We start from the raw sequence: 72,089 nt of genomic DNA on the forward strand, positions 1-72,089 counted from the left end.
CGTAGCCTATTTTAATCATCAAATGTTGCTTTATTCTTCAACCTTGCCTCCTCGAGCTTTTCTTTGGCCTGCTCAATATCTTCTCTCATCACGAAGAAAACCGAGTGACATTAAAGCCAGTCCAGGGCTACATGAGTCATTATTTCCAACAAATTGGTTTGAAGGACTCGAGACAGGACCAACTTCCAGAAGAACAGGAGTTGAGCCAAACAGACGTGTCAAACTAGCTGATTTTCAAAAGTGGGTCAAAAAATACAGTGGATCTCGGGATCCATATGACCACTTAGCAAGCTTTAAGCAAGTGCTAAGAGCAGAACACATATTTGATTTCCACACTCAACTTGAGGGATTTGGAATGACTTTAGAAGGAAAAGCATTGACATGGTTCCAAAACATTCCACCAAGGTCAATCATGGACTTAAATACATTAGCTCATGGATTTGTAGCTGCATGTTCCAAAACTGGGATCAAACATAATACAGTAGCTCAAATCTATAGCTTCAAACAGAAACAAGGCGAGTCTGTTAGGGATTGTGCAACTAGTATAAAGCAATACATTGCAAGATGCCCAGAACTAGAAATACTTGCAGAAGAAAGGTTAGTGTCATTGTTTCTAGAAGGATTGCTAAACAAAGAACTTCATGCTATACTGTATAGCAAGAAGCATATGACCCTAGAAGAGTGTGTATCAAATGCTATTGACTTGGGTGACAATTGTGATATTTTCAATGAATAAGATGTCTCTAAGGATACTCAGAGTGAGAAAACAGCATCATCAAAACCAACACAAGTGGGAATAGCTGCAGCCATAGAAGACATGCTCAAAAGGATGAACAAAATGATGAATAATATGCAAAAAGCACCTATGAGAGGACCAGGGCAAGGGATACCTCAACAGGGACAACCGATTAGGCCACAGAAATGGTGTGCTATCGAGGGTAAATGGACCAACCATGAGACCAATCAGTGCTATTACTGACCAAAGTATGATGGAAATGTTCAATATGTGCATATGAGTCCACAAGGACAACCCATGTATAGATATTAGCTTAATATGGCCCCAACACAAAGACCATCGATGGGTATGGAAAGACCACAACCAGTGTTGGGTCAACAACCTCCATATCCTGGGCATAATGCAGTGCCTGTAAAATACATGCATTCAGAAGGAGTCATAGATGAGCAAGCACTAGTGCCTGTTACACCTTATGTTGAGCCTAACCCATCTACGGTAATGGTAGAAGGGGAGTGGTATAATTCACATCCACTTTCAATGGAAGAACCTGTGACTTATGCTACACCAGAGCTTACACCGATGTACTATGTAGCTAATCAAGGTGTTAGACCTCTTGTGGTAAGACCCATGATTAAGCCAAGGACTGGAAACTGCCATAATTGTGGTGCAGATAATCATTGGAAAAACGAATGCCCAAAACCTGACAAGAACATTAATCCAATTGAGCTTTTTGTACACAATGTTGCAAAAAGGGTGGACACTTCCCTAAATATTGTCCAAAAAATCCGTTAAACAAGGGAAAAGTAGCGGTGAATGTAGTTCAAGTGATGCCTAGTAGCTCTTAAGAGAGTGAACCCATTGTTCCAATCAAGGTGATCACTAGAGTCCAAGTTAAGAAAAAGAAATATAACTCCTCAGATGAATCAGAGAATACTAAAATTTCCTCTCAAAAGACCAAGAAAAGAAGAAGTCAAAGGTATGAGATGAGAAAACAAAAACAAAAGGAAGAAATTGAGGAAAAAGCCAAGAAACTATTCCAGGAAAGAGTGAAAGAAATTGGGAGTGAAATCAAAGAAACCACAATGAAATCCGGAGGATCACTTTTGGTAGATAAAAGTTTTGAGCCAATCAATGCAACCTTGGAAGCTTTCCAAGCGGGACTTAAAGTAAGCCAAAACATGGAAAACAAATGAAAAAACTATCCTTCTCCAGATATGGAAGCAGTTAAGCTTGAAGTTTATCAAATTTGGTAAGAATTACTCAAGGGATGCTGGAAAACAAAAACCCAAGCTTGAGAGTATAGCAAAACCGGAGGAGCTTGTGGTAGAAACCAATAAAGAAAAATCCAAAATGATGCTAGAACCCCACCTTGAAACTAAAGAGCCAAAACTCATAGTGCCCGATAGTGAAGATGCTTTAGATGGAATTCCATTCGTGGAGGAAGACTGGCCATGACATTTATGGGAAAAAGTGAGAGAGATTAATGATGGGAGCATTACTTTGAAGTCAGCTCCTATAGAGGACGTTTGGTTAGACAATTTACCTACTGATATGGACAACGATGGGGATTGCGACTCTGAAGCATCAGGAATGTCTAAACCAATGACTCTAAAGACACTACCCTCTTACTTAGGAGACAACAAAGACGAGTCCATAGTGTGTAAAACCACTCATGCAAAAAGAGCGGAACAGGCCTTGGAGGTGGAGAACATCCATTTAATCATGTCAACGAACATTCAATGTACTCTTACCTTGGGAGAACTGTTAAAAATCGGACCATATCTATGGAATGATTTATAGAAACTTTAGAGAAGGTTGGGATAACAGGACTAAACGCAAAAAATTTGGGAAAATTGAAACATGAGTTGGATAACAAGGAGATTAGATCCATCCCTATGAACAAAGTTGGAGAATACAACGAAGGGGAAGAAGGAAACACAACCCTTCCGATGAGATATAATGATGTAGAGACCATGGCAATACTGGACAATGGAGCTGGCATAGCCATAGCCACAAAAGCAGTATGGGAATCATGGAAAAAACCAGCCATTAAACAAACTCGAATGAAATTTCAATTGGCAGATGGACACATAGAAAAACCCCTAGAACTGCTTGAAAAAGTGATAGTTAGTGCCTGTGGAATTGATTATCAACATCCTTTTGTGATAGTAGACTTTGGAAAGAAACTTAACTACAAAATCATCTTGGGAAGGCCATTCATGCGGCAAGTATAGCTCATTCAAGATTGAGGAAACGATTACCTGTACTTAAAGCAAGTGGGATCAATCACAAGGGTTAATAGGAAAGATCACACTTATAGAGATGTCATGAAAATACCAATCCAAGAATTTGACTCAGTCCCTTCAGCTAAATCAAAGCTTCCGTCGTGGTTAAACAAAGACACACTTATTTGGATGTGTGGAGCCTCATAAAATAAGAATTTAGAACGAGAAGAATGTATATTATAAAGGGATTGCACAGACGAAGCATATGTATCTGAACCCTTCCCGGAGCATTTGTTTGAGCCATTTGAGTGGACTCAATTTTTGGCAACAATGGACGTGTCCATGAATACGTCTATATAGGCCTACTCAATTTTGCAATGAGGATGGTTACGACATAATTCCCATACAAATTATCTCAACCCTTCACATTGAAGATGAAGTTCAGGAACCCAAGGACTTACTAAAAGCTCTACAAGTCTTTTTAGACCTCTATTATGATGCTACTGATGAGTTTGAAGAACATTCAGCTACTCCGATGATTCTGGGTCAGAAAAAGAACATGTTAGAGCACAACTACTCCTAAAAGGAGGGGAGAAAAAGCTTTTTGACTTTCCAAACCAGAAAACAAGGAGACAGAAATGGTATAGAAGGAAAAGAGACTTGGAATCTGGACCTATGCCATCAGTTTCTAGCAGAACATAATTTCTGATGCAGATAGATGCACATGATTGTGTCAAGGAAAAAATCACGGGTAGATATCCTTCAGACAACAAACAAGGACCATAAAAAACATCGAGAAAAATGAGAAAGGAAACTCAATCAAAACCTAAACACCAGGATGATGATTCATCCATGACTTGAGTTGCACGAAAGAAGAAATATCAAGAGTTGAAGAAAGCTCTAAAGGAGATGTATACCATTGAAATGGAAACAATTGAGGAAGAGAGTAAAGATGTAATGAGTGTTCCATCCTATTACAACAAATATACTCTCCAAGACCGAAAGATCATAATCGAACAACCTGTTCGAGAACTAAGAAAACAGGGTGAGTCCTTTTAAGGACTTGAAAATGCAAAGAAGCTACCATGTGCCAATCACAACGGCATCAATGGAGGAGATCAGAGAAGATGCTCAATCAGAAGCCGCTGCGGTGGTGCCAGACGAGCATCAAGATGCTACTACTCTATATGGGGTGCATGCAGAGGAGCTACAAAATGAAACAGAGGATATGTGTTTAAACGGAGAGCTCTATATAGATATAGGAAGTTATGCTGAGTTATGCGAGGATGAGAGAGAGATCTCTTAAAGCCACAAATATTGTATTTGAACAATTTTGCTCCGTGTTGCAAAAGCTCTCGCTCTCTAAGTACCTTCCATGGTGTATAACGCTCTTTTCTACTCGCGCTCACATCTTTTGATTGAAAATTCTGAGTTTTCGACTTGCCTCTTCTATCACTCAATTCATTGCGTCATTGTATTTATATGCGTCATTACGTCATTGTATTTAATGGTCTTTGCGTCATTGTCTACTCTATTCATTCAATATTAAGTTTAAATATTCGTGTGTTTAATGCAGGTATGGATGATGAGGAGTTTCTTTCTTCTTTGTCACCGCAGCAGAGACAGTGGTACGTGGAGCGTCATCGCTCTGGCGCATCATCGCGCGTTCCTACTCCATCCGCATCTCCCTCTATTTCGGAGCATTCGGCGCGCTCCGAAGCTTCGGCGTCGACGAGACGAGCTTCACACTCGTCTAGACACCGGCGCTCTAGTGGTGGCGGTGGCGGTTGTTGTGGGGATTCCGCCACCGATGCCTCTACACCGCCTCGTGTTCGACGAGGCTCTTTACCCTCCCCTTCTTTGCCCGCTCTCACACCAGCCACAGCATCGCCATCTACGCCAGGTTTTGCACGGCTGACTGTTCCTAGCAGTTGCACACCTCTACCTACTCCGCCAGGAGCCACCCCACTCGACACTCCTCGCTTCGGGGCCCAGACGCCGGTGGAGACACCTGACGTCCGTACCCCCATCGACACGCCGCTAGAGACCCCTACCGGGACACCCAGGTTCACGCGTCACCGGCCAGAGGGCTTGCCTTACTCCGTCGACTTCAGCGGCGGCATCATCATGGATGATGACGGCAAGAAGGTGATCTCGCGCATGCGTGGTCTTTGCTCTCAGCTGTTTAGACACTACATACTAAACAAATGGAGTGAAGTACCAAGTGATTTAAAAAACAGAGTCATCAGCATACTTCATGATGAGTTTCCCGTTCCAACACGGGATCAGCGCTTCAATGAAGACTTGATGAAGATTCGAATGCGCGAATACTGCAAACACAAGCGTTCCAAAGTGCAAAAAGCAATCAAGCATGGGTGGAACAGGCCAGATTGGCTGGCCAAAGAAGATTGGAAGAATGCGAAGAAAGCAGCGCGCGAGAATCCCGACAAGTGGAAGCAACAAAAGGATGCAGCCAGAGCGCGAGTAGAGGCAGGGAGCTCGCACCACTTGGGGAGCGGTGGATGGGCATCATTTGAGGCCGATTTTGTAAGTGTTTTCGCATTGCTCTTTATGTTCGATAGTTTAGGGTTTATGAGTTTTTTAATTCTAACATAATGAATTCTTTGTATATTTTGACAGTGGTCGATGACAGGACGTGATCCCACACCGTACGAGCGCGAGTACGCAGGCAGGAAGGGCTTAAACGCCCTAATGGACATTCTCAGTTCTCGCGGCGGCATGGTTAGTATTAGGGTTTACTCTTTTCTATTTTTTGTATTGTTTTATAAATGTCGTTATATGTTTATACTTACTGAAAGCTGTCTTATTGTCTTTTTTTGCAGAATCCGACAGATACGCCGCTTGGACGCGATGAGACGTCTGACTAGACGACGTCAGTTTAGCCGTAGCTAGATAGCATTAGTTTAGGGTTTCTCATAGCTTATGTATCATGAGACGGATTTTATACGTCTTTCTGAACCATGTATATTATTACATTTGTCACCGCAGTTCATTTTGCCAATCAATTCTTTATGCCTATGATGTTGTACAATTGTCATTATTACATTTGCCAATCAATTCATTTTGCCTATGATGTGTACAATTGTCAATTTTACGCTTGTCAATTTTGCAAACAATGCGTCTTGTGGGTGACTATTTTGGGTCTATTATCTACCCTTGCACTTTTTTTAAAAAGTGAATCAAGTACAATATGGTTGATGGGTGGCAGGGCATTCAATGCCCTGTCACAAAAAAAAATTCTCTCGGGCATCGCTATAACCGTCGCTATTTATGGCTCTGTAGCGTCGCTATAGACTTCTGTGTAAACGTCGCTATGACCGTCGCTATGAGCGTCTCTATATAGCGACGCATATAGCGACGCTCTCGTAGCGACGCTATTAGCGACGGTTTTAGCAACGCCGGGGGTTATAAAAACCCAGTGTATTTCCGTCGCTAACAGCGTCACAAGAGCACACAACCTCTTGTAGTGATTTTCCTTAATCGAGCCTTAGGAAACTTGAGTAAGACCCAATCATTTTCTTTGAACGTTAAGGCCCTTCTATGCTTGTTAGCAGCGGCTTTTTGCCTTTGTTGAGAGATGGATATAGCCTCCTTAATCTTTTGAAAAGATTATTGTAGGTCACGGCTATACTTATCGGCGGCAAAGATCTTCCCATGTACTTTTAGTAGCAAGGGACTTTAGGTCTTCACTCCATGATCTCAAAAGGTAATTTTCCCGTAGAAGTATGTATAGTATTATTGTAAGCATACTCTACAAATATTAAGTATTTTTCCCATTGTGAGAGCTAATCTACTTCTGTAACATAAGTCTTTAGTAGATCGAGTATCGTAAGATTGGCTATCTCACTTTGGCCATCCGTTTGTGGGTGATAGGCTGAAGAGAAATTCAATCTTGTTCCTAGATTTTCAAAGAGACCCTTCCAAAAATTACTGGTCATTCGAGGATCTCTATCTGACATGATGGATGTTGATAATCCATGGTGTTTGAAAATAAGTGATATGAAGAGAGTTCCCATTTGGTGTGCCTTAATAGTCTTTTTGACAGGAATAAAGTGTGCTTGTTTGCTAAACCTGTTGACTATTGTCCATATTCCCATATTCCCATGGATAGACTTGGGTAATCCAAAGATGAAATCCATGGATATACTCTCCCATGGTGAATTTGGGATAGGCAATGGATGGAGTAATCCAGGTTGCTTCCCTCTATCATATTTGGCCTTTTGGCATACTACGCATTTTGAAACATACTCTTGTATGTCCACTTTCATGGTAGGCCAATAGAAATACGTCTCTACTCCTTGAAGAGTAGGTTGAATACCTCTATGCCCCGCATATGGAGGAGCATGGGTTTCATATATAACTTTCTCACGAAGGGAATGGATAACACATAGCCTATTGTCATGGAGAAGATAACCATCCTGCAAGGTGAATGGATCCTCTTTCTTCCCCAAAGCAAGGGTTGACATTATGTTTCTAAAATCAGGGTCAGTAGCATACTAGTCTATCATAGAAGATAGGTCATTGTGAGTAGCTATAGACACTGCATTAACTTTTGGTCGTCGTGAAAATGCATTAGCCACTTGATTGTGATTACCAGCAATGTGAGCAATATGAAAATTAAATTGCGAAAGAAAATTTGCCCACCTCATTTGCTAGTCGAACAACTTGGTTTGTGTCATAAAATACTTGAGACTTTGGTGGTTGGTTCGTAGAATAAATGGAGTCCCCAATAGGTAGTGCTTCCATGTGTCTAGGACATGTAGAACAACTAAAATCTCTTTCTCATAAATGTCCAAGACTCGTTCATCCATATTGAGTCGTCGGCTCTCATATGCTATGGCATGCCCTTCTTGAAGCAAAATTGCTCCAAGGCAATCAGCACAAGCATCACATTGGACCTCAAATGGTTTTGAGAGATCCGGAAGCATGAGGACTGGTTGGGAGGTAAGCTTCTCCTTGAGCTTATCAAAAGTATTTTGCTCTTAGTAGCCCATACATACTTAACGTTCTTCTTAGTTAAGTCAAGTAGTGGTCCTGTTATTTGAGAGAATTTTGCTATGTATCGTCTATAGTATGCGCACATACCAATAAAGCTTCTTAGATCATGTAGATTCTTTGGGTTAGGCCATGCTTTTATTACCTCTAACTTTGATGGATCCATATGGATACCATCTTGAGAGATAATATGACCTAGGTATTGAATCTCTTGAAGGAAAAACTCGCTTTTCTTTTAGTTGAGGAAAAGCTTATTCTCCCTCAATGCTTCAAAAATCACTTGGAGATGTTGCTTATGTTCCTCCAAAAACTTGGAGTAGATGATGATATCATCAAAGAACACTCCAGTGAATTTGCGGTAAGGTCTAATTTTTTTTTTCCATTAGACAATTGAATGTAACGGGTGCATTAGTCAAACCAAAAGGCATGAGTAAATACTCATAAAGATCAAACATTGTGCGAAACGCGGTCTTTAGGATATCTTCATCCACTATCCTTATTTGATGATAGCCACTCTTAAGGTCAATCCTACTGAAGTAGGTAGATCCTTGTAGCTTATTAAACAGATCTTCTACCCGAGGTACGAGAAATTTGTTTTTGATAGTGATATGGTTTAGTGCTCGATAGTCCACACACATACGGTATATACCATCCTTCTTTTGCACTAAAGGACTGGAAAACAAAAGGGAGAGGAACTAGGCCTCACCATCCCTTTGTCTACCAATTCCTGTACTTGCCTCATGATCTCCTCTTGTTGAGCTTGTGAAACTCGATAAGGAGGCTTGTTAGGTGGTGAGCTTCCTCAATACGATGGTCATCATCCCCTCGTTTTGGAAAAGTCCATAGGGATATAATTGATGAACACATCCTGAAATCCTTTTAGAAAATTAGACAATCTAACTCTCTTGATTCCTACCATCTACATTTGATGAAACATTAGGATCTGTTAGAGACTCTTTGACAAAAATCATGCACGCAGAAACTGAGCTCTTCATTGACTTATCAAAAGCAGTGGGATTTACAAGTGGAATAGTGCGACCACACTCACTAGCATCTATATACATATTCTTTCCCCTATAGGTGAAGCAGATTCTCCTTTTAGGGAACTTCATATTGGCAGCCATGCGATCAAACCATGGCGCCCCTAGGATAGCATCCTCATGTTGGAGAGGAGAGATGAAGAAGTCTTCTTTGTCGACATACCTTTGGACATGAAGCCTCAACTTCCCAATCAAGGGAGTAATGGAGGCTTGCTGTCCCTTGAAAGCTGTGTCAGCCATTACCATATATCCCATCTCGAAAGCTTGAATGCCCAATTTGGTGGCCAACTCCGTGGATATGAAGTTGTGAGTAGAGACATGGTCAAACAAGATGAAGGCATCATGCTCTCTTTCCTTTCCCAAGCATAGGAAAGTGATGATCCTTTGAAATGAGCGTCCTCTTTTGGAGCTTCAATGGTGGAAGCCCTAGGAGTCTCATTGCGAGCATTCTTTTTGGGGCAAGAACGATAGCCATGTCCTTGCTCCCCACACTTGAAACACTTATGGTCCTTGCAAAAAGCTTCAAGATCTTCAGGAGAGAGTTTGTTTTTTCCTTTGTAAACACCCTTCTCCTTGGACCGATTTTTGTTGTTATTGTTGTTGGAAGTGCCTTGGGAAAAATTCTGAGCATTGGTCTTCCCCTTTGCATCATTTTCTGTCTTTGTTTTCCATGGGCTTGCCATTCCGTCGAGCCGCTTGATGGAAATTAATGCGTGAACCAATCATGGTGTGATGGATTACTTCGCTAATGGTACCAAACCGTTGAGAGTTGATGTATTCGGCCATCTCTTCAGGTTGTTGCCTTTGCTCGGCAAAGTTTATCTTCTGAAAGACAGTAGCCTTGAGATGTAGATCCCAAAACTTGTCTACATAATGGTGGATAGACTTATGAGAGAGAAGCTTCAAGCTGCGCCATTCGGTAAGCACTTTGTCCTTTGCATCGCTTGCAAGGAATTGCTTCATGATGGAAACTCATAAAGTTTTCCATGTCTTTGGGACTTCGTCGTTGCCATGAAGGCTAGCCCACCATTGACGAGCTGATTTTTGAAAGTGCATAGCTACATGGCGTAGTTTGGAGGACTCCGTAAAGTGTTAAGTATGGAGCCTGATTTACCCTTGTAATTTTCTGTGGTAAAAGCGCACATTTGTAAGGCCCCCATTATGAGGAGAAGCCATCGTGCGTGAAGGAAAATCACTCGCCGGAAACCAAAATTTTCACGATCAAAAATCAGGGACAACTTTAGGGGCCTCGGGGGCGGAAGCGCCCGAGACTTTTTTTTTCCCTTGTCGGAATATTATGGCCGGATGGCGGCCGAAAAGTGTTTGGAAAACAACCGGTCGGTTGGCCGGTGGCCGGTAGTCGGAAGTCAATGGCCACTGGTCGGTGGCCGAATTCAATGGCCGGTGGTCGAATTCAAAAGCGGACTTGTCTTCTCAAGGGCGGCCACACATGGGCGGATTGGAGGGTCCGATTTGGACTTATCTACACAAGGGCGGCTACACATGGCTGCCTCTCATGAGAGAGGGCAACCCTTTTGGCCTATAAAAGGAGGCCATTTGTACACACATTTCATAGTGTGAAGTTGATGCAAAAAGGTGAGTGTGAGGTGGTGAGAGTGAAGCAAGGCGGGAGCTCCATTAAGGGTATAATCCCTTTGTAAACTACTACTCTTGTTTTGAAGTACTAAAGCCATTGAGTGGCTGCTTTCCCGTGGACGTAGCCCACATTGGGTGAACCACGTATATCGTATGTACTCTCTCTCTCTCTCTACTCTATAATCTCTTGTGTGTGAAATCTATCTCTCTCCATTAAGTAATCTACTCAATTATCTATTTAGCTACGCCTTATTTCCTAACAACTGGTATCAGAGCAAGGTTTGCTCGTAGCTAAATTATCTTAAGGAAAGGATTCCTTGAATTGAGTGGAAGTTATGGCGGAGGAAGGGAAGCTCAAGATTGAGAAGTTCAACGGCAAAAACTACCAACATTGGAAGATGCAGATTGAAGACTATCTCTACCAGAAGGACCTCTATTTGCCACTAGGCGGTCTTGCGAAGAAGCCTGCAACAATGGCAGATGAAGCATGGATTGTCCTTGATCGAAAGGCACTGGGAACAATCCGGTTAAGCTTGGCGTCAATGGCGGCCTTCAATGTTTTGGACATGAAGACCACAGAGGACTTGCTGAAGTCACTTGACGACTTCTACGAGAAACCATCGGCATCCAATAAGGTATTTCTTATGAAGCGCTTGTTCAATCTAAAGATGGAAAAGAATGGTTCAGTTGTGCAGAACATCTAAATGACTTTAACACAAACATAAGACAACTTCGATCGGTGAAAATCAATTTCGATGACGAAGTGTGAGCTCTCCTTATACTATCATCTCTACTGGATAGTTGGGACAGCCTTGTGATGGGTGTAAGTAATTCTATCTCTGGTACAAATACTCTTAAGTTTGATGATGTTGTGGGTGTTCTCCTAAGCGAGGAAATACGAAGGAGAAGCACATGAGAATCATCAAGTGCTGCATTGTCAGTGGAAACAAGAGGAAGGCCTAAGGAGAGGTTCAAAAGCCAAAAGGGTCGTGATCGCTCAAGACGGAGCAAGTCACGCACAAAGTCAGTTCTTGAATGTTGGAACTGCGGCAAGAAGGGCCACGTCAAGAAGGATTGCTGGTCCAAGAAGAAGAAGGAGACTGAGTCTGAAGACAACAAGCCAACATCGGAGGCCAATGTGGTAGGTAAAGTAGAGCAAGATGCTCTAATTCTCTCATTAGACAATGTGTCTAATTCCTGGATAGTAGATTCCGGGGCTTCATTCCATGCGACACCACACAAGCAACATTTCCAAGACTACACCAAAGGTAATTTTGGGTATGTATACTTGGGAGATGATGAAGCTTGTGAGATTGTCGGCAAAGGTACAGTTTCTGTCAAAACTGCTAACGGAAATGAATGGAAGCTTAAAGATATTAGGCATGTTCCTTCTCTTCGCAAAAATTTGATCTCTACAGGACAATTGGACGATGAAGGTCACAACATTGCATTCGGAAACAAACGGTGGAAGATCTCAAAGGGATCTTTGGTGGTTGCCAAGGGAGAAAAGGTCGGTACACTTTACTTGTGTACTGTTAGCACACAACCTTCATCTTGTGCAACAACTATAGAATTTGACAGTGCGGTGTGGCACTACCGACTTGGGCATATGAGTGCCAAAGGAATGCAAATCCTTCAAACAAAGAAGCTTCTACCAGGTTTGAAAGAAGTGGACTTAGAGTTCTGTGAAGATTGTGTTTATGGTAAACAAAAGAGGGTAAAATTTCAAAAATCAAAAAATGAAAGAAAAAATAAAAAACTTGAGTTGGTTCATTCTGATGTTTGGGGTCTTGCAAGTACACCATCACTTGGTGGCTCATTGTACTATGTAACATTCATAGACGATGCGACTAGAAAAACATGGGTTTATGTCATGAAGAATAAATACGATGTATTTACCATATTTCAAAGGTGGAAAGCCTTTGTGGAGAATGAAACAGGTACTAAGGTTAAATGCCTCAGATCCGACAATGGAGGCGAATATTGCAGCCAAGATTTTGAAAGCTTTTGTGCCAGCAATGGCATTCGGAGGCAAAGGACAACCCCAAGGACACCTCAACAAAATGGAATTTTGGAAAGGATGAACAGAACAATCATGGAGCGAGCAGGAAGCATGCGGCTACATGCAGGACTACCGCGTGAGGTTTGGGCGGAAGCTGTAAGTACGTCTGTGTACTTAATCAATCGGTCACCCTCAACGGCATTGGATGGGGGAGTTCCAGAAGAGGGATGGACAGGTAAACCGGTGAATTATGCATTTCTCAAAGTATTTGGGTGTGAGGCTTTCATGCACATAGATAGAAGCCTAGGTCAAAGCTAGATGCAAAGTCCAAAAAGTGTTTCTTCATTGGCTATGGAGAAGGTGACTTTGGGTATCGCCTATGGAATCCTGAAGATGGTAAAATCTTAAGGAGTAGGGATGTAATTTTTAACGAAAAAAATATGTACAAAGATTACTTGGAAAGAAAACAAACAAAAGAAACGGGTGATGAGTACATGGAGCTTGAGGACGGTGAAGGCTCAAGGACTGCAAACGGTGACAATGTGCAACAACGTCAACCAAATGAGGAGCGTTAACCTATTCCCCGAAGATCTACAAGAGCAAGTAGACCTCCAAAAAGGTTTGTTCCTTCCTTCAACCATCTCTTGATCTCAGATTCTGGAGAGCCCGAATCATACGAAGAAGCTACGCAACATGAATCCAAAGAAGAATAGACGAAGAGCATGCAAGTGGAGATGGACTTACTACATCACAACCAAACATGGGAGTTGTTTGAGTTTCCTAAAGTTAAGCGGGCACTTCAAAACAAATGGGTGTACAAGCTGAAGGAAGAAGAAGGTGGGAAGAAAAGGCACAAGTCTAGGTTTGTGGTAAAAGGGTTTTCTCAAAAGAAAGGTATTGACTTCAATGAAATATTTTCTCCTATTGTAAAAATGAACTTAATTAGGCTTGTCTTAAGCCTTGTGGCTGCTCATGATCTAAATCTCAAGCAAATGGATGTAAATACGGCATTCCCTCATGGTGACTTAGAGGAGGAAATCTACATGCTTCAACCAAAGGGGTATGAAGTAAAAGGTAAGGAGAAAATGGTTTGCAGATTAAAGAGGAGCTTGTATGGTTTAAAGCAAGCATCAAGACAATGGACTTGAAGTTTGATCGATGGATGTTGGATCATGGATTCACAAGATGCAACTCGGATCACTGCGTCTACACGAAGAATTTGGGAGATGGGAAATTCATCATCCTAATGTTGTATGTTGATGACATGTTGATTGCAAGTGCTAACATGCAGGACATCAAAGACCTAAAAGAGGAGCTGTCTAAATCTTTTTCAATGAAAGATTTAGGTGCTGCAAAGAAGATACTTGGTATGAAAATATCAAGGGACAGGACGAAGAAGACAATAAAGCTATCTCAAGAAGATTACATCAAAAAGGTACTAGAAAGGTTTGCAATGCAAAATGCAAAACCAGTTTCTACACCTTTGGCTGGTCATTTTAAACTAACGAAGGATATGTGTCCAAAGACACAAGAGGAGATAGCCTATATGTCTAAAGTTCCATATGATGCAGTGGTAGGTTCTCTAATGTATGCTATGGTCTGGACAAGGCCAGACATTGCACATGCAGTGGGAGTTGTGAGTAGGTTCATGGACAACCCAGGTGAAGAGCATTGGCAATCTGTGAAGTGGATACTTAGGTATCTAAAAGGGACAACAACAAATGCTTTGTATTTTGGAGGAACTGATATTTTTCTAGAAGGGTATGCTGATGCAGATATGGCAGGTGACAAAGATACTCGAAGGAGCACTACTGGCTATGTGTTCACGGTTGGAGGCACAGCAGTAAGCTGGGCTTCAAAGCTGCAGAAAGTGGTCTCACTTTCTACCACGGAAGCAGAGTATGTAGCAATGACGGAGGCAAGCAAAGAAATTCTGTGGCTTCACAGATTCTTAAAAGAGCTTGGATTCAAACAAGACAATTGTGTCTTGTATAGTGATAGCCAAAGCGCTATCCATCTTGCAAAGAACTCAGCCTTTCATTCAAGGACAAAGCACATTGAGGTGAGATATCACTTCATACGCACTCTTTTGGAAGAGGGACAGCTAAAGCTAGGAAAGGTGCATACAAGTGAAAATCCTGCAGACATGTTTACAAAGGTGGTCAACAAGGAGAAGTTGAGCTTTTGCTCATCTTCAATCGGCATTGAAGGATAAGAAGCCACGATGGAAAGCAGTCACAGGTTTGGTTTGGAGATTAGTCTCCAAGTGGGAGATTGTTAAGTATGGAGCCTGATTTACCCTTGTAATTTTCTGTGGTAAAAGCGCACATTTGTAAGGCCCCCGTTATGAGGAGAAGCTATCGTGCGTGAAGGAAAATCACTCGCTGGAAACCAAAATTTTCACGGCCAAAAATCAGGGGCAACTTTAGGGGCCTTGGGGGCGGAAGTCCCCGAGACTTTTTTTTCCCTCGCCGGAATATTATGGCTGGATGGCGGCCGGAAAGTGGTTGGAAAACAACCGGTCCGTTGGCCGGTGGCCGGTGGTCAGAAGTCAATGGCCGGTGGTCGGTGGCCAAATTCAATGGCCGGTGGCCGAATTCAAAAGCATACTTGTCTTCTCAAGGGCAGCCACACATGGGCCGATTGGAGGGTCCGATTTGGACTTATCTACACAATGGCACTACACATGGCTACCTCTCATGAGAGAGGGCAACCCTTTTGGCCTATAAAAGGAGGCCATTTCTACACACATTTCATAGTGTGAAGTTGATGCAACAAGGTGAGTGTGAGGTGGTGAGAGTGAAGCAAGGCGGGAGCTCCATTAAGGGTATAATCTCTTTGTAAACTACTTCTTGGTTTGAAGTACTAAAGCCATTGAGTGGCTGCTTTCCCGTGGACGTAGCCCACATTGGGTGAACCACGTATATCGTGTGTACTCTCTCTCTCTCTACTCTACTCTATAATCTCTTGTGTGTGAAATCTATCTCTCTCCATTAAGTAATCTACTCAAATATCTGTTTAGCTACGTCTTATTTCCTAACAACAGCCCTCGTCTCCAAAGGCCGCATCAAATTGCGGGATGAAGGCCAACACTTTGTCGGTAGCACCAAATGTGCCATCATAGGTGAGAAAAGAGACACTGTTTTCCCCCTCCTTGAACTTGTTTAGCTTTTGTGACCTTCGCCATGCAGGGAATGATTTGCAATGTCCTCCCCTCTTGTATTCTCTAAGAGAATAGCCATAGCTTTCGTTGGAAGAGGAGGAAGGAGAAGAAGAAGGACAAGAGGGTGACCTCTTCCTAGCCCTTTTCTTCCTTTGTTTCCTCTCTTTCCTTTTAGAGTGACGAGGAGAAGGACTATGTGTTGATCTTTTCCTCTTGGGAGGAGTGGGCGATCGTCTAGACCGCTGTCTTCGTGGAGCCACATCTTCAAAAAAACTTAAATTTTCATTTCTTTCTTGTTCTTTGGATTCCTCCTCTCGTATGGGGGAGAGTCTTCTTTTGGGAGTCTCTTCAAGAGAGCTCTCTTTCCTCTTGGAGAGGAAGGAAAATTCCATAAGCACGAAGTTGTTGAGTAACTTCGGCTTGCAAAGCAGGGTTGCCCGGAGCTTGCTGCAACCTAGTGATAAGATAATTCGCCACCCATCAACCATATTGAACATTGTTTCCAAAATAAAAATGCAAAACAAACAAAATTATTCGACAAAAGTGAATTGACGAAAGTAATACAATGACAAAACTATACACATCATAGGCAAAAAATCACTTGATTGCTAAGTTTTGACCAAAATGTGATAGTTACAACACAATTGTCATTATTGAGAAAATACATCGTTGATCAATAGTTACAAAAATGATGTACACACGTCTCCTCAATATACATGCTATGACAAAAGAAAACTAGTGCTATCTAGCTATGGCTAGACTGACGTCGTCTAATCAGACATCTCATTGCGTCCAAGCGGCGTATCTATTGGATTCTGCAGAAAAAACAATAAGACTTTTTGTAAGTATAAACATATAATTACAAATTTTTTTATTTTTTAGCTTATCATTAAAATACAACAAATGTAAGAGAGTAAGGTGAAATACTAAGCCGGAGTGAGAACTGAGAATGTCCGGCATAAGGGCATTTAAGCCCTTTCTGCCCGCATACGGGTGCTCGTACGGTGTGGGGTCACGTCCTGTCATCGACCACCGTTCTTGGTGGAACCTCCAAAGCACGTGCTAAGGTTTTTCACATAAGGTGAAGTTTTAAAGTCCACGGGTGAGTTTTATTTTTACCAAAGTCCATCCTAACTTAGAAGGTCCTAAATTAGCTAGTACACTGTAGCTCGAGTCAGCTTCATAAAGCCTCCAAGGTTTGTACAAAGGTCTTGCATCCGAGCTAATTATTTAAAGGATAAGTTTATTATTTTCAATAAGTGAAAGAAAAAATCTAAAGTTTTGAGTTAGATCAGCCCTTCCTTTTTTAGAAAATTGACTCTAGCCTTCTTTTCTAAACTTGGCTAGGCTACATGTCCAAAGTAGCACATACTTCCTTTCAATGAAGTTAACAAGTGTGTGTGGTGTGTACACTTTCCAAGATAAGTCCAAGGCGGGAGGGGGGAGTGTTTAAGCTTAAAAAGTGGGGACAAACGTTTGAGCATGCAAAAGTTGCATTTTTGAACATTCATTTCTTATTGGTGCATATGGTAAATATTTCATTTGAAGACTCTTAGCAATTTTGCATGAGTACAATTTTGCATGAGTACAAAAGCAGAGGTTCGTTGGATTATTTTCTCTCACCCTCATTTTAATTTTTCTCAAGTGCAAAGAGTGGCCAAGTAAGTACTCCCTTTCTCCCTCTCACATGGAGCTTAAGAGGTGGTTTCTATGCTCAAGCACTTAGCTATGGATGCACATCCAAGTAAGTGAAAACTTCATCTCCTTCTTGTTCATCAAATTCTACTACTCTATTATGCTAAGCTATGCTAAGAGCTTGCTCATAGAGTAAGCAAATAAGAAGTAAAAGTTCTCTTGCTTAAAAAATACTTCTTTCACCCTCATCTATGTTAGGAAATAAGACGTAGCTAAATAGATAATTGAGTAGATTACTTAATGGAGTGAGACAGATTTACATACACGAGATTATAGAGTAGAGAGAGAGAGAGAGAGTACACACGATATACGTGGTTCACCCAATGTGGGCTACGTCCACGGGAAAGCAGCCACTCAATGGCTTTAGTACTTCAAAACAAGAAGTAGTTTACAAAGGGATTGTACCCTTAATGGAGCTCCCGCCTTGCTTCACTCTCACCACCTCACACTCACCTTGTTGCATCAACTTCACACTATGAAATGTGTGTAGAAATGGCCTCCTTTTATAGGCCAAAAGGGTTGCCCTCTCTGATGAGAGGCAGCCATGTGTAGCCACCCTTGTGTGCAAATAAGTCCAAATCGGACCCTCCAATCCGCCCATGTGTGGCCGCCCTTGAGAAGACAAGTCCGCTTTTGAATTCGGCCACCGGCCACCAGCCATTGACTTCCAACCATCGGCCACCGGCCACCAGCCAACCGAGCGGTTGTTTTCCGACCACTTTCCGACCGCTGTCTGGCCATAATATTCCGGCGAAAAAAAGTCTTGGGGGCCTCCGCCCCCGAGGCCTCTAAAGTTGCCCCTGATTCTTGTCCATGAAAATTTTGGTTTTTGGTGAGTGATTTTTCTTCACGCATGATGGCTTCTCCTCATAATGGGGGCCTTACAAATGTGCGCTTTTACCACAGAAAATTACAAGGGTAAATCAGGCTCCATACTTAACAATCTCCCACTTGGAGACTGATCTCCAAACCAAACGTGTGACTGCTTTCCATTCTGGCTTCTTATCCTTCAATGCCGATTGAAGATGAGCAAAAGCTCAACTTCTCCTTGTTGACCACCTTTGTAAACATGTCTGCAAGATTTTCACTTGTATGCACCTTTCCTAGCTTTAGCTGTCCCTCTTCCAAAAGAGTGCGTATGAAGTGATATCTCACCTCAATGTGCTTTGTCCTTGAATGAAAGGCTGAGTTCTTCGCAAGATGGATAGCGCTTTGGCTATCACTATACAAGACACAATTGTCTTGTTTGAATCCAAGCTCTTCTAAGAATCTGTGAAGCCACAGAAGTTCTTTGCTTGCCTCCGTCATTGCTACATACTCTGCTTTCGTGGTAGAAAGTGAAACCACTTTCTGCAGCTTTGAAGCCCAGCTTACTGCTGTGCCTCCAACCGTGAACACATAGCCAGTAGTGCTCCTTTGAGTATCTTTGTCACCTGCCATATCTGCATCAGCATACCCTTCTAGAAAAATATCAGTTCCTCCAAAATACAAAGCATTTGTTGTTGTCCCTTTTAGATACCTAAGTATCCACTTCACAGCTTGCCAATGCTATTTACCTGGGTTGTCCATGAACCTACTCACAACTCCCACTGCAGGTGCAATGTCTGGCCTTGTCTAGACCATCGCATACATTAGACAACGTACTGCTGCAGCATATGGAACTTTAGACATATAGGCTATCTCCTCTTGTGTCTTTGGACACACATCCTTCATTAGTTTAAAATGACCAGCCAAAGGTGTAGAAACTGGTTTTGCATTTTGCATTGCAAACCTTTCTAGTACCTTCTTGATGTAATATTCTTGAGATAGCTTTATTGTCTTCTTCGTCCTGTCCCTTGATATTTTCATACCAAGTATCTTCTTTGCGGCACCTAAATCTTTCATTGAAAAAGATTTGGACAGCTCCTCTTTTAGGTCTTTGATGTCTTGCATGTTAGCACTTGCAATCAACATGTCATCAACATACAACATTAGGATGATGAATTTCCCATCTCCCAAATTCTTCGTGTAGACGCAATGATCTGAGTTGCATCTTGTGAATCCATGATCCAACATCCATCGATCAAACTTCAAGTACCATTGTCTTGATGCTTGCTTTAAACCATACAAGCTCTTCTTTAATCTGCAAACCATTTTCTCCTTACCTTTTACTTCATACCCCTTTGGTTGAAGCATGTAGATTTCCTCCTCTAAGTCACCGTGAGGGAATGCCGTATTTACATCCATTTGCTCGAGATTTAGATCATGAGCAGCCACAAGGCTTAAGACAAGCCTAATTAAGTTCATTTTTACAACAGGAGAAAATATTTCATTGAAGTCAATACCTTTCTTTTGAGAAAAACCTTCTACCACAAGCCTAGACTTGTACCTTTTCTTCCCACCTTCTTCTTCCTTCAGCTTGTACACCCATTTGTTTTGAAGTTCTCGCTTACCTTTAGGCAACTCAACCAACTCCCATGTTTGGTTGCGATGTAGTGAGTCCATCTCCACTTGCATGCTCTTCGTCCATTCTTCTTTGGATTCATGTTGCATAGCTTCTTCATATGATTCCGGCTCTCCAGAATCTGAGATCAAGAGATGGTTGAAGGAAGGAACAAATATTTATGGAGGTCTACTTGCTCTTGTAGATCTTCAGGGAATAGGTTGAGGCTCCTCATTTGGTTGACGTTGTTGCACATTGTCACCATTTGCAGTCCTTGAGTCTTCACCATCCTCAAGCTCCATGTACTCATCACCTTTTTCTTTTGTTTGCTTTCTTTGCAAGTAATCTTTGTACATATTTTTTTTCGTTAAAAATTACATCCCTACTCCTTAAGATTTTACCATCTTCAGGATTCCATAGGCGATACCCAAAGTCTCCTTCTCCATAGCCAATGAAGAAACACTTTTGGGACTTTGCATCTAGCTTTGATCTTAGGCTTCTATCTATGTGCATGAAAGCCTCAAACCCAAACACTTTGAGAAATGCATAATTCACCGATTTACTTGTCCATGCCTCTTCTGGAACTCCCCCATCCAATGCCGTTGAGGGTGACCGATTGATTAAGTACACAGACGTACTTACAGCTTCCGCCCAAAGCTCAAGCGGGAGGCCTGCATGTAGCCGCATGCTTCGTGCTCGTTCCATGATCGTCCTGTTCATCCTTTCCGAAATCCCATTTTTTGAGGTGTCCTTGGGGTTGTCCTTTGCCTCCGAATGCCATTGCTAGCACAAAAGCTTTCAAAGCTTGGCTGTAATATTCGCCTCCATTGTCGGATCTGAGGCATTTAACCTTGGTACCTGTTTCATTCTCCACAAAGGCTTTCCACCTTTGAAATATGGAAAATACATCGGATTTATTCTTCATGACATAAACCCATGTTTTTCTAGTCGCATCGTCTATGATTGTTAAATAGTACAATGAGCCACCAAGTGATGGTGTACTTGCAGGACCCCAAACATCAGAATGAACCAACTCAAGTTTTTTTTTTCTTTCATTTCCTGATTTTTGAAATTTTACCCTCTTTTGTTTACCATAAACACAATCCTCACAAAACTCTAAGTCCACTTCTTTCAAACCTGGTAGAAGCTTCTTTGTTTGAAGGATTTGCATTCCTTTGGCACTCATATGCCCAAGTCGGTAGTGCCACACCGCACTGTCAACTTCTGTAGTTGCTGCACAATCTGAAGGTTGCGTGCTAACAGTACACAAGTAAAGTTTACCGACTTTTTCTCCCTTGGCAACCACCAAAGATCCCTTTGAGATCTTCCACCGTTTGTTTCCGAATGCAATGTTGTGACCTTCATCGTCCAATTGTCTTGTAGAGATCAAATTTTTGCGAAGAGAAGGAACATGCCTAACATCTTTAAGCTTCTATTCATTTTCGTTAGCAGTTTTGACAGAAACTGTACCTTTGCCGAAAATCTCACAAGCTTCATCATCTCCCAAGTATACATACCCAAAATTACCCTTGGTGTAGTCTTGGAAATGTTGCTTGTGTGGTGTCTCATGGAATGAAGCCCCGGAATCTACTATCCAGGAATTAGACACATTGTGTAATGAGAGAATTAGAGCATGTTGCTCTACTTTACCTGCCACATTGGCCTCCGATGTTGGATTGTTGTCTTGAGACTCTGTCTCCTTCTTCTTCTTGGACCAACAATCCTTCTTGACGTGGCCCTTCTTGCCGCAGTTCCAACATTCAAGAACTGACTTTGTGCGTGACTTGCTCCGCCTTGAGCGATCACGACCCTTTTGTTTTTTGAACCTCTCCTTAGGCCTTCCTCTTGTTTCCACTGATAGTGCAGCACTTGATGATTCTCCTTGCTTCTCCTTTGCATTTACTCGCTTAGGAGAACACCCACAACATCATCAAACTTAAGAGTATTTGTGCCAGAGATAGAATTACTTACAGCCATCTCAAGGCTGTCCCAACTATCCGGTAGAGATGATAGTATAAGGAGAGCCCGCACTTTGTCATCGAAATTGATTTTCACTGATCGAAGTTGACTTATGTTTGTGTTAAAGTCATTTAGGTGTTCTGCAGCTGAACCATTCTCTGCCATCTTTAGATTGAACAAGCGCTTCATAAGAAATACCTTATTGGATGCCGATGGTTTCTCGTAGAAGTCGTCAAGTGACTTCATCAAGTCCTCCGTGGTCTTCATCTCCGAAACATTGAAGGCCACCGTTGACGCCAAGCTTAACCGTATTGTTCCGAGTGCCTTTCGATCAAGGACAATCCATGCTTCATCTGCCATTGTTGCAGGCTTCTTCGCAAGACCGCCTAGTGGCAAATAGAGGTCCTTATGGTAGAGATAGTCTTCAATCTGCATCTTCCAATGTTGGTAGTTTTTGCCGTTGAACTTCTCAATATTGAGCTTCCCTTCCTCCGCCATAACTCCCACTCAATTCAAGGAATTCGTTCCTTGAGATAGTTTAGCTACGAGCAAACCTTGCTCTGATACCAGTTGTTAGGAAATAAAGTGTAGCTAAATAGATAATTGAGTAGATTACTTAATGGAGAGAGACAGATTTACATACACGAGATTATGAGTAGAGAGAGAGAGAGAGAGAGAGAGAGAGTACACACGATATACGTGGTTGACCCAATGTGGGCTACGTCCACGGGAAAGCAACCACTCAATGGCTTTAGTACTTCAAAACAAGAAGTAGTTTACAACGGGATTATACCCTTAATGGAGCTCCCACCTTGCTTCACTCTCACCACCTCACACTCACCTTGTTGCATCAACTTCACACTATGAAATGTGTGTAGAAATGGCCTCCTTTTATAGGCCTAAAGGGCTACCCTCTCTCATGAGAGGCAGCCATGTGTAGTCGCCCTTGTGTAGATAAGTCCAAATCGGACCCTCCAATCCGCCCATGTGTGGCCGCCCTTGAGAAGACAAGTCCGCTTTTGAATTCGACCACCGGCCATTGAATTAGGCTACCGACCAGCGGCCATTGACTTCCTACCATCGGCCACCGGCCATTGACTACCGGCCACCGGCCAACCGACCGGTTGTTTTCCGACCACTTTCCGGCCGCCGTCCGGCCATAATATTCCGGCGAAAAGGAAGTCTCGGGGGCCTCCGCCCTCGAGGCCTCTAAAGTTGCCCCTGATTCTTGTCCGTGAAAATTTTGGTTTCTGGTGAGTGATTTTCCTTCACGCACGATGGCTTCTCCTCATAATGGGGGCCTTACAAATGTGCGCTTTTACCACAGAAAATTACAAGGGTAAATCAGGCTCCATACTTAACAATCTACATCTTATCCCACAGTTCTTTCTCCCTGTTGGGATGTTTATGTCCTGCGAAGGAGGGCTACACCATATAATCTTGAAGGAACACCATGTTCTTGGTTTGAGGAAAGATTTGCAAGAGCACAAATTGTGTTGTAAATAAAATCTCTTCGAGAGAGAATTCTAATACAACAAAAACCTTTGGGAGGGGGTGATCCGCTCCAAGCAAATTGGGTACTCATCAAGTTGTCAATCTTAATTGTGGTATTTTCTTTGAAGTATGTGCATGATTTTGGTGTTCTAATGTATACATGTGTAAAGAAATCAGCTTTGCACAACCTATAGTCTCTTGTAAAGGATTCCCTTAAGGAAAACTCCCTCCTTTCATAAGTTGAAATTTTGTTGAATTTAAAGTAAGTATTAGATTCTCTTGCATTAGTATCAAAGATGAGGTTTCTTTTTTCTTGCTTAAGAAAAGAGGTCCTTGAGTAACCTAGGAAAGGTTGGAGTTATTCATTGAAATAGGGTAAGTGGGACCGGGATTTATTATCTTGATTGGCATGCCTATTTATAGGGTACGAGGGACACCATCGAGAACTATGGTCTTAATAATGGAGTCTTTCGGAACTTGCCTATGGCTTTACCATTATTGAGCTATTAGCTACTTGATAGGAATTGGTGCTAGCTTACCCACTCCACTACTCTTTGCAATTAACACTATTCTAAGCCACAGGTGCAATTACTTGAGTGCTAATTTTCAAGGAATAAGAGACGTAGTAGTTAAAGTTTTGGAAGTGTAAAGGAAAGAGCTAGCATACACATACTATGAAATTCATTCATGGGACACTATAATAAAGAGAATGTAATCAATATTTTAACATACTCCTCATAAATCTCTTCTTGTCTTAACTTGAGCATCCTTGGTGATTCTCGTCACCTTGTTATTTCACTTTTCATTTCACATACCCCCTTCTTTCCTTGGAACTTATGTTCAAAAAACTCTCCACTTGTCAACAGGTGTTATCTCAGTTGGTAGAGTCATAGCCTATGTGCCTAAGGTCCAGGGCTCAATACCCCTTTGGCTACTTGAAGACATGTTCTAAGTCCGTAGGGACTATTCCCATATGCCACCACTGAGGGATGTGTGTGTGATGGGATGCCTCTCCCTACTTCTGAGGCCATTCTAGTTAATAGGTTAACCTTTGATGATGGTTTCAGAGTTATCAACTATCTTATTGACAAGTTACAAGCACTTTTTTGCAAGTGGAGGCTCAAAGCCAAATTCAAGCCCTTCAAGTTTCCCCAAGTGCCCAAGAATAGAGAGTTTCTACAAGGCCTCCTAGTGAGACCTCCAAAAGAATAATCTCTTTGGGCAATGAAGAGGAGATATCGGAAGGACTCCAAGGCAAAGCGTTCAACAAAAATCCTGAACTTTCAAGGGAGAGGTATGAAAAGGACACTTCTCCTACTTTTGAAAGTGATACTACCCTAAGAAGAAACGAGCACAATGATCACCTAGCTCTCCCAAAAAGAAGAGGAATTCATTATGTAGCACTTCCCATGAAAATCTGAAGAAAGGAGAAAGAAATACAAGCAGGAGGAAGTAAAGAAAGTGGTCACCATCCTCGCCTTATTCTTCCTCTTCCTCTTTGTTATCACCATCTTTTGTCACCCAAGAGAAAGAAGAGAAGGGGTAAACGGAGGAGTTGTGTGGCAGGAGGAGGTCACATAAGTTGAAAAAGTTCAAAGAAGGAGGAAAGAGCATCACTTTCCTTACCTATGGTGGAACCTTTTGAGCAACTGATAAAGTGTTGTCTTTTATCCAACAATTTGACACGGATTTTGGAGATGAAAGTTTCTTCGAATCTTCAAAGATCTGAAATGCTTCTATGCATTTCCAAAAGTCATCCCATCAATGGTGGGCAAGCTTATGAGCCCAATGAGAATCTCCAAAGACATGGAAAGCTCTAAGAATTTCTATTATGAAGCAGTTCCTTGCAAGTGATGCCCGAAGATAAAGTCCTCATGGAATGGCAGAGCTTGAAGATGGCCCCATATGAGTCTATTAAAAACTATGTAGGTAAGTTTGGGGAGTTAGATCTCAAATCTACAAGAATATAGATTTTATAGAACAAAAGCAACAATTTTGTGCTGGTCTATGTATATCTATTGAGGAGATGAGTGAGTATGTTAACTCACAAAGATCTAAAACTATCTCGGTTGTCATACATCACACTATGGTTGCGTCAAGAATTCATTTCCAATAAGGGAGTAAGAAGGGCTCCAAGCCAACGGAAGCTAAGGAATCAGCTAGGCCAAAGGGGAAGAACAATATGATGCAAAATTCTCCTAACGCTAACAAGAACAACAAAAATAAAGGAAAGGAAAAGGAAAAAGGTTACAAAGGTAAAAACAAACTTTAGTATGAAGAGGTTGAGCGTTATTGTAAATATAATAAGTGTTTCAAGTCTGGGGAACAATAAAAGCAGATGAAGCTTTCAAAGGGCAAGAGGCATCATTCGCCCCATTGATTGAAAAGCTAAGGTTCCATGTGCAAGGCTATGTTGACAAATAATATTTCTTCATCTCTCCACTCAAGCATGAAGATGTTATCCTAGGGGCACCATGGTTTGATTGCATGGTTTCCATTATGAAGTTTCTTGAGAGAAAAGTACTTTTTCCCTATAGAGGCAAGCATGTTGCACTTGATGTCAACAGTGCATGCAATACTATACCACTTGTACAGACTGAAAATTTAGACAAAGTAATGAAAATCTCTCTTTCTTGCTACATGATTTTTGGCAAGGATTGTGAAAGCAATGCATGTGTTCCTAATGAAGTTAAAAATGAAACTTAAAAGGAGTTATAATTCTCTAATTTCCCAAATAAATTTCAATATGTGTTTATGGATGACATTCTGATGGAGCTACCTCCCAAAAGAGGATAAGATGATCATTTCATAAAAATTCTACCTGGTAGTTCACGTCCTAATAAGCCTCCTTATCAAGTCTCATCGGCTCAACAAGAGGAGATTATGAGGCAAGTGAGCGAGCTTGTGAAAAAGGGGATCGTCAGGCATAGTTCATTCCATTTTGTTCACCAATTCTACTAGTACAAAAGAAAGATGATACTTATAGAGTATGTGTGGATTATTGGGCGCTTAATTGGATAACCATACAAAATACATTTCCTATTCCCAAGATAGAAGATCTATAAAGATAAGTTACAAGGGTTTACCTACTTTAGTAGAGTAGACCTCAAAAGTGGTTATCATCAGCAGATACAAATTGTGCCTTAAGATTCATAAGACGAAATTTTGTACAACTGTTGACTTGTATGAATTCTTGGTACTTCCTTTTTGGACATACCAATGTGCCAACTTCCTTTAATCAAATGATGGAGAGGCTCTCCAAACCTCAACAAAGCTTCACAGGAGTGTTCTTTGACAACATTATCGATTAAGTATGGAGCTTGATTCACCCCTTGTAATTTTCAGTCTTAAAAAATACACATTTGTAAGGCCCCCATTATGAGGAGAAGCCATCGTGCGTAAGAAAAAACACTCACCAAAAAGCCAAAAATTCATGCCTAGTCTTGAGCTTTGCTCAAGATTGGGTTTGTCGAAATATTCCCTTTTCGTCAAAATATTATGGTCGAACAAAGGTTGAAAAGTATGCTATGGTCTAAACAAGGCCATACATTGTGAGTATATTTATGGACAATCCAGGTAAAAAGAACATGCAAGCTGTGAAGTGGATACTTATGTATCTAAAAGGGACAACATGTATTTTGGAGGCATTGATATTTTCTTGCAAGGGTATGCTAATGCAGATATGGCAGGTGACAAAGACACTCAAAGGAGCACTACTAGCTACATCTTCATAGTTAGAGGCACAACAATAAGTTGGGCTTCAAAGTTGCAAAAAGTGGTCTCATTTACTAACAAGGAAGCAGAATATGTAGCAATGATAGAGGCAAGCAAAGAGATTCTGTGGCTTCACAGATTCTTGGAGGAGCTTGGATACAAGCAAGATAATTGTGTCTTGTACAATGATAGTCAAATGCCATTCATCTTGCAAAGAATAGACAAGCAATCTATTTCCACAATACTTTCTCATAGCTTCAAATTTGTGGTTCTTTCTTAGCAATCGATAAAGAGGATCAACTACATGCGCATAATGTGGTAGCCATATGACATAGAAGACATATGCACCTAAGAATCTTTGTACCAAAGTGACACTTACACGTGTCTCTTTCATTCATTGAATTGCATCAAACTTTGCAGGAAAAGGTCTTCGATAGAATCACGTTTCTTGGACGGTTTAAGAGATTCCCTATGCTTGACTTCCCAGGTTAACATGAATAACAATGCAAAATTATAAATTTGTGTTATCGGATTAGCAACATGTTTGATTACCGCTCGCATTTGAGGTTGGACAATTTCACCTTCTTTCGGAGTCGATACCTCCACTTGAGTTAAGATTGGAGTAGATGATACCTTTTTTGCACGTTCCTTGGAGGTGGAGTGACATGAGCGTGCTTTGAGCTTTGAGTCATTCGTTTCGGGGCCATCATATCGAGGTAGAGAAAAGGGAAAGAGAGAAAGAGAACTCAAGAATTTGAAGGGCAAAACGACGGTGGTAGAGAGGGAGTTGGAGATAAAGAATGTTTGAGGGTGAGAGGTTGAGGGAGAGAAGGTAACTTCGATGTTATGGAAAGAGAGCGGGATAGGTTCACATCCAGGGATAGTCTCAATCTCATGATCTACCTCTCTATGTGGCGGAAGATTCGTAAGGTCTTCTGGGAACACATCGTCATATTCCCTCAACCAGTTTGGTCGAAGTGAGGTATCCGATTGGTCCACTTTGTTGAGTTTTACCGCATAAATTTGCTGACCCTTCCTTAGTCCCTTCAAAAGTCTGCTGGCCTTAACTAGAGTAGCCCTAGGTCTCCCATTCCCCCCCTGGATTAAGGCTTCATTACCTAAGTTATCTGTAAAAGTAAAGTTCCCTTGTGCACAATGTATGTGGGCCCTATTTGCTTTAGCCAGTCCATCCCTAGTATCCCATCAAAGAATCCTAAGGGTAGGGTTCGAAATTGGGCAGAAGTTGGGTGTCCCCCTAAATCACGGTCGATTTTTCCTACAGAATGTTGAGATACTACTTCCTTGCCGTTTGCTAACTCTACAACTAGCTTGCTTGTTGGATACTTATCTAGCTTTAGCTTCCTCATTCATCGGGGTGAAAGAAATGAAAGAGTACTACCACAATCTATAAGGAAGTTAGCTCGTTCACCTCTGAGAGATCCTGGCGCATGAATGACTGCGTATTGCTTGCAACCATTGGGATTGTCAATTGCAGCATGTAGGGTTGATCTCTCCACTGTTTCGTCACCCACAGTTGGTTGTACCACTGCGGCATTCACTCTTGCGGTAGCTCCACGCCCTCGCCCTCTGTTCATCCTTCCTCGTCCTCCTCTTCCATTAGCTTGGCCACGCCCACGGGTATTCAAGGGTATGGCATTGGCGTTGGTTGCTTGAATGTTCCTGGGGCAATTGGATCTGTAATGTCCATGCTCGCCGCAACCATAGCATCGAACATCGGGGAACTCCATGGTTGTGGTGGTAGCCACAATAGGGCGCTGGTTATACGCTTGGTTGGCTGGTCTGTTATCCCAAGCAGTGGTCCTTGCCCTTTTTGCCCAATGATTCCTCCTGTTCTGATTAGCCCTTTGTACTTCGAGAGCTAGAGGTTTGGCCCTCAACAAGGCATCTTGTGGTGTCGTCGGTCTGAGAGCTTCCAACCGAGTATTCAGGGGATCGATTAGTCCTTGGCAGAACCTTGCCACCTGTTGTTCCAAGGTCATCTTAGGAGCATATCTCCGAAGAGTGACAAACTTTGCATAGTATTCTTCGACAGATGAATTGTGCTGTCGAAGTGAAAAGAATTCATTCATCCTCAATGTTCTATAGGCAGGCGGTAAATAACTCCCCATTATCGCAGCTTTAATGTCTTCCCAGGACTGGGAAGATCCCTTAATGTCCATGTCCCTGCAATGTTGCTTCCACCATATCTTGGCATCTCCAGTTAAGCGGAACATCGCAAGCATGGTCTGATTTACGGGTTGGGTCCCCGCAGCTTCAAAGTAATCGTCCATGGCTTCCATCCATACTTCCGCATCTCTCTCCACATTTTCCCCCTCGCCCTTAAAGATCGGAGGTTGGGCTTGCTTAAGGAGGAGCTTCTTCTCTTGCGCTGCCGAGTACAGAGCAACAGGCGGTACCTACATGGATTATACGAATTCTTGATACATTACTTGGATTTCAAAATAGACACGAGACTTTAAATAAAATTCAAGATTCTACTTTATCAAGAGACAGAGATTCAGAGACAAAAAGAACTTTATTGATGAAAATTTATTACAATTGAAACCCCTCAAGGTTTAGGATAACTGATGATCAGCTTATTACATGGATTTATGGATTGCGTATAAAATACGCCTAGGAGATGGTATTCACGTGATGCACTACTTCATTCGTGTAATAGTTTCTATACTCATTCTTGAGTGGATAATAAACTAAGATATCAAGCCGGAGTTCCGCCTTCAGTAATCCAAAGGTTTTGACTCGGTTCGCTGGGATCACGTTGGTGACCTTCTCCAAAAGCCAGTCGTTGATGGTTTGATTGGAGTTGTCTGAAACAGTCTAGTCCAATCGTGTAGGCACCAAGTAGAATATCTCTATTACTCTCAACTCTTCTCCCCAACGTATCTTCTTCAAGTCGGTAGCCAGGCATCCTAGCTTCCGAGCGTTGATGTAGTAAACCCCTCCTGGAAATGTCCAATCAAGTTCCCATCCTCTATCAATGCGAGTGGAGTGTGGCGTATAAGCCTTCAACAGTATCTCCATGACATCTCGCCTGAACTGGTAAACTGGGGATCTTCGAGCTTGCTCATAAATAAGCTCAAATACTTGGAACTTCCGATATTCGAGCACGGGGTCTTCCTGCAACACCAATGCAAGGAATTCGGATCAACTACCTATATACTTTTAGTTCCTTTTAAATGTTCAAACAATACGACTTTATTCCCCAGCCTAACCTGGGCTCTGATACCAGGTGTGAGGTCCCCACCCCGCTGTTTCCAATGGCGGATCTGATGGTGAACCCGGTGGCCACTAGATCTATTGCGGAAGCAAACAAAATGGTTCAGATTCGACTAGCGGACGATCTCTCATCACAAAGTGAGTCGAGTTCGAGCCTACTAGCAGGGAGATCTAGCTCCACCTCGCAGGGGAAGCGTACTCGAACTATCTAGCGATCCTAAGACCCACCTTCCAAGAGGAGAGAAACCCCGAGTTCCTTTTTCCCCATGTTTCAGAGGCACGTACACTCGAGATTCCACCGCTCTAGGGGCAATGAATATTACTAATATCGAAGTAAGCACAATGGGGACAGAGAGTTCCCGACCAATCGGGACCACCCATCTCGTAGGCATTGGCAACCTGAGCCAAGCCCCCACTTTCCACCCCCACACTCACACTTCCTTGTGTGACCTAATTACTACCACAAAGGTTGTTCAACATAAAGATTCTTTGTTTAATTCCGAATCACATTGTTCGTTAATACAGCCCTTCAACCAGTATTGCAAACAACACCAAGACAGAATTCTAGTAAACATTCTACTCAAACTTATTCATAAAAGTTCCAATGTTCTGGAGGTACAACATCCCCCCTCCAGCGAGAGTTCACTCCTCCCGTTGTCGCCTAGCTGCCCATACAACTAGGTATGTCCACCGCATAGAAAGCACGTCATGGACACTCCCACCGCATAGAAAGCAAGACGTGGGTTCCCACCGCATAGAAAGCAAGTCGTGGGTATCCACCGCATAGAAAGCAAGTCGTGGATTCAAGAGCCCTTAACGAGGAACTCTGCCCCCTGTGATTAGTAGGGGGGTCAGGATTAATTCAACATTGGAAATGAAATGAACATGTCGAGCTAAATTTTCCCTAGAAGACATTCTTTCCTAATTGCAACCAGCATACCCATCAATCATTTTCTTCCTACTTTAGAACTTAATGAATTCAATGCCGAGGTTTCCGTTGGATTTCTCCAACATGTTTGGGGATATTTTCATTCCTAACTTAACGCGTGCAATGTTAAATTAAACAACTTGAATGAAATTATGATCTACCTCTTCCATTTCTTCGTCGATGGCCCGTGAGATGGCCGGTATTTGTTCCTCTATGGGAGCTTTTCCCTTTCCGTTCACCTTGCTCGTTCCTGCCTCATGGTCGTGGGCTCCACCAAAGTGAGTCCTCTTAACCGGGGCCATTTTAAACTCACTACTTTAAATAATTGACTTGGAGAAAAGAACTAATGTCCGCAAGCATCATAACAACCCAATAGATAGATTAGTAACATCAATTAATCCCTCCTATATGCTAGATCTAGATTTTTCATAAAGCAATCATTAAGGATGGCACATAATCCTATGGGAACCGGCTCTAAGATAATTATTCGACTCACATGATTAAGAATAATTAGGATTTCACTATTGGAATTACCAGAGAATTGAATTAAGTATGATTAAACTATTTCCTAGCAAATAGATGATGCAGATTTACCTTATGCATATGTGTGAGGGTGGTCAATTCATAGAGACTTAATGACAAATTAATTTCTCTTTAATTACATCTTAATGCGTAAGAGAAGTGAATTTTAATTAAGATACAATGTTAATGAGTGATAGAAAGAGTGATTCTCTTCAATCTACACAATTACTAGCTTATCGATTAATTACTATACTGCCTAGAGAGAGAAAATTCTGATAATTATGCTCTAATCATTAATTGAGAGTGATGAATGGCTGATAATTTAGCTATGGAATGATGATTACATAATAGAATATGGTTAATGAGAATTTAGAGAGTAATTATAGAGAATTACGAGTAGGAATAAGCATAATAGACGAGAAATTTAGATGGTAATGAAAAGGATTTGCAAAAAGCATTAATTAAACCGTGGTTACCGTGATTAAGGGATGATAATCCTCTCGATTCTCTGATCTAATCGAGCTTCTTGAGGCGAGAATTCGACAGCACCTCCCTCCTTGCTTCTCCTTCAAAAGGTGCGTGTTCCGACAGCACCTTCCCAGAGTGTGTGTAGGTGTGTGTGTGTGCACTGTGTGTGTGTGAGCATATGTGTGTGTGTGTGTGCAGGTCTTTAAATAGGCCTCCTCAAGCTGAAAATCGATCTGGGTTGCTAAATGCATCTGGAAGCTTCTCCAGTTAAGCATGGCAACTCCAGTTCCCTCCCCACCAAGTGTCAGGTTGGCTTGGTTAACTGGTTCTGAGACTGATTTGCTGGCTTGGAAACTCTCCCAGGACTCCCACAAAGCAAGAGGGCGCCCCCTAGCTGCTAAAGCTGATCTGGAGTGGGCTGGAACCTGTTCCCACACAGTCCCGGGCCCTCGGTATCTCCCCGGGCAATTTTGAGAAAATTTGATTCTAAGCTAAAATGGGTCATACGAGTCGGATTTTGATGCCGAAAATTGCTATAGCAAGCTCTAACTAAGGCGTACTGACCCGAGTACCTGCCATATTTAGCAGCCCTCGGGGTCCGAAAATGCATTTTTTCAAATTTGGGGTACGGGTGCAGTTTTTCGAGACGATCAAAACTGGACGGGTCGGGTGACCAAAACCTTGCTATTTTTGGAATTTTTTTTACAAAAATTATTTTAACTCACATTTCGAAGCTTTAAAACATTCTGAACATCATGGCACTGACAGAATTTAGAAAACTGCTAAAAATAGTAACTTTTTTCATTATGTTCGTTTCATGGTACAATGGTGCTTTTATGATCGGGGTCAGAGACCTTACAACCTCCCCAACGTGAAAAATTTGAGATGTCCTCATCTCAAGAATGTGTTTGGGTAATCTTTTATGAGCTTTGGTTCGTCCTCCCAAGTTGCATCTTCTTCAAGGTAATCCTTCCACTTTACTAGATGCTCGGTGATAGTTCTGTTGCGTAACTTCCTTTCCCTTGTTTCCAGTACGTAGTCAGGTTGGAGCTCGAGAACTCCTTGTGCTGGCATGACTATCTGATCTGAGTCCAAGAATTGATCAGGGTGAGGAATATAGGGTTTGAGTAAGCTGACGTGGAATACATCATGAACCTTGAAGTTTGCAGGTAACTTTAGCTTGTAAGCTTGGTCACTCACAACCTTAATGATCTCGAATGGTCCACAATACCTTGGGCTTAGCTTCTTATACCTGCCTAGAGATAAGTTGCTTTTCTTTGGTCGGACTCGCAGAAAAACCTTATCTCCTTCTTTGAAAGTTCTTTCCGAACGGTTCTTATCTACATAGTGCTTCTGTCTATCCTGAGCGGCCTGAATGTCCTGGTGAATAGCTCTAGTCTGTGCTTCCATATCTTCTAACATCTTCATAGAAGCTTCTACCCTGATGGTCAGATCTGAGAAGTTCAGTGGTGCTAAGCAGTCCTGTCCATAAAGAGCTTTGAAGGGTGACATTCCAATGCTTCTGTGTTCGGAAGAATTATAAGCAAACTCCACCAAAGGTAGATATTGTAACCACTTCCTTGGCTCTTGTGAACAATAGGCTCTGAGAATGTCCTCGATGACTTGATTAACTCTTTCAGTTTGCCCGTCAGTCTGCGGATGATACGCTGTACTGAAGGCTAATTGCGACCCAATAGATTGGAAAAGAGAAGTCCAAAATTTTGATGTAAACTTGGCATCTCTATCGCTGACGATACGCTTAGGTAGACCATGTAGCCTAAAAATCTCCTTGATGAATACCCGACTAACATCTGAAGCAGTAAAGGTTGTCTTTACGGGTATTAGATGAGCCACTTTTGTGAGTATATCAACAACCACGAAAACAGAGTCATAACCTCCTGTAGAAGGTAATCCTGTAACAAAATCCATACTGATGCATTCCCATTTCATCTGGGGTATGTCAAGAGGTTGAAGTTGCCCTGGTAACTTGATTCTTTCGGCCTTTATCCGCTGACAAGAAAGACATTGCCTCACATAGCGAAGTATGTCTCCTTTCATCCCAGACCAAAAATAACTCCTCCTGATAGCATGAAGAGTCTTAGCATAGCCTGGATGTCCGGATGTAGGGCTATCGTGCGCTTCATACAAAATGGCCTTCTTTAAGGCTGGATCTCTGGGTACACAGAGTCTATGTTTGTAGTAAAGACATCCTCCCATAAGAGAATAATCTTTAGCTTCAGGCATCTTATTCTGCTGGACTAGAGATACTATACGTTGGTACTCTGGATCTACCAAGGATTCTTCTTTGATTCTATCCCAGATAGAGTTATTTGGAATAGAGATAGCTCCGAGAAAGGATTTTCGGCTAAGACCATCTGAAACTGCATTTTCCTTTCCTGGTCTACACTTTATGTCAAGGTCATATTCTTGTAATAGCTCTATCCATCGTCGTTGTGGCATATTGAGAATAGGTTGAGTAAAAATCCATTTTAAGCTCTTGTGGTCTATAACCAGCTAAAACTTGCGTCCGAGGAGATAATGTCTCCATAACTTCAGCGCATTAATAACTGCTAAAAGCTCCAAATCATGAGTAGGATAATTCTTCTCATGATCCCTCAGCTTTCGCGAAGTATACGCCACTGGTGTTCCTTCTTGAGTAAGAACTCCGCCTAGAGCAAATTTGCTAGAATCGGTCGCTACTTCAAATTCCTTACTGAAATCTGGAAGCTTTAAAATAGGAGCTGAGACCAAGAACTCTTTTAGTTTAGCAAAGCTAGACTCGTGCTCGGTCTTCCATTCGATCCTTATCCCTTTCTTCAGGAGTTCAGTCAAAGGTGCAGCAATACGTGCATAGTCCTTGACAAAAATCCTGTACCATCCCGTTATTCCAAGAAATCCTCTTACTTCGGTGACGGTGGATGGTTGAGGCCAATCAACGATGTCCTTGACCTTGTCTGGGTCCACTGAAATCCCCTCAGCTGATATGACAAATCCAAGATAGTTGACTTTTGGTGAGCAAAAAGTGCACTTGTTCTATTTAGCGTAAAGCTGATGTTCTCGAAGGAGATCAAGTACCTTGCGAACATGATCTTTGTGATATGCTTCGTTCTTAGAGTAGACCAGAATGTCATCAAAGAAAACCAAGACAAAATCATCCAGGTAAGGTCTGAAAATATCCTGCATAAGTCGATTGAAGCTTGCAGGAGTATTTGTTAGACCAAAAGACATTACTGTGAACTCGTAGTGCCCATACCTAGTGTTGAAATCCGTCTTTGGAATATCTGATTCCTTGATCCTGATTTGGTAATATCCTGACCTTAGATCTATCTTTGTAAATATTTTGGCGCCGTGGAGTCTGTCCAAAAGTTCGTCAATCCTTGGAATTGGATACTTGTTCTTGACAGTTACTTGGTTCAGTCCACGATAGTCTATGCATAGCCTTAAGGTTCCATCCTTCTTCTTCTGAAAAAGAACTGGAGCACCCCAAGGAGAAGTACTGGGTCGAATGAATCCTTGCTCAATGAGTTGCCTAAGCTGTTCTTTGAGTTCGATGGCCTTTGGAAGTGACATCTTATAAGGTCTTTTTGAGATAGGTTCACATCCAGGGATAGTCTCAATCTCATGATCTACCTCTCTATGTGGCGGAAGATTCGTAAGGTCTTCTGGGAACACATCGTCATATTCCCTCAACCAGTTTGGTCGAAGTGAGGTATCCGATTGGTCCACTTTGTTGAGTTTTACCGCATAAATTTGCTGACCCTTCCTTAGTCCCTTCAAAAGTCTGCTGGCCTTAACTAGAGTAGCCCTAGGTCTCCCATTCCCCCCCTGGATTAAGGCTTCATTACCTAAGTTATCTGTAAAAGTAAAGTTCCCTTGTGCACAATGTATGTGGGCCCTATTTGCTTTAGCCAGTCCATCCCTAGTATCCCATCAAAGAATCCTAAGGGTAGGGTTCGAAATTGGGCAGAAGTTGGGTGTCCCCCTAAATCACGGTCGATTTTTCCTACAGAATGTTGAGATACTACTTCCTTGCCGTTTGCTAACTCTACAACTAGCTTGCTTGTTGGATACTTATCTAGCTTTAGCTTCCTCATTCATCGGGGTGAAAGAAATGAAAGAGTACTACCACAATCTATAAGGAAGTTAGCTCGTTCACCTCTGAGAGATCCTGGCGCATGAATGACTGCGTATTGCTTGCAACCATTGGGATTGTCAATTGCAGCATGTAGGGTTGATCTCTCCACTGTTTCGTCACCCACAGTTGGTTGTACCACTGCGGCATTCACTCTTGCGGTAGCTCCACGCCCTCGCCCTCTGTTCATCCTTCCTCGTCCTCCTCTTCCATTAGCTTGGCCACGCCCACGGGTATTCAAGGGTATGGCATTGGCGTTGGTTGCTTGAATGTTCCTGGGGCAATTGGATCTGTAATGTCCATGCTCGCCGCAACCATAGCATCGAACATCGGGGAACTCCATGGTTGTGGTGGTAGCCACAATAGGGCGCTGGTTATACGCTTGGTTGGCTGGTCTGTTATCCCAAGCAGTGGTCCTTGCCCTTTTTGCCCAATGATTCCTCCTGTTCTGATTAGCCCTTTGTACTTCGAGAGCTAGAGGTTTGGCCCTCAACAAGGCATCTTGTGGTGTCGTCGGTCTGAGAGCTTCCAACCGAGTATTCAGGGGATCGATTAGTCCTTGGCAGAACCTTGCCACCTGTTGTTCCAAGGTCATCTTAGGAGCATATCTCCGAAGAGTGACAAACTTTGCATAGTATTCTTCGACAGATGAATTGTGCTGTCGAAGTGAAAAGAATTCATTCATCCTCAATGTTCTATAGGCAGGCGGTAAATAACTCCCCATTATCGCAGCTTTAATGTCTTCCCAGGACTGGGAAGATCCCTTAATGTCCATGTCCCTGCAATGTTGCTTCCACCATATCTTGGCATCTCCAGTTAAGCGGAACATCGCAAGCATGGTCTGATTTACGGGTTGGGTCCCCGCAGCTTCAAAGTAATCGTCCATGGCTTCCATCCATACTTCCGCATCTCTCTCCACATTTTCCCCCTCGCCCTTAAAGATCGGAGGTTGGGCTTGCTTAAGGAGGAGCTTCTTCTCTTGCGCTGCCGAGTACAGAGCAACAGGCGGTACCTACATGGATTATACGAATTCTTGATACATTACTTGGATTTCAAAATAGACACGAGACTTTAAATAAAATTCAAGATTCTACTTTATCAAGAGACAGAGATTCAGAGACAAAAAGAACTTTATTGATGAAAATTTATTACAATTGAAACCCCTCAAGGTTTAGGATAACTGATGATCAGCTTATTACATGGATTTATGGATTGCGTATAAAATACGCCTAGGAGATGGTATTCACGTGATGCACTACTTCATTCGTGTAATAGTTTCTATACTCATTCTTGAGTGGATAATAAACTAAGATATCAAGCCGGAGTTCCGCCTTCAGTAATCCAAAGGTTTTGACTCGGTTCGCTGGGATCACGTTGGTGACCTTCTCCAAAAGCCAGTCGTTGATGGTTTGATTGGAGTTGTCTGAAACAGTCTAGTCCAATCGTGTAGGCACCAAGTAGAATATCTCTATTACTCTCAACTCTTCTCCCCAACGTATCTTCTTCAAGTCGGTAGCCAGGCATCCTAGCTTCCGAGCGTTGATGTAGTAAACCCCTCCTGGAAATGTCCAATCAAGTTCCCATCCTCTATCAATGCGAGTGGAGTGTGGCGTATAAGCCTTCAACAGTATCTCCATGACATCTCGCCTGAACTGGTAAACTGGGGATCTTCGAGCTTGCTCATAAATAAGCTCAAATACTTGGAACTTCCGATATTCGAGCACGGGGTCTTCCTGCAACACCAATGCAAGGAATTCGGATCAACTACCTATATACTTTTAGTTCCTTTTAAATGTTCAAACAATACGACTTTATTCCCCAGCCTAACCTGGGCTCTGATACCAGGTGTGAGGTCCCCACCCCGCTGTTTCCAATGGCGGATCTGATGGTGAACCCGGTGGCCACTAGATCTATTGCGGAAGCAAACAAAATGGTTCAGATTCGACTAGCGGACGATCTCTCATCACAAAGTGAGTCGAGTTCGAGCCTACTAGCAGGGAGATCTAGCTCCACCTCGCAGGGGAAGCGTACTCGAACTATCTAGCGATCCTAAGACCCACCTTCCAAGAGGAGAGAAACCCCGAGTTCCTTTTTCCCCATGTTTCAGAGGCACGTACACTCGAGATTCCACCGCTCTAGGGGCAATGAATATTACTAATATCGAAGTAAGCACAATGGGGACAGAGAGTTCCCGACCAATCGGGACCACCCATCTCGTAGGCATTGGCAACCTGAGCCAAGCCCCCACTTTCCACCCCCACACTCACACTTCCTTGTGTGACCTAATTACTACCACAAAGGTTGTTCAACATAAAGATTCTTTGTTTAATTCCGAATCACATTGTTCGTTAATACAGCCCTTCAACCAGTATTGCAAACAACACCAAGACAGAATTCTAGTAAACATTCTACTCAAACTTATTCATAAAAGTTCCAATGTTCTGGAGGTACAACATCCCCCCTCCAGCGAGAGTTCACTCCTCCCGTTGTCGCCTAGCTGCCCATACAACTAGGTATGTCCACCGCATAGAAAGCACGTCATGGACACTCCCACCGCATAGAAAGCAAGACGTGGGTTCCCACCGCATAGAAAGCAAGTCGTGGGTATCCACCGCATAGAAAGCAAGTCGTGGATTCAAGAGCCCTTAACGAGGAACTCTGCCCCCTGTGATTAGTAGGGGGGTCAGGATTAATTCAACATTGGAAATGAAATGAACATGTCGAGCTAAATTTTCCCTAGAAGACATTCTTTCCTAATTGCAACCAGCATACCCATCAATCATTTTCTTCCTACTTTAGAACTTAATGAATTCAATGCCGAGGTTTCCGTTGGATTTCTCCAACATGTTTGGGGATATTTTCATTCCTAACTTAACGCGTGCAATGTTAAATTAAACAACTTGAATGAAATTATGATCTACCTCTTCCATTTCTTCGTCGATGGCCCGTGAGATGGCCGGTATTTGTTCCTCTATGGGAGCTTTTCCCTTTCCGTTCACCTTGCTCGTTCCTGCCTCATGGTCGTGGGCTCCACCAAAGTGAGTCCTCTTAACCGGGGCCATTTTAAACTCACTACTTTAAATAATTGACTTGGAGAAAAGAACTAATGTCCGCAAGCATCATAACAACCCAATAGATAGATTAGTAACATCAATTAATCCCTCCTATATGCTAGATCTAGATTTTTCATAAAGCAATCATTAAGGATGGCACATAATCCTATGGGAACCGGCTCTAAGATAATTATTCGACTCACATGATTAAGAATAATTAGGATTTCACTATTGGAATTACCAGAGAATTGAATTAAGTATGATTAAACTATTTCCTAGCAAATAGATGATGCAGATTTACCTTATGCATATGTGTGAGGGTGGTCAATTCATAGAGACTTAATGACAAATTAATTTCTCTTTAATTACATCTTAATGCGTAAGAGAAGTGAATTTTAATTAAGATACAATGTTAATGAGTGATAGAAAGAGTGATTCTCTTCAATCTACACAATTACTAGCTTATCGATTAATTACTATACTGCCTAGAGAGAGAAAATTCTGATAATTATGCTCTAATCATTAATTGAGAGTGATGAATGGCTGATAATTTAGCTATGGAATGATGATTACATAATAGAATATGGTTAATGAGAATTTAGAGAGTAATTATAGAGAATTACGACTAGGAATAAGCATAATAGACGAGAAATTTAGATGGTAATGAAAAGGATTTGCAAAAAGCATTAATTAAACCGTGGTTACCGTGATTAAGGGATGATAATCCTCTCGATTCTCTGATCTAATCGAGCTTCTTGAGGCGAGAATTCGACAGCACCTCCCTCCTTGCTTCTCCTTCAAAAGGTGCGTGTTCCGACAGCACCTTCCCAGAGTGTGTGTAGGTGTGTGTGTGTGCACTGTGTGTGTGTGAGCATATGTGTGTGTGTGTGTGCAGGTCTTTAAATAGGCCTCCTCAAGCTGAAAATCAATCTGGGTTGCTAAATGCGTCTGGAAGCTTCTCCAGTTAAGCATGGCAACTCCAGTTCCCTGCCCACCAAGTGTCAGGTTGGCTTGGTTAACTGGTTCTGAGACTGAGTTGCTGGCTTGGAAACTCTCCCAGGACTCCCACAAAGCAAGAGGGCGCCCCCTAGCTGCTAAAGCTGATCTGGAGTGGGCTGGAACCTGTTCCCACACAGTCCCGGGCCCCCGGTACCTCCCCGGGCAATTTTGAGAAAATTTGATTCTAGGCTAAAATGGGTCATACGAGTCGGATTTTGATGCCGAAAATTGCTATAGCAAGCTCTAGCTAAGGCGTACTGACCCGAGTACCTGCCATATTTAGCAGCCCCCGAGGTCCGAAAATGCATTTTTTCAAATTTGGGGTACGGGTGCAGTTTTTCGAGACGATCAAAACTGGACGGGTCGGGTGACCAAAACCTTGCTATTTTTGGAATTTTTTTTACAAAAATGATTTTAACTCACATTTCGAAGCTTTAAAACATTCTGAACATCATGGCACTGACAGAATTTGGAAAACTGCTAAAAATAGTAACTTTTTTTCATTATGTTCGTTTCATGGTACAATGGTGCTTTTATGATCGGGGTCAGAGACCTTACAATATGGTAACCCTCTTTATCTCACAGGTCTTTAAATATCACAGCTTACCAAATTTTATAGTTTTTGATAAGGTTTTAAGAATAACACTTTTTGGAAGGGTCTCTTTGAGAATTTTGATACTAAGTTGAGAATTTTGGAAGGGTCTCTTTGAGAATTTTGATACTAAGTTGAGTTTCTCCTCGGCCTATCACCCACAAACGAATGGCCAAATGAGATAGGAAATTCATTTGTTATTGATCTACTTAAAGCCTATGTTACAAAAGGAGATCAAGGATATCAATGGGAAAAGTACTTCCCTTAGTAGAGTAAGCATACAATAACACTATCCATACTTCTACTGAAAGGCACCCTTCAAGGTAATTGAAGGAAGACCCAAGCTCCCATTGATAGTCGACCCTTAGGAAGATATTTGCTGCTGCTAAGTTTAGTAGAGACCTTAAAGAATATTTTCATAAGATTAAGGAAACTTTATCTGTCATGCAACAAAAGGAAAAGGTTGCTGATAAGCATAGACGAGCCTTGACCTTCAAAGAAAATGATTGGGTATTGCTGGAGTTTCCAAAAGCACATCTAAGCCATACTATGGGCAAGGGAACACAAGGACACCCGATAGGTCATCAAAAATATTATGCTAAGTTAGCAGAAAGATATTATGGCCCATTTCAGTTTCTTAAGCCTATGAATGAAACATATTACAAGTTAATGTTACCTAGCACTTGGCTCATTCATAATGCCTTTCATGTGAGCTTCTTGAAACCATATAAGGGCAAGCCACCCAAAGAGTTGGTAATTGAAGAACCACCCGAGTTTCAAGGTCAAGAAGAGATCTTGCGGCTAGAGAGCATTCTACGACATGAAGACAAGGTTTTAAGAAGTGGTATGACTATCCAATGATATCTTACCAAATTTAAGAACTATCCTTTCAAAGATGTAAGGTGGGGTGGAAAACATTTAGTTAAAGGATTATATGATATAAACCTTGTAAATACTTACAATGAGTCCTGTCAAAGGTAAGAATCATGTATGAACAAGTATGATTTATAAATAATTTTTTTCTTGTTTTGACTCTAAGATTTCATTTGAATGTTCATAAGTTTTAGTTGTAAGCATACCATGAATCATGCTTACGACATCTTAGTCTCTTAAGTATCTAGTAGACCTTGCCAATCTACTATGAAAGAAAACTAGGCTACGAAAAGACATGCTTCAAGCTTGCAATAGCTAAGTCTTCCAAGCACCGAGTGGAGTTAGTCACCATTGTGGGAGAATTTTGATTGGCTAAAAGGGATCCTCTATCCAAAGCAACATGACTAGCTATGACTTTATTTTCCCTACTCCATAGTCGAGGATGACTATGAAAAAATAAAGTTGAGAAATTTGTATACTATATGAAAAAAAATCCCTTAGATAAAGATACTATATGAAGGTAATGTCATGAAAATTAATTTCTAATCTTCTAAAAGTATTCTCCATCTTAAATTGGCCATTTAAGTCCGGGGAAAATAAAAGAGAATAAGTGAAGTTGATTTAAGTGCTTATGGACCAACTCAGTGAAAGGCTTGGGACCATAAGAGGAGAATGTTGGGGTGAAGGTAGTGTGTCTCTTTCCTTGGTCGGGAACCCACCAAAGACATTCAATTGCCCATCACTTGTACACACCTTATTCTTTACTATTTAGAAGAATAAGGGGCTCTCTCACACACATTGTGGTGAGCTGCTCCACCCACACCTTGTGTTGTGTGTGTGTGTGTGTGTGTGAACATGCACCACATTTTCACACTCACAATTGGCAATGGTAGGGAGAATGGAGACATTGAGAGCTCTGAGGCAATAGTTTACTCGCTCTCGATGGTGGAGAGATCAAGAAAGCTTGGAAGCTTTGTGAGAACAAAATGGGAGCTTGTGAGCTCAGTTGCTAAGAGTGATGTATGCTCTTGTGGAAGCTTAGACAATGCAAAAGATAGTGTGTAGGTGAAGGTGCCATCCTCAAAATTGTGTACGCAACAAAATTGTATTCAAATTTGTTTTTCTTCTTGTAGAATGCAGATCTAAAAATTCTGCCCACTAAACCCTTTTGTTTAGACATGGTCTACAACTTTGTAGAAGAAACTTTCTACAAATTCCTGACCGTTTTGTTGATATTCATCTCAGACTAACCGAATAAAGGAAATTTCATTTTTTTTGTTTTGCGTAGTGTGCGAGTATGATGCATTTTTGAAAGCATGACAGGTTCTCGAACAGCCTTGAAGTTAGGTGCATAAATTTTGAGGTTGAAGATGCAATTTTAGCTTGTGTAGAGCTTGAGGTTCAATGAGGTTTTTTGGTAGATTTGAGTAAAGAATGAAGCGGGTAGATTTGGTCGATGGATACCCATTTTTGACTGAGACAAGTTGCTAGCATTGGCACTTCAGGTTGAGCTTCTCTCACAGGTTTTCACAAGACAGTTTGGCATCCATTTTTTGCTTTGGTTCATAGTCTTTGCGGATTGCATATGGTTATAGCGCATGGTTGATGCCCATTGTACATGCATTTTAAGAAGCACTTTTGAAAGCGTGTGAGGTTTGATCGCACGAATGACAATCCTAAATGCAAATGCTCCCTTTGTAGCTGCTATATTGGGTGTTGACACTAAGAGGTCATACATGAGAGTCCCGAAGACTGATGAAAGACATGTAATCTTTGCTAGCATATCACAAAATATATGAGAGTTATTAGATGGAAATTTGAGGCTTATACCACCCTATAAATGATTTGGGACTGTGTGTTAGCTAAGAGAGAGGCTTGTGAGTGGTAGAGAGGGGCAAAAGGTGCTTCTGCATCGTGAACTTTGACAACACTTTTGTTAGTATATCTTTAATGCCCACCTATCAATTTTGCCTAACATAATTTATGTTGGACGATTTGCAAGGCCCCCATATGAGGAGAAGCCAATAATGCACATATATTTGGTAAATTCTAGCTTGCATGTTGATGAGGTCTTTATTTGTGATTGTGGATGGTATAGAGAAAATTCAAGGGCCCAACCTTGGGGCCAGGGCATGGTGAGAAGCCCTGGCTGAGGGGTCTAGGGGGCTAGTTCCCCCCCCCCCACCCCCCGTAGGCAAGGGTTTGGGGGAAGTGCCCCTTGAGGAAAATTTGGAAGAATATTCCTTGCGATACTAAGGCCATATGTACACGCCCTTACTACTATGGCCGGTGCCCATAGATGGTGGGTTGGCATAGTCAATACCTCACTCACTCACAGACACAGACACACACACACACACACACACACACACACACACATTTATCTACCACTGATCTATAGCACTATATAAGGAATCCATATCCATGAACCACGTCATCCATATTGAAGGATAAACAACGCCTTGTGTTGGCGGACGCTAGCATAGCCAGAACAAAACCAACAACTCTATGTCAGCCAAGGACGAAGCTTAACCCGTAGGTGCATGGAAACAAGAAGATGGATGTCAAGCACCTTCTTGACCTTCTAAGACAACCTCTACTCGAGGAAATCAAATCTAAATGTTCTCTGCACTAGTGAAAGCAACTCAACCTACGATGCTCATGCGATCCGAAACTAGACCAAACGCATTCGAAATGTCACAAAACTCATAAGACACGCTCTCCTCATCAAGATTTCATTAACCTATGGACTATGACTTGATATCCTACCTCAAACCACATCGCACAACAATTGCGTATAAAGACAGACAAGAAAATGCAGGTCACCACTTTTTGTAGTGTATGGTCCTAATTTGTAGCTCAAGCTGACACACAGTTTGGATGACTCACCCGAAATCTTGTAGGAGCTCGCTTCGCGACGACACCGGAATTGTGAAAACTTGGCATTGGGTTGAACCTCTAACTGTTGCTAATGCATTGGCAGTGTTGCTTTTGCAATGGAGGTTCCATAAAGCACATAGGGAAGAGAAGAAATCTCTCTCTCTCTCTCTCTCTCTCTCTCTCTCTCTCTCTCTCTCTCTCTCTCTCTCTCTCTCTCTCTCTCAGACACAACACACAACAAACTTCGGATTTGATTAATTCAAAAGTTGACTTAGGGTTACAAAAATTGACTTCTATACAATTCCTCAGATTCTTGTTCCCACAAAGAATATTGGCCGCTTAAATATTACAAAAATGTCATTTTGGTTCAAAATTAATGATACAAAAAGGTTGGGAAAGCTCCTCTGAGTTTGGCCATCAAAACTTCCCGCGTTCTGTCTTCTCTTACATGATAGGTCTTGATCTTCTGCTTCTGGTAAAGACGTCTTTATGTCAATGAAACCCTTGGAGCTTTAGTAGCTTTAAGTATGACTCGTACCTTATATTGGCCAAGGTGACTGTGGGGCCGAATATTTTGCTATCATACATAAAGAAGCCGGTGTAGTAGGCTTCGTCAAAAGCTTGCATGTGGTAGCTTGGTAAGAACATTACCCTTTGAGATGTAACACCTCCGGAGATGGCTGCTTTGAAAAATCAAATGTCATTGTGGTGGCAGTGTCACCCATTGACAGGAGGGTTGAGTCCGCAGCTTTGGATGGTGCGAACACTTCAGTGTAAGCCAAAAAGGTTTTGCATATTTTCTTGATCATCACACATGTCAAGTCAGGGAAGCCAATGAAATTCTTAATGGTGCCCTTCAAGGTTTTCACCATATAAGAGACACTTATTCTCTCTCCTTCCTTGGGTGGTGGCATAGATGGGTAATTGAGCCAGTTGGGATGTCTCTTTAAGATTCTAAAGTGGTTTGCCCATGTGCACATGAGGGATTGGGAAAAATAGAATGTCATCCCAAACAATTTTCAGAGCTTCCACCAAGTACTTTAGAAACCCGGAGTACTTGAGGAGCTACGCTTTTCTCCACCTTGGTTGGGAGTCCATTGTTTTCTTTGCAGTCTCTATATTTTTGATGTCTCCATCATATATTGGTTCCATTGCTTCTTCTTTGACTCTCTTCCTTATCAACATCACTTCATACTTTAGGAGAGGATATGGGAGTGTGGGTTGCATCCATTCCTACCTAAGCACATTTGTGGCAAGCCCTTGGACTCCTACAGAGTGTAGCATTCTTGTCTCCCATTCCAAGGTTACCTTGTGGTCTTCCGCTATGGACTTTTCTATCAAAATTTGGAGGAGTGTCTCCTCCTGTGCAGTCAATGATTTCTCTGCTTGTTCTTGTGTCTCTATCTATTCTTCTTGGTTCTGCAGATCTTCTGCATCCTCAGGAACTTTCATGGGCTCATCTCTTACGTTAGTCCCTAGATCACAAGGCCCCGATTTTGTTTCTTGTGTCCTTGCTTTGGCTATTTCTTTTTGTAATCATGTTATCTGTTGTTGAGCAAGCACATCTCTTTTAGTAGCTTCTTCTGCTTGGTCCACCAACATCTCTTGCAGTGCAGCCAATTGTCATTGGATCTCTTCATGTTCTTTTTGAATCTCTTGGTGTTCAGCCTTCATTCTTTCCTCCGCAGCTAGAGATCCTTCTGCCACATGCATTCTTTGTCTTTGTTCTAACCATAATTCCTTTTGGAGGGCAGTGATTTGTGCTTCCAAGGGTTGGAAAACTTGCCTATCTGCCCTTGCACTTGCCCATGCAGCCCCCGAAGTTGCCCTTAGTCTCTTGATTGTCAAGTCCTGGAGCTCTAATTTTTCTTTCAGCTCTAGCACTTCATCTTTCGCTGCCCCCAACTCATCTTCTACTCTTTCTTTTTCTTCTTGGAGAGTCTTGACTTCTCTCGAAACCTCTACCATTTACAGTGTTAGACTGTCTCATTCATTCTCAGCCTCTCTTAGTGTTGCATTGAGAGTCTCAAGCTCTTTTTCGGCTTCCTCTACTTTCAGGTGGGTAATTTGGATCATGCTTGAAAGAAGGTTATCATGTTCCATTTGTATATTTTCTTCTCTGGTACACAACATACTATTTTCTTTAGCAATTGTTAGAGATCGCGTTCTGACTCTGTCAAGTATCTAATATGAGGATCTTAAGTCATGTTCATTTGCTGCTACAAAGTTTCTAGTTGATGGCCTATTGATCGGGCCAGAAAGGGAACCTGATGTCCCATACTTAACATAACCCTTGCTGGAGGTGCTCTCCATGGGTTGGCCAATGGTCTCCATTGTGGCTCTTGCGGGATGTGGACCAACCCTGGCACTCCAGGCTGTGGGGAATGCCTTTCTTGAGCTCTTCTCTGTGTTTCTTGATCTAATTGTGGTCCTTGAGATCTACCAGCTCTTATCTATTCAATAGGGATCTCTTATCTCTCTAGTTCCCTTCTGGCAGCCCATGGTGGAATTGGAGTGCCGTAAACTACTGTTGCAGCCTCTGCCATTGTGTATCCAGCTTGAAGGAGGTCTTCATAGGTGTCCCTTCCTTGTTTTTCTCTGTCTCTTGGTGGAGGTGCTGCCTCTTCTTTCCCTTCTGGTGAGGGTTGTGGTTGGGGTGTAGAGGGTTTTGGACTTGGAGGAGGAGTGGAGGAGCCTGGTGGTGAAGCTGGTCTTTTTTTGCTTGGTCACCATCTTGACCCTTCTTAGCTGGAGGCTCTGGTGTTTCTTTTAGCTCCTTCTTAATGTTTTGTACCTCCTCCATTGTGAAGGGCTCTAAATTTTGTTGTTTGAGCACCTTTTCTGTTTCTTCATATGCCCGGATGTAGTGATCGAATTGATCCTCTAGAGGTCTCGAGGAGCTGCCGCCAACTTTTGCTGAGTCTGGTACCCAGTACTCCTAAAAGTCTCCTTTGAGTGCTCGTTCTACCTTGAACTGCTCAATCAACCTCTCAATCCGAGCGGATTTTTGGCTGTGTGTATCTTTGGGCCTTGTTTCTTTGGTCACTGCCATTTTACACTTCTTCTTTGGAGGTTGCACAGGCTCTTCCTGTGGTACTGTCTCTAGCCTTCTCCGAAGTCGTGTGGTGACTAGTGGAGCCACTGCAATTATTGGTTCATCTTTTGTATCTGGCTTCAACTTGAACCACTTGTTCTTTGTTGGTGGATCTGGCCACTGTCCTCTAGCTCCGATGGCTTCATATGTAATCTTCATCAGTGTTTCTCCCCCTCCAATGTACTTTGGCTTGTCCATGCCCAAGCTGACCACTTGCTCATGTAGATGTTGGGCGTAATTCACTTCTTTGGGCATAATGCTTTTCAATGCCCAAGTTATGGTAGTAGCCAGTGCATGGGGAGGAGTTGTGTATTTTTGGGGCCACTTGCTGCAAACATGGAAGTATTGGTTGTAGAGCTTGCAGATCTTTGCAGCTCTTGGGTCCACCAGGTCTTCAAATGTTTGATTGGGCTTCTTTTGGGAGTAGACCTTTACTTCGTCTCTTCTTTCTCTAACGGAGCTTCCCTTATTGTGGAGCCCCAATGCATCTGCTATTGTTTGAGGGGTGATTACAGTCTCTGTCTTCTGTCTATCCAAAGCAGTAATCACTGTCTTGCCGTCTTTTTGGATTGAGCTGACTAGCTCGTAGACTCTCTGCATATTTACACCGACTGGTGGTGCTGTGAAGAAGTTTTATAAATCTGCTCTTTCCAGTTGGGTGAGGGTTTCTCCTTTGTTTGCATATTTTAACATTTCTCGTGGATTCATTGGGATATCCATTGTGTTTCCTTGCGGGTGGGTCTCTAAAGGTACCTTGGTACACTGCCAATCCTTCCCTTTCTAGTGTCGCCTCATCTACCCAAGCCTTGGCTGGCTTTAGTGTCTCTTCTGGAAACATGTAAGGCTCACTGACTGCAATAATTTCCTTCAAGGACATCCTCTTCTTCTTTGCTGGTGATTTACTGGCTTCCATTGATCCTGTGGGCACTCCAAGTACAAAAGTTAGAGCTGTCTTACAAAATCTTGCATTTTCTTAGTTTCTAGATATCCAAATGACTTCAAAATTGAAACACAAGATAATTAGGCCCTAAAGGTGCAATGCATGTGGTCATAATTGCATTTTGGGTGCAAATTTATGCTGTGAGACATCATACACTTATAATGTCAAGGTGCTCAGAACTGAATGATATTTCATATGTGCATAGCTCTTATCATGTACATCATGGGTATATGCCTAAAATTCAGTTTGGATGTCATTTGGACAAGTTGTGACCATTAGAACTCCCTATAGGCTTTGAAGCTGGATTTTGGCTTAGTTTTGAGTAAATGAGGCTCAAATGGGGTGAAACTAGGTAGATGCTCTCATAATCATGTTGTAAAGGCTTAGAGGGGGTCAAGTTAGTCTTCAGGTTCATTTTTAGACTAGTGAGACATCATACGTGTATAATGTCTACTTTGTCAAAAATGGCTCAAACCTGTAGTGCAAGTGGGCATTAGCATGGTATAGCCTCCTGTGACGTTAGAATTTGATTTGGATTTCTCCACATGTGCTTGGAGCCAATAATCAATTATAGAGATTTGGATTTTGAAACCTGGGTTTAGATGGGTATACAGATGCAAAACTTGATGAGACTTGGGTTTTGGGCTAAGACTGATGGGGTAAGGGCATTGGAAGTGAGAAATTTCTCAAGAATTATCATTTGGCCTTCTGGAGACATTATAGGCGTATAATAGATTTTTAGTCCAGACTTCATCTGTAGCATCCCCAGGTGATTGGAAATCCTTTGATCATCTTAGATTTTGATTTGGAGATGAATCATGTGTTTGGGGGCATAGAATGTTTCTTTTGCTGGGATTTTTTGATTTTGGGCTCCCAGTGGTCACAACCTTGCTCAAATTTGTCCAAATTGAATGCATGGATTTCATATAATGTGGTGAACATGCTTCTGATGAAAAATGTGGAGTTTGGTATTTGTATAAGAGATGCGATATTATACGCGTATAATGTCGACTGATGCAAAACAACTTGAGATTCCATAGGTGGGTTGTGTATGGCTTGTGCATGATGTCCATGATCTCTGATTTGAATTTGAGCTTGTGAATTGGTGTCAAAGAGATTGAAGAGGTTTTTGCATGCAAAATTCCGCTTTTTTGAGTGATTGAAGGTCAAAAGACATCCAAATGTGATGAAAATGTGTTGGGCAGCTCATAATGATGTGTATAAAGAGTTAGAGTTTCCAAAATCACAACATCCTATCAATTCAAGACTTTTAGACATTATACGCATATAATGTCTACTTTGGAATTTTTGGCTTAAACTTGTGGTAGAGGTAGCTCATGATGTGTGTATGGCTCTGATAGGTACAAATATGAAATTGGACTAGTGCTGATGAGCTCAAGGTTATAGAAACAATTTATGCCACTTTGATTTGAAACTGATGTGAGTAGTGATCAAAACATACCCAAAGTTGCCCAAGCTTGCTGTAGAGGCTATATGTGATATGCTTTACAATTCTGGATGTTCGGAGTGTTGGTAGAATTCCTTTGTGACAGGTATAGACATTATACGCGTATAATGTCTACTTTTGAAAAATGTATTTCTGTAGCATAGGCATATGATGTATAGGCTATGTGCATGCTATGTGTAAAATTTCACTTGATTTGAAGCACTTTTGATAAGTCCAAAGCCAAATTATGGGATTAGGCCGAGACTTTACGTTTTTTGGGTCTTGAGTACCCTAATTGGCTCCAAATGTTATGAAATCTTATGTGCTCCATGTTTAGGGTATGAAAAATGGGTTGGTGAAGTCAAGTGAGTGATTTATGTGGAAATCTGACTGTGAGACATCATAGCGTATGATGTCTCCCTTAATAAAAGGTGAGTTTGATGCCTTGGGATGTTTTGTGCTTGTGCCGTAGGCCCCACTAGCTAGTTTTCAACTTAAAAAGTTAGATGTTCAGCTTAGAAACTCCCTGTTTGGAATTTCAGCCTCCGAAAGAGATTTCTTCGTTTAAGGAAGTCTTCCTGCAAAGATTCTTCTTGAGCTCCATCTCCCATGCATGTGGATGCAAAAGGGCATCTTTCCATGGCTTTGATGTATAGTTTGAACTCACGGATACCCTTTTTGACGATTTGTCGCTCAAATAGCATCTTTTCATGAGGAGATGGTCCTCAACAAATTTTCTTGATGGTTGACCTTACATGTTGGTTGTCGATGATATGTCGATGATGCTTGTGAAATTTGGTGGCAAACAGACACCTTGCTTGGCCGTGAGGATCAAATGACGCTCTGCATGTCTGATGCCTAACTCAATGTTTTGGTCCACTTTTTGATGATAGATCGGGAGGAGGTCACCGTGGCTTATAGACATGCTTAAGACATAACTTCTCATGAAGTTTTGTGTCGTTTCAGCGATCCCTTCCCGATCAGCTTCTGACATGCCCAAAGAGGTTAGGGTTTTTTTGGTTGACCTAAATCCATCTTGGAGGTCATAGAGGTGTTCTCTTAGGTTAGGGTTAACTTCTTGTTAAGTTTTGTAGCTACACCGGGTCAGTGGTTGAAGCGTTATGGACCCATTTTGATTTCTTTGCGATGCCACATTGCCGTTTTTTGGAGTTTTTCGCGACAAAGAGAGTATAGAACAAGAAGAGTACATAGTAATGAGTCTACCTCTCATGTCTAGTGCCGATCGGTGTGTCGTGTGTTTCGTACGAAGTTGTAGAAGGTCCATGCGCTCTAGGTCTCTCAAGCTCTCTCTCACTTGCGAATAGTGAAAATGAGCTAATAAGTGGCCCAAATTAACTTATATTGGGGTTTCCCGGACCACTTGTTACCAAATTTGACATGTGCTTTTGTCTTATTGGGAAATGTACTATAGGCTCATAAATTTCTTCATTTGGACTCCGTTTGCTCTGTTTTCGGAACATTTGTCATTTCGTCCAAAAACTGGCCGAATCGGCTTTCCACAACTTTTCTCATACTTGCACCCCGTCTTCACCATAAGCTGTCGTTCACTTACTAATCACTCCCATATTTTTCTTTTGTCACCATGTCGCTATTTCATCTGTTTTTTCTATTTTTCTTTTTTTTTGAAAAATTAACAAAAATAAAGGAAAATAGTTAACTTGATCCGAAAAATACACATAAATCAAGATAATTAGATAATAGTCTAATAAACCACTATATACATCTATTCGTAGTATTTTTGGCCGGATTGCTCCGTTTTCTCACTTTTTTTTAGCATGAAAACTGTGATTTTTATATATACACACACACACACACACACACACCCCTAGCGGCTCATCTTGGTGTTTGTCCTCTGTCTCCAGTTATAGCACATTAATTAAGGGCATATATACTTAGGTTTACCTAAATTCTTGCAATCAAACAAAAAAAACCCGCAAAGTCATGGAAAACAGTGCCCTTTTTTACACTTGGGTTCGCATTGAGAATGCCTCCCCCCTTCCTAGTTGAAGTCCCCCTGGACGACAGAGTATCGCTCGAGGGTACGTGCTCTGTATGGGAATCAAGAATTTGCTAATGCTGGCCATCTAATGCGGCCCTATATGCATACTCGAGCAATGCATGAACAAATTAATGATGTGCAAGAGGAAGATATAAGGTGATGCTTATTGGAATTTGATGTTGAAGTTTCTCGTGAAAGTATGACCTTGGTGAGAGCGGTGAAATAATAAGCTTTCCAATATTTTTACTCTTTCTTTGATAGATAACAGAGTTGGTGAAATCATGTGGCTTTTCATCACCTTTGTAGCTTTAGCTATTCGTTGTTTAGGTATCCAAATCTGAATTGTGGGTAATGTTGGATTGGAACATGTTTTTGGTTGTCTATTGAAGAAGTGTACTTGAGGGAGTTCCTTAGGTCGTTGTTTTGGAATCCAAATTTTTGCATGCTTACTTTGGGCCATAAGTAATTGATTTGGTACCCATATCTGCTTGTGGAGGAACTTTGATTTCAGCTTTCGATTTGTATGGATGTCTTTGGAGAGTTATTTGCAAATTGACTTTGCTCAAACCTTGCAACCCGATCCTTCCTGATCCATATATGTTTGATAGCTTTGTTTTGTAGAGTATGGGGTTCTTTGTGGTACGCTTTTGTGAATTCCCATTGATTGCTTATGTCTTGTTGAACTCACTTTGTGGGTAAGAGTATTTGCCATACTGGCTTGCTTTTCCTGCGTTGAGGTCTCTTTGGAACCCATTGTTGGACAATGGGCATTTGTAAGGGCTGTTTACCTTTACCCACCGGGTGCATTACTAATGGTTTATCTATAACTATTGTAGCAAAAGGAACTTGCTATTTTCCTGAAGCAGATTGGATACTAAATGTATTGAAGCTCTAGCCTTCAAGTTGTACATTATACCTTCACTGCCAAGGTTATCCTAGCAATAAGGCATGCTGTGTGTGCTTATCTTCTACCACATAAAATTGATGCGGATAGACATAGCACAGTCCATCCCATTACCTTGATCGAGTGTTCTGAATAACTGTGGAGATTTTGTTTTGTCTCTTGTAGCTGATTGTCAAGTCGAAGTTGCTTGTAAAGACTGTAGGAGATCAGGTTACCTTGAGGACCCAAATCAAGCATTGCTATCGCCTCCACTTGATTGTGTCCTAGTTTGACAATAATTGCTGGGTCCTGCATGTTCTCTATGTCAAAGTCTGTTACTTGAATGGAATTAATCCACATAGGCGGTCCATGTTGTTGTCTCTGTCGAAGAAGCATGCGTTTTGCTATTTGTTCCTTGGACTCTGCTTGAGCTTCTGCAACAATCTGCTGTTTCTCTTGTGTCCGTTTCTTTTCCTTGTGGATTTCTACAAGCATATTTGGGGTTAGTGGTAGATGAATGTTTTTTAGCTGACATCCACTAATCTAGTTGGGAATTTCTTCACCATCCAATGTAGCAAGCTTGAGAGATCCACTTGGTGATAAGTCTTTGATCACAAAGGGTCCTGTCCCTCCCTTTTTAAGTTTCTTAGCATGTTGTTTTAAGATATAAATCAACACATAATCGCCTGTTTTGAATTCATTTGATCGTACATGCTTATAAAAAAACTCTTTCTACCTTCGTTTTTGCGCATATATGGAAGCTACTGCTTTCAAGGAAGCTCATCTAGCTTTTCAAGGTTATCTATTTGTGAAGACATTTCATGGCCTGTCCGCTCTAGTTGCTTCGCTAATCTATGTGTCGGGATTAGGAATTCCATAGGCAATATAGCATTAAGACCGAACACCATGTTGTACGGTGTTGTTCCTATCGAGGTTTTATAAGCAATTCTATAGGCCCATAATGTTGAATGTAACTTCTGATCCCAATCCGTCCTTGACTTTGAGACTATCTTAGTTAAGATCGTACATAGAGTCTTATTTGTAGCTTCTGCCTGCCCATTAGCCTGTGGGTGGTACGGAGCTAACTTATTATGAAATATCATGAATTCTTCAAGAAGATTTTTGATTGTTTTATTTATAAAATGTGTGCCCCAATCACTGTAGGTAGACCATATCTCACAAAGACATTTTCATATAGAAATTGTGTAGTAGTCCTGGCATCAGGTTTTTGTGTAGCTTTAGCTTTGACCCATTTAGTGAGATAATCCGTGGCCACAATGATATACTGGGCATGTGTCTTGTAAGCGGGGGGGGGGGGGGGGGGGGGGGGGGATTGGTCCCACAAAGTCTATTCCCCACTTAGCAAGAGCTCTGGCTCCCATCATTGGCCGTGTAAGGGCATCTCATCCCGCTTTATTGGCACTTTGGTGTGTTGACAAGAGTCACATCATCTTGTATATTTGATCGCGTCCATATGTAATGTTGGCCACCAAATTCCAGAGGTGAGGACAATTTTTGTTGTCTTTTCCCCTGAGAAATGGCCTCCACTTATTCCTTCATGTGCTTGTTCTAGGATTGGAATGTACAAGATCTCTGTTGCGCACATCCTAAGTTGGTTATCCTTTCCTCTTTTATAAAGCTGATTTTCAATCAAAGTGAAATCACGAGCTTCTATTTCAATCGCTCTCTGCCGTGCTTTGGTGGTATTTTCAGGAAATGTTTGCTTCTCCAAGAAGTTAACAATTCATTGACTATATTCAGGCATAATTGTTATTTGAAACAGTGCTGCATGTTCTATTGGTGGGTTTGATTTGCACTTGGCACAACTAGTTACATAATCATGAACATCAACACGCATAGTTGGCCAATACACTCCCAATTGTCACAAGCCTTGGAAAGTTTTTGTGGATGAACAATGAAATATCAAATCTTGATTATGCGCTTCTAGTAAATAGGCCTCTTATTCCTTTGGGTTTATGCACACTCGTAGGATACCATCGGAGCCTAGATTATATAAACGTCTACCAATCAACTGAAAGTTCTTAGCTTGCTAAATCATTCTTCATTCATGGTCTTGGTCAATTTTGTTGAATTTGCCATCGTGTGATAGTAGGCTTATGATCTCTTGGGACCACTTAGGTACCATTTCTATATTGAAGAGATATGCATTTGGGAGATCATCATCCACTCCCCCTGGAGCTTCTCCATTTGGCAATCAAGAAAGGTGATCTGCTCTGAGATGCATCTTTCCCTTTTTAACCACTACCATAAAGTCAAGTTCAAGCATTATGATGAACCATCTTACGATTCGCTTTGTATTGCATGGTTTGTTGACAAGGTATAAAAGGGCTTGATGGTCTGTGAAAAACACAAACTTATTTAATGCCAAAATTTCTTAACATCATAAATTATTCCAAGCCCCTTTCTTTTGGTGGTTATGTAGTTCTTTTCAGCACTGTTTAGTTGTCGGTCGGAATAGCAGACAGGGAAATCCATGATTCCTTCTCCTGGTTGAGCCAAAATACACCCTATAGAAAATGTAGACTCATCAATATGAACGTGAAATATTTTTTCCCAATTAGGTGCCTTTAGCACTGGAGCAGATACGAGGGCATCTTTTAATTTCTTAATGATTCCTCACACTCATCTGTCCATTCAAAGATCACTATTAGTCTATATAGAGGTTGGGCAATGATTGCATATATGTGTATGAACCTCCCGCAATAACAACAGTGTCCCATAAAACACTGTAATTGCTTTACATTGATTGGTTTAGGCATTTTGATAATCACTTTTATCTTATCCAAATATGTGGATATGCCATTTTCTAAGACAATATGTCCCAAAATTTCATCCTTGTCTGACCATAAAAATGCACTTTTTTGCATTTCTTAAATACTTTTTTGAGGTGTTCTATATGTTCCTCTCTTAGGAGAGAGTGTACACATAGGTCCTCCATATAGATTTCCAGGAAAATCCTCGAGTATTCTTTGAAAGCAAGTGCCATGAATCTTTGAAATGTTGCAGGTGCATTCGTCAATCCAAATGGCATGAGTTGATATGCAAATATGCCCCATTTTGTGGAAAATGCCATTTTATATTGGTTCTCATGTGCAATTGCAAGTTGGTTGTAGCTAGAGAATCCATCCAAGAAGAATCATGCACACGCTTTCTTGCCACTCGTTCAAGGACGTGATCTGTGATTGGTAAGGGATAATTATCCCTTATCGTGGCTACATTGACTTTTTTTGAGGTTGATACACACTCGAAGTTTACCATTCTTTTTGGGTACAACAACGATTGGAGATACCTAATTGGTGTGTTCTATTTTGTAGATAAACTCTGCTTCCTTAAGCTTATCGATTTCTTCCTTGATATGCTTAACAAAGATGTCATTGTATGTATATGGCCTTTGTTTGCTAGGCTTTGCATCAGGTTTTAAAGGGATAGTATGCTGACGTATTGTAGGATCCACTCCCTTTAAGTCCTTGTAAGACCATGCAAACACATCCTTATATCCTTGAAGAAGGCTGAAAGCTCCTCTTTCTCTTCTTGACTCAGATCGGTTGCTATATAGACGGTTTGCGGTTCCTCCCCAGGTCCTGCTAGGTCTATCTTCTTGGCATCCTCCGGTCCTTCATATGACTCCTTCTTTCGTCGTTCTTATGTGGGCTGCGTTAACACTATCTTCCGGTCTTGAATAGTGAACATCTTGTAATGGGAAGGCACGCTCATATGGTTGTCACTTTTATCTTTTTCATCTTCTTCGTTTTTCATTTTAGTTGTCCATACTTCCCTCAGAGTTTTCTTGAGCTCTTGGTACTTCTTTTTACGCTCAACTTTTGTCCATTTCAATTCTCCTATTTGGTTTGGTCCTCATTCTGTTTTTTATGGTTTAGTTTTTGAGTTCAACTTCTGAGTTCGTTTTTTCACATCCGTGGCACTATCTTTTGTCCTAGAGTCTTGATCCCGAGAGAATTGGCCCGATATTTTGTTTTTAATGCAGTCTTCAGCTTTTACCAGAGATAAAAATTCCATTTTGTTCCTCATTTTCGGCATTAGGTTATCTCTTGCTTTGTGTGCTACCTTCTTTTTCCTGTAGTGAGCTTGACGTCTAGGTTTTTGATCTGGAAAATTGTAAAACCTTACATTCGATATCATTTCCTCCAGCTCGCTTGGGGTTGTCAAAACATTCATTATCTGCGTCATCATCTTGTTCAATATGATCTAGAGAATCGTGGAACAACTCTGCATACACTTCTTCGTTGTGTTTACTTTTTCTTAGTTTTCCTGAGATTTGGTTATCCTTATCATCATCTATCAAATCAACCATATAGTATGGAACCACATCATAACCGTCTTGGTCACAAAACTTAGTCGTTGGTTCCTCCGCAACAGCGCATACATCTAATGTTGCTAGAATATGCATGCATTCTAAAGGTTCTAAGGAATCTTTTGTAAAAGGTTTTGGAATGTGTTCTATATCCTCAATAGATCTTTCTAGAATACATTCTTTCCATTTTAGGCTTCCACAGTTGGATGCCCCACACATCCATAACTCCTTTGGTTTACCTAGCCAAGCTGGAAGTTCTGACCCTATCAATGTAGCAGAATCAAATTCCTCTACCGGGGTTTGGTCCACATCTTTGTAGCTATGGTCTTTAAGGTTTATTCTTGTAGTAGTTTCCATGTGTCTGAGGTATATATGATTATAGCCCCAATCTTGGGCCATCTTTAATTGTCGCGTGAATGGTCTTCCAAGTATTGTGTTGTAGTTATTCTTCTTGCCAAAATCCACTATTGCAAAGGTAGCCCCAATCTTGGACCATCTTTAATTGTCGCGTGAATGGTCATCCAAGTATTATGTCGTAGTTATTCTTCTTGCCAAAATCCACTATTGCAAAGGTACGCTCGAACTCAATTCTGCAAGAGGTAACAACTACCTTTTCTAGGAGCCCTATGGGTCTCTCCATGTAGCCATCAACAAGTTGCAACTTCATCTTGGTGGTCCTCAAAGCTGGTTTCCCCCATTTCTTCCATACATCCTTGGTTGCAATGGCTACACTAGCTTTATTGTTGTCAAGAATTTCCATGGTGGTGACACCTTCTAATTCAACCGAGAGCGTGGTATTGCCATCTTCCCCTTCACAATAATATCCTACCTTGTTTAAGGGTACTAGTTGCATGTTTAATTGAGGTTTCTCTAATTCTTTGATTCCTTCCTACATTCGTGAATTCGGATCCTTTACCCCAAATTTTTCTAGACATTTTCCTAATGTAGTCCACATTTGAGGTCTTATTTTAAGAAGCTCGGTGAGAGTAATGGTACAAGTCACTGGAGTAGATAAGATGTTTATCAACCCCTGGGAGTACACCCCCTTCCTTGTGGAGAGTTTCTGTGATGGCACAACTTTTACATTTGACTTTGCTTCATATTCTTCCATATAAGTTCTTAGAGACATAGGTTGGCGATTCCAAGATCTCACAGATCGTTTGTCTCCCCAATATGAGTGCATCTCTAGATTTTCTTGAGGTCTTGTCTCAAATTCTTCAATAGGAGGAAGAAAGTCATCTCCTCCCATACTGGTTTTGTTAACCCTTTGGCTTAATTCATTAGATTCATTGTTTCCTTTATCTGCCTTGAAATATCATTCAAGCCTTCGTATCCTTTATACATTTTTGATAAGTTGAAAACCTTCAGACTTCTGATCTGTGTGTTAATCACTATCCGAGTTTTTTCAATTGATTTTTTTGGTTTCAATTCAGTTTCTGAAGTAACATCTGTCCTCACATTCATGTGTTGAAGGGGTTCTTGGTATTGATATTGGACGTTCTACCCACTCATCTTGTTTTCTTGTAGTTGGCATTAGGACTTGAAATCCATGCTGGCTGATTTTGATTGGCCTAATTGGATCAGATGGTTCTATTTATGGTTACTTATTATAAAAGGAGAAATGACTGGTTGCTTATTAGTTGTTGGTTGATGTTTAGACTAGTTCACTTGGTAGTCATAAGGCTCGTAAACTCTTTTTTTGACTAGATGTTACAACATCAATTGCTCCTAGGTTCTAGGGTCTTTTGACTCTCGAAGGTGTGAGCCTACTTCAGACATAAAAATGGCTCTCCCTAGCTGGGGTTTGAAGGGTTTTAAGGTATGATAGCGGCTCACTAGGATTTGATCTCTACCTGAGTTTTAGTAGCGGGTAACTTCTGCTAGTTGTGTCTTGATTGGAGATATGGTCTATAGCTCATTTGTTGGTCTTTTAATCCTGGTCTTTGCCTATGGCTAGTCCTTTTGTTGGGACTGGATTCTATTCTCATGATCTGGCTCTATCTGGGTATGGTCTACTAGTTAGGAAGATTAATTTTTAAGCTTGCTTAAACCATCTACTTACTGATTTGCTGGCTTTTGACTTATGATACTGGATATTTTCATTTCTACATTGAATGGTCTGACTGGGTCCACTATATGATAGTGCTTATTTTGACACGTTGGAGTAAGACTTGGCTAAGCCTGGGTGATCTTTGCTACTACCTTGCTGGCTTAGTGTGCTGACTCTGCTGGGATTTTACTGGCTTTGATCACTTTTATGCTAGCCTAGCATTTTTTACCATTATAGGCTTTTTTAACTTGTTATTTGGATTTGTTACCCTTCTAGTTTGGATCTAGCATTGTTCTTTTGCTATACTTGGATGAAGTCATTCTGCTGTTTTGATCAAACAAGGTAAGCCTTGTAGGAATTCCATTATGAATTTTTGGTAATTGGGGTCTTGACAAGTGATTTTTGAACTTGCTGAATTAGTGTTAAGCTAACCGTGACTTGTTTTGGTCTCTACTTCTTACTAATAGGGTATAACACTACTGGTTACTGACTTTGGAATACTCTTGCATTTAGAGTAGGGATTGGTTTATCTAGTTTGCACGGTTTGACTTTGAGCCATACAACATGATGTTGTTACTATATGAAGCGTTTCTAATCACTTTGAAGTTGTATTACATATTTAGAATGATTGAACAAGTTGGATCTATTTGATACGGTAAACGATTACTTTAAAAGTTAGAGTATATGGTGCTACTTCGAGAATGTGATTTTGACAGGGATATTTTAAACTTGAAAATTTTGGAAATTACCTGGGACTTTTCTAATAAAGTGTTGTAAAGAAATACTTGCAGAAAACATGTATAAACTACTTAGAGTTTGCAAGTCTTTGCTTGGACATTACATTTTGGAAAGAAGTGGAAATACTTAGACTTTGGGTATACTTTTATACTTTTAAGCATTATTTAGGACGATAGCTAGTCTAATATTTTTTAAGTTGGACATGGATAACAACTAATAGGCTCTTTGAAGCCTGCTATACGTAGCCAAGTCCAACAAATTCGTTGTCTTCATTATATGGATGCATGTGAGAATTCTATCTTGACTTAAAAAGGTTTGGTGTGCTGCAATCTGACTCTGAAGGCCTCTGATGATTCAAGCAAAATGACCTCAACAATTCTACTACTTTTGTACAGAATCATTAGAATGATATCTCACTCTTATTATGTTGAGCATTAATGAATCAAATATTGAGTCATTTCTATAAAAATTCTTGCCTAGTCGTCTAAAGCTAGTTGTCTTTTGAACGCCAGGTTTGAAGTATTTCTTAGGGGAGGTTCACAAAATAAATGAAGTAAAGAACCACCCTTTTGAAAAAAAAAATTATAGTCTGAAGGAGGGCCAATTTAAATAAATGGCAAAAAACAGAGACATGACGAAAAAGTGAAATGAAGTAGTTGTTGTCCAATAAAGGAGAATGCCAATTTGCTGCTTTGTTATGATTTGAAAATGCGAGAAGGATTGCCCCAACCTTGCATCATTAGCAGTGAAGCTTATTCTATGCACTGTTGAAGCGGAAAGAGTTGTCAAAATTGCTTTAAAGCAATATAAGCCGTTCAATTAGAGGGGGATGGTGATCTTGAGCTGAACGTGCACACAACATGAGAGAGGGGTCTCCCTATTATGGTGAAATCATCCATAAGGGCTGATTGAAGCAATGCTTTAGATTTCTTCTAATTAAATAAGACTGGCTTTTTGTAGACTAAATCTCTCTTCAAAATTGGTGAAGCTTGTGCAAGAGGAGGTTCTTTGTGATGATTATAGTATTGGTAAGCTAGTGGTACTACTAATTGACTCTGATACCAGTTGTTGGGGATAGTGAGTGAGTGAGTGTGTGTGTGTGTGTGTGTGTGTGTGTGTGTGTGTGTGTGTGTGTGTGTTCATGAAGGCTTAAAAGTGAAGGCAGCCATAGCTTGTACAATGAGAGAGAGAGAGAGAGAGAGAGAGAGAGAGAGAGAGAGAGAGACACTGCTTGCAAATAAAGTGGACTCAAGTAATAAAGTGCAAGAAATACATTGTCATAAAATATATGTACATGTGGCTTTATTTACAGAGAGTTGGAATAGATATCCGATGGAAACTTTCCTACGTGGCTTGCACATAGCCATACTAAAAGAGCTTACATATAGGATGATGGTGCACAGAATATCTAGGATACCATTCTAGATAGCATCCCATGCACGCACTTTTCTCTCATATAGGCTTTTACAACTAGGAGATGTTTCACACTAACCACTTAGACCGGGGATTGTGTTAAGTATGGAGCCTGATTTACCCTTGTAATTTTCTGTGGTAAAAGCACACATTTGTAAGGCCCCCATTATGAGGAGAAGCCATCGTGCGTGAAGGAAAATCACTCACCGGAAACCAAAATTTTCACGGACAAGAATCAGGGGCAACTTTAAAGGCCTCGGCGGCGGAGGCCCCCGAGTTTTTTTTTCCGTCGGAATATTCTTTTTCGCCGGAATATTATGGCCTGGCGGCGTCCGGAAAGTGGTCGGAAAACAACCGGTCGGTTGGCCGGTGGCCGGTAGTCAATGGCCGATGGCCGGTGGTCGGAAGTCAATGGCCGGTGGCCGGTGGTCGGAAGTCAATGGCCGGTGGCCGGTGGCCGAATTCAAAAGCGGACTTGTCTTCTCAAGGGCGGCCACACATGGGCGGATTGGAGGGTCCGATTTGGACTTATTCGCACAAGGGCGGCTACACATGGCTGTCTCTCATAAGAGAGGGCAACCCTTTTGGCCTATAAAAGGAGGCCATTTCTACACACATTTCATAGTGTGAAGTTGATGGAACAAGGTGAGTGTGAGGTGGTGAGAGTGAAGCAAGGCGGGAGCTCCATTAAGGGTATAATCCCTTTGTAAACTACTTCTTGTTTTGAAGTACTAAAGCCATTGAGTGGCTGCTTTCCCATGGACGTAGCCCACATTGGGTGAACCACGTATATCGTGTGTACTCTCTCTCTCTCTCTCTACTCTATAATCTCGTGTATATAAATCTGTCTCTCTCCATTAAGTAATCTACTCAATTATCTATTTAGCTACGTCTTATTTCCTAACAGATTGGACATGTCCACCCAACAACAAATTTTCTTAGAAGGAGAGTAACATGTGCAAGGCAATAGCCAAAGATGAAGTGGATGTGGAACCTTGTGAAGTTCAGGGTATGTCCTGTAAGAGGATTGTGATAGTGGTTAGGATGATGGCTTGATTGATAAAGGCAAATGTCGTAAGGATGATTATTGAGGTTAGTGTGGATGTGGGGTGCACTTAGGTACTCCAAATGAAAAACATTTGTGGCCAAGATGGGATGAGGAGATGGCATTTAGGTTCATGAGTATATGTCTCGTGACCCAATAGTCTACACCTATCACATCTCAAAGCGAGACGGAAACAAGACTAAAATGTCAATCCTAGGAAGAAAGTGAATCAATCAGGGCATGGAGGCACGCCAAGAGGTTGTCAATCTCTTGTTCAAACACATTACACTAGTACTCCACATTGATGTTCATCAATGTGCATTCTACCTATTGAAAATCCAAAATCTTCCCTCGGATCCCTTCATACATCCACATGCAAATCCACTAGCAAATCAACTCCAAATGGCTCCAAACTCAATATACATAATCTTTAATCTATTCGAAGCAAAACCATGTCATCACACTCACAATTTGGACACTAAGAAAAACGCAATTTTCTCTAGCAGGCTAATTGCAGGTCATCAACTCAGCTATCGGACATGCCTATTAGATTCTCCTACGTGTTGGGAACCTCGTACAATCAACAGAATCACAATACAACACTCAAGTGGTGAGATATATCACCAGTAAGGTTGTGGAAGTCAATGCTTGATCCTCACTAAGCGCTCGTAATGTAGATATCCGCACATAGAGCTTGATGAGACTATCACAATGGTGCCCTTGAAATTTTGATGCGACAATCGTGTGGTGCAGTGCAAAGAGATAAAGCTCACAATAGAAAGAAGAAAACACACGACATACAGAAGATAGCCTTATCTCCCTGCTTTATTCATAATGATCCTTCTAAAAAACTTTACAAAGCTGCCTTGTATACCCGGCTCTAGGTTTTATTTACAAAGGCTGAATTTTCCACAACAATAACATGCACGGGTTACATCTCGGACTCATAACATTGATTTCTTCAAAGTTGCAAAATGATGTAGGGATACAGGTTTTGGGAAAAAGTATTACAATCAATTTTCATTACAAGGATAAAGAATGGTTCTTGGTACATTGTTGGCTTCATTGCTATTGAATTATTCCAACACTCCCCCCTCCTATTTCTTGTCGTCCTCGACATGAGTTAAAATTGAGGCTATTGTCAAATGAATAGTCGCCTCTGCATGTAGCACTTTGCTTGCTTTTTTAACCCCTCTTGATACTCCCATGCTAGCTCTCTATTTTCAGGGGAAAAAGGTTTGATGGCATCGGTTTGGTGAAGCTGCATTGCATGGTAACTCACAAACTTTACCCAAATGTCATTGACCTCTAGTCCAAAGAGAGTGATATTCATTTTGAAAAAACCTATATAGAATGCTTCTTCAAATGTGTTCATGAAGTAGGACGGCATGAACATTAGCCGTGCAAAGAAGCCATGTAGAATCTGCTCGTCTGGCTTCTTACTGAGGTCGTAGACTAGACCCTTGTTTCCTTCAAAGAATGATAACCATGGAGTTTCTGAGATCCATGGTTTTCTTATGCAAGAAGCCATCATCCTGCATATCTTCCTGAGAATTTGACATGAAAAATTGGGAAGCCTTTCATAATACTTGACAATTGCGATGAGAATATTAAGCATATACTTCTCATCTAGTATATGCTTAAATATCTGACAAGAAAGATCAAGAAGCCCTTCATACTACTTGATAGGTGCGAGGAGAGTATTAAGCATATACTCCTCATCTAGTATTTCCTTGTCTCTAGGTCATGGCAAAGCTGGGTAGTTCAACCAGTTGTGATGTCATTTTTGTAGTGTTTCATGCTAAATCCAAGTCTTAACTCATGGTACTAGGTAGAAGGTGACATCTTTCTAGAGTGGAGTGGGTGCCCCATCATGTGAATTCTCCATTCGGGATGATTTTTGAGCCATGCCAATCTCTACTTTGGTTGTTGTTTACTTGGTTGAGCTTCCTACATTTCCTACTCAATGAAGAAATTCATATCAAATCAAAGGAAGTGGAAGTGAGTGAGTATACCAGTCTTTGTTGATTATCATTGGCTTTAGGAGTTGTAGATTAACTAAGCAAAGAATTCTAATCTCCCATTCCATTGCTTTTTTACAGTGCTCCTCTTTTGTGCCTGCAATCCATTCCTTCATTTCAGTGATGGCTAGTTCTATCAAGCCGTGCGTCCTTTCCGCGAGAGTTTTAGGCACTACAAAGTGATACTTGTCTCGTGAGATTCTTAGGGAGTATCCATTATAGCTTGCTGTTTTCTTGTGTCTTGACCACTTTGGGGTGTAGTGTGTTTTACTTCAGAAGATGACTTGGTTTGTTCTATTTGTGGTCATCTCTGTTGTGCATAAGGCTCTCTTCGTGTATCTCCTTGGACACCTTGGTCATTGTCACCATAATCATCCGTCTAGGTAAACTCTGCTACCATATACATGTGGTAGTGATGTGTGTGAACACATCACTAGGACCGCCGGGGCATTTTTCCGTCTAGGTAAACTCTGTTACCATATACATGTGGTAGTGATGTGTGTGAACACACTAGGACCGCCGGGGCATTTTTCCCTCTTTAGGAGGTTTTTTCCCCCGTGCATTGTATGTACACCCATCAATCTAGATCTATCCATCTTTCCATTGCACACTAAGTAATACACTCTCTGTTGTGTGCCTTGAGCTTCCTTTGTCTTCTCCAAGCAGTGTGTGTTTCCCTACAACCCTAATCCGACAATTGGTATCAGAGCAAGTCACGTCCTCCCGGACTTAGTCGCCAGCAGCTCTAGCACATGCCCGCTCACTTTCTTCGATTTCAATGAGCTTTGGCGAGCATTCACAGGTTGACAAAAATTTCGGGTGTGCTCGTAGAGCTCAGTCTGTTGAGATTTGTGATTCGGGCTCATTTTGAACTCCGTTTCCACTACAGCTAGGTCTGCACAAGCAATTTTGTCATTTTGTGCAAAATTTATGTTAGTGTCAATTACTGCATAACAGGTCCCATACAGTCTATTGTGGGTTGTTCTATATAGCACGTGCTGGTCTCACTCAGTTTCTCCTCATTTCGAGTAATTTTCACATCAGGTGCATGCATTTCCATGGCTGACAACAACACAGATGTGTTCAAGATGTTTGCTGTTGAGGAAAGATTGGATGGGGACAATTACCCTATGTGGGCTTACATGAAGCAACATGTTCTTGTGTCAAAAGGTGTCTGGACTATTGTGCAGGGCATTGATGTACGTCGTGGTTCTGAGGATGTAGGCGATGCTGAGATGTTGCAGGTGTTGCTGCAAGGATTGTTGCTGTTAGAGAGTTGTTTTGCCTACGATAGAACAAGCTCGTTGGGATGTAAAGGATGCACAGGCTCATGCATTGATTGCATTTTCTGTGAAGTGCACCATTACTCCTCACATTCGTTTCACCGAAATCTGCAAAACAGGCTTGGGATATTTTGGCTGGTCTTTATGGAAGCCGCAATGAGGCAAAAATTGCATTGCTACGTAAAGAGATGGAGTCAAAAATTATGCATGAGGAAGACGATATGGACACTTTCCTTGATGGCGTCAAGGATATCAATGAGCAACTTCTTTCTGCAGGTAAAGTCACTTTAGACAGTTCCCTTGTGCAGACTTTTCTTGATGCCTTACCAGATTCTTACTAGACTTTTGCTAGTACTTGGAGACTTATGACCCGAGGAAATCTGGAAGTTGTCAAGTTTGATGCATCTTGCACATTGCTGTTGCAAGAGTCACTTTCCAAAAAAAATAGGACTAGAAAGCGTGCAGTTGAACAACTTTTATTGCTTCTCAAAGAAAGGGTGGTCACAACAATGCAGTCACTTAATTCTTATGGTTCTTCTACGAGTGGAAAATCACTTGTTCCTAATGCTTCTGCTGGTAGAAATTCGTCTGGAAATTCTCGTGATAAGGGAAAAAAGAAGATGTGTTGCCATTATTGTAAAGCTAATGATCACTTGATCAAGCAGTGTCCTAAGTTGAAGGACAAAGAGGCTAAGAAGAAAGAGGGTGGTTCCACTACAAATGTTGGTTCCACCACAAATGCAGCTATTGTTGAGTCTTCTGTGCAAGGAGAATGTGATGCTGGTGTTGATGCAGAATGGGCTTTTAGTGCAGAGTGTACCTATAATCCCAATGTCCATGATGCATGCATGTCAGTTGCTACAGATTCACATGTGTGGTATTTTGACAGTGGTGCTACAAAGCACATTACCTCACATGGTGATTTGTTCACCTCTCTTGAGTCTGTCCCTCATGGGAATTCAATGACTTTTTTTGAAAATGCCTCTTATCCGGTTTAGGGAGTTGGAAGATTGTGCTTATTGTTGCAAACGGGAGTTCTTTCACACTTGTTGATGCACTTTATGTGCCTGGGATCAAGAAGAATCTTTTGTGTGTATCTGCACCTTGCTAGACTTGGTCTTGTAGTCAAATTTATGGATGACAGATGTACAATACACGATCTCAATTTTGGTGATGAAATTGTTGCATCTGGCATTTTATGCCGTGGGTTGTATAAGCTCACTTTGTATGAGAAGTGTGGGTGGAATTTTGCAAATGCAGTTTTGGATTCAAAGGCTACTTCAAATCCAAAACTTTGGCATACACGTTTTGGTCATTTGAATTTTTCCAGTTTGCCGTGTTTGCAGAAATATGATATGGTTTCTTCTTTGTCGCCTCTTGAAGCACCTATCAAACATGTTTGTGAAGGCTGTATTTTGGGTAAAATGCAGCATGCTAAGTTTCCAAAGGATGGGTCAGTTTATGCTAGATGCAGATTGCAACTTGTGCATAGTGATGTTTGTGGGCCTATGCAAACTCCGTCCTTGGGAAATTACTTGTACTTCGTGACTTTCATTGATGACTACTCCAGGCATGCATGGGTATGTCCATTGAAAGCTAAGTTCGAAGTTTTTATGTGCTTTAAACAATTTCTGGCTATGGCTGAAAATGTCTTGAAATGTGCTATGGGCACCCTCCATTTGGATCGAGGGAGGGAGTATAATTCATAGTGCATTTTTTGCTAGTCGTGGGATAAAACACCAATGTAAAATGCCTTATACACCTCAGCAAAATGGTGTTGCTGATAGGAAAAACAAGTCACTTTCGGAAATGGCACGATGTATGGTCAAAAGTCAAGCTTTGCCACATTCTTTTTGGCTTGAGGCCATCATGTGTGCCATTTATGCACTAAACAGGTGTCCTACAAAAGCTTTGCAGTCTATTACTCCATATGAATCATGGCATGATAGAAAGACTTCTATTGAGCACATGCGTGTTTTTGGTTGTTTGGCATATGCTTTGGTTCCACAAACACAGTGCAAAAAATTGGATGATAAGGATGTCAAATGTATTTTTTTTTGTTATAGTGTTGAAAGCAAAGGTTACAAGTTGTATCATCCACAAACAAAGTGTATTCTAGTTTCACGGGATGTTGTGTTTGTGGAAGATTCTGTTCAGTCCTTGTTGTCATGTACTAGAGACAATAATGTAAGCTCACAGGACATTTATGACACTTTCTTGCCTCTTTTTAGTGGTGGAAGTACGAATGTAAATTCCAATGAGGCAAATGTACAGCCTATGGGGGTTTTAGAAAATTTTACAGATCAGCCTATTACTGATGCATATGTACATGATGTACGTGTTGATGAGGAAAGGGCTGAAAATGAGCAGGCTAGAGGTATGCCAAAATGGATGGTGCATATATTGCATGACAGTAAATTGGATGCACCTTTGTCTAGTCGTACTCGTTCAAGTTCTCGCCATGCCTTATGTATCAGATTGTTATGCTTTGGCTGTGTCTAGCCTACATGATGTTGAGGAACCTCTATCTTTTGATGAAGCACAAAATTCAAAAAATTGGATGGCTGCCATGCAATTAGAATATGATGGACTTGTAGAAAATGATACATGGACTTTATGTGATTTTCCTCCAGGGAAAAAGGCCATTGGTACAAAGTGGGTTGAAACGTAAGCCGGACGGTCAAGTTGATCGCCATAAGGCTCGACTTGTTGCAAAAGGCTATGCGCAACAAAAAGGCATAGATTATGAAGAAAATTTTGCTCCCACTTGTCGTATGACTACTGTGTGTTTTCTATATGCATTCGCAACTCATTTTGGTTGGGATGTACATCAGTCATACATCGTTACTGCATTCTTGAATGGTGACATATTCTTGAATGGTGACATATTCTTGAATGGTGACATATTTGAGGAAGTTTATGTAATGCATCCTTGAGGTTTTGTCAAGAAAGGACAAGAGGACAAAGTGTGTAGAAGAAGGCTTTGTATGGGTTGAAGCAATCTCCTCGTGCTTGGTATGAGGAAGCTAACATTCATTTGGTCAAACACGGATTTTGTAACAGTCCAATAGAAAGCACATTGTATGTCAAGCGTGAGGGGGATGTACTTATCATTGTTGTTCTTTATGTGGATGATTTGCTGATCATTGGTCCCAATAAGGCACATATTGCTAAATTTAAGGCTGATTTGAATGCTACTTTCAAGATGAAAGATTTGGGGCTGTTTCATCATTACTTGGGCATACAATTTAAGCAATGTGACGGTGGTATTTCATCGTGTCAAAAAAGTTACATAGAGACATTGCTATGTAAGTTTGGACTTGAGGATTGCAAACCTATTGCCACTCCCATGGAAACAGGTTTGAAGTTGAGTCTACATGATGCTGATGATCCTGCTGATGTCACTCTTTACGAAACTGTTGTTGGTTGCCTCATTTATGTATGCAACATGAGGCCGGATATTCAGTTTGCAGTCTCATAGGTCAACAAATTTATGCATAGCCCAGGGTCTAAGCATTGGTAGGCTATCAAGAGGATTTTCCGCTACTTGAGTGGCACTTTACATCTTGGCTTGTTTTATCCCAAAGGGGGATCATTTCCACCAGGCTTACATGCTTTTTTGGACTCAGATTGGGCTAGTTGTTTTGACACGTGAGTGTCCACAAGCGGTTTTTGTTTCATGCTTGGAAGTCCATGTGTATCATGGTTGAGCAAGAAGCAACCTACTGTGGCCACTTCTAGTTGTGAGGCTCAGTGTGTATGGCTCAGATGCCTTATGGCTGATTTGGGTGTTGGACAGGACAGTGCCAACACTATCTACACTGACAGTCAGAGTGCATTGGCAGTTGCGAGGAACCCAGTTTTTAATGCTTGCACAAAGCACATTGAGGTGCATTACCACTATGTCAAGGAGAGGCTCTCAACATGAGAGATCACCTTGGCTTACGTGCCAACACAGGACAACCTTGCAAATATTTTCACAAAGGCATTGTCTCGTGAGAAGTTCGAACCTTTCTGCAAAGCTTTGGGCTCACTCCCCTTTGTGGACTGATCATGTCCTCAGGGCATGGCACTTCCCTTTACTCATGTGCCAGCTCTCGTTCACCGCATCACTCTAGGGGGGATTTGTTACCATATACATGTGGTAGTGATGTGTGTGAACACACTAGGACCGTCGGGCATTTTTTCCCTCTTAAGGAGTTTTTTTCCCCGTGAATTGTATATACGCCCATCACTCTAGGGCTATCCATCTTTCCATTGCACACTAAGTAATACACTCTTTGTTGTGTGCCTTGAGCTTCCTTCATCTTCTCCAAGCTGTGTGTGTTTCCTTGCAACCCTAATCCCAACAAACTATGGCTTCTTGTAGTCAAGTTTTGCTTGTAGGGTGGCTACTAAATCTTTTAGGTCTTTGTTTTCTTTCTTAAGAGAATCATTTTTTGCCTACAGACTTTCTTCTTGTGCTAGTGCTGCTAACGTGGTGTCTTGCCTGCCACACACGTTCTTGAATTTTGATAGCCCTTCCTAACTCCAAAATCTTGGTACTCGTATAGGAGGATGTAGCACTGGTGTCTGCTAGTTAGGTTAGTCAAGTATTGGCCTTGATCTTCTTGACTATGCGTTGTTGGGCCATCAGTTCCTCTTCTATGCTCACCAATTGCACTTTGGCTATAGCCAACTGGTTCTGTGGAGTATCTGCCTGTTTGACTACCTCTTTGAAGGCCGCTTGCAAATGATCTATCACACCTTTGTGTGTGTCTATCGCTCTTTGAGCTATTGCTAACTCCTCATAAGCATTGGCCAATTTTTGTTTTTGTGGTACCAATTGGCCCTTGGATTCCTGCACCTCCTATCTTGCTACCTAAGCCTCTATAATGGCTTCTTCCTGTTGATTTTTTAGCGTATATAGCTTGGCGTAAGCTTCTATTAGCTTACCTTGTAGAGCCAAAATAGTGAACTCATATCATGAGTATGCTCTTGCACTACAACATTGTACATATCTATTGCTACTCTTTGTAAAGTTTGATAGTATGGATCCGTCATGCTCCACTTTTGAGCTGAAGGGTTGGGTATGGGGACAGGTTGCCTTATTTCTTCTGCACTACGGGGGGGTTTTGTGGCTTCATGCATCTATCCTGATCTTTAGGTTCTTCTTGAGTCTAGGATGTTTTAGGTTGAGATTCCTCCCCTTGTGTGGTTTCATGTCCAAAATATCCATAGGATTGTCTGCTTGAGTGGGAATGCAAGCTCTTAGTGGAGCTATCCATCACCGGTCTCTCATCAATGTTTTTAGCCTCTTCCACCACCTTGGCCTCTTTTGCCAACTTTTCTCGCTCCACTTGAGCGTGCATCTCCTCCAGCTGCTTTGTAGTGGTGATGGGTGGGGCCATAGGATTCTTTGTGCGTATCTTGCAAAACCCACTTTTCACCAAAGTCTCCTCCATCCACTCTTTTCTTTTTGAATTCTTTGGCTAGTCTCTCTTATTTGTCTTGCTTTTGAGCTTTCTCCTCTTTGCCAAGTTTGTCGGTTGTCATTGGCCTTTTGTCTTTCCTACGTGAAAGCTCTTTTTCTATAGACTTTGATTTGGTGCAAGTTGTAGTCTCAGTAGAAGCAGACTTTTTTGGTCCCTCGTCACTTCCCTCTTCTTGATATTGGATACAGTCATTCTGAGAGGGAGCCTTTGAAAAATCTTGAGCCGCACCAATTTCTTGATATGCAATCCTCGTAAATACTTCAAGAGCTGATAAGTAGGTTAGCTTTGTGTGTTTTTTCTTTTTGGTTTGCAGCTCAAGAATATAATGAGTGTGATCAATAGTGACTAGCATGTTCTAATGATAAGCCTAGGTGTAGGTTGTAGCAACTGTGTGGGATTATATAGAGGCATGGTCTTTTGTCATCAATATGAAAGAATTGCATGAACATGTGAGTGGGTAACTCTATTTCTTAGCATGTCATGTCAGTGAATGTCGCATTGCTCCCTTCTTTGCGAAGAACTCCACTTCCAAATCTTTCTTGCCTTTCACTATTGCACCTTTATTTGAGAGTTGTAATGCTTCAGAGATCAAGTTGGAGGTG

The 72,089-nt window shown here is 41.5% G+C and overlaps 1 protein-coding gene across 1 annotated transcript; it reads left to right on the forward strand.

Annotated features, from left to right (window-relative positions):
• The first annotated feature begins 1,950 nt into the window (after positions 1–1,950).
• LOC147451182 (uncharacterized) lies at positions 1,951–46,225 on the forward strand. The gene is made up of 4 exons (XM_086520586.1): positions 1,951–1,985; positions 5,346–5,508; positions 5,602–5,703; positions 46,172–46,225. Exons 1-4 carry the CDS (start codon positions 1,951–1,953, stop codon positions 46,223–46,225), a joined length of 354 nt encoding a protein of 117 aa, XP_086376712.1.
• Positions 46,226–72,089: the final 25,864 nt, after the last annotated feature.

This window comes from Adiantum capillus-veneris, chromosome 9, assembly GCF_014529385.1.
Source record: "Adiantum capillus-veneris isolate H3 chromosome 9, ASM1452938v2, whole genome shotgun sequence".
In the NCBI taxonomy this organism is placed as follows: Eukaryota; Viridiplantae; Streptophyta; class Polypodiopsida; order Polypodiales; family Pteridaceae; genus Adiantum; species Adiantum capillus-veneris.

What these genes read in the sequence shown, in the direction of transcription:
- LOC147451182 (XM_086520586.1), top strand. Translation starts at nt 1,951, where the DNA reads ATGGAAGCAGTTAAGCTTGAAGTTTATCAAATTTG. An exon ending in CTTGAAGTTTATCAAATTTG is followed by an intron (nt 1,986 to 5,345) that starts GTAAGAATTACT and finishes TGGGTGGAACAG; the next exon opens with GCCAGATTGGCTGGCCAAAG. An exon ending in TCAGTTCTCGCGGCGGCATG is followed by an intron (nt 5,704 to 46,171) that starts GTTAGTATTAGG and finishes TTGGTTCTGCAG; the next exon opens with ATCTTCTGCATCCTCAGGAA.